Source organism: Aegilops tauschii, chromosome 3, assembly GCF_002575655.3.
Source record: "Aegilops tauschii subsp. strangulata cultivar AL8/78 chromosome 3, Aet v6.0, whole genome shotgun sequence".
In the NCBI taxonomy this organism is placed as follows: domain Eukaryota; kingdom Viridiplantae; phylum Streptophyta; class Magnoliopsida; order Poales; family Poaceae; genus Aegilops; species Aegilops tauschii.
The window spans coordinates 502,808,067-502,880,155 of NC_053037.3; positions in this window are offsets into that span (position 1 = coordinate 502,808,067).

Genomic DNA, 72,089 nt, shown 5'->3' on the forward strand with positions numbered 1-72,089 from the left:
AGACAGTTCGGACATAAGATATAACAAAGTTAAACATGATGCATATGAACAGATTAATAAAGCGCACTCAGAGAATGAGATAGCAATACGTGGGAAGTAAAAGGGAAGTCGGGCGGTAGTCCTCCCGAAATCCAAATGTAATGCTGAAGGCCAATCGAGTGTCTGAATGACTCCTCGAAAGGATATAGAAGAAATAACAAATGCCGAAGTCGGGCGTCAAGGCGACACCTCATAAAGGGCTTATAATGAAAAATAAATAACAGTGCGTGCCACAGTCGGACGTCTGAGCGACATCACATAAAGGGCTTATATCAAAAGTAAATAACGAACGTGCCACAGTCGGACGTCTGAGCGACATCACATAAAGGGCTTATATTGAAAGTAAAAGACAAGGGTGCCACAGTCGGACGTCTGGGCGACATCACATAAAGGGCTTATATTTCATAACTTAATATTTCAGTAGCTCATGAATTTAAATCATTGCAGGGAAAATATTCTGATACGAGATAAATAAAAGGTTAGTCCATCCACAGGAATAACAATTCAACCGGGTTTACCACTCGCTTGTTCACCGGGGATTACTACGAGGACTGACATAGGTATGGATATACTGGCCATGTTCCTTGACCATGGACACGATGACTCGGAAGGATTTGACTCTGTAGAGTTTGTACTATTTGACCACAGCCAACGGATTTCAGTAGTCACAAGGGACTAGTTCCGTTTACGGTGTTTTAGGAGAAACACATCTAACCAGTACACACCCATTCAACATTCCGATGCCAGGAATCACCCTCGGCAACGTTCAAGGAAAACTTTGAGACGGGGAGGCTACAACCTCGCGTAGCATGGGATCAAATTTATACCGCGCGCTCTAAGGGGTGCCCCCCTCTCGGTCCCAACCAGAAACACCCATGCCCCCTGACCGGATGACTGGCTTTAATCCAGGGCCATGGAACCCTCATCCCGGCCCCTCTATTTGGTGTGTACAAGGAAAAAGGTTAACAACTTACTAAACCGTATTCTTTGCAGAAAACATGTGGCAGCACGAAAGGGAAAGAACGGTACCGTGGCTCAGTCCACGTTAACATCGGAGTTTATTGGATGACGTAAGCCTGGCATGCTACAACAATACCACCTTACTGCCTTTCATGTCACCACATGATTAGGCCATCTCTCATCAGAGATCACAGTAACTTCGGAACACCGGGTTAGTTGCCTTGCATGCAACGTAATACTCATCGATGCTCATATGCCATGCATAACCATTCAAGCAAACATGCAAAACACCTATCATATCAAAGGTTCAAACATGCTTGCCTGGTTCGGAGAAGTCGGAGTCTAGCTCGGCGAAGTTCGCGGCTCCGTCACCTCCTCCGGAACCTACGGTATAACAAAACCGTACACTAACGTGAAAATCGTCGCGTGCATAAAAATTGTTCAAATTTTTTTCCAAATAAATACTATAAAAAACTAGACAAAAATACAAGACTGACAGACAAAGAATAAATCAAAAATCATCTTTTATTAAAAAGATATAAGGGTTTTAGTCCAGGGACTGATCTGTGATGAAACAGAAAAGAACCAGGGACTTGTTTGAAAAACCAGAAAACGGTTCGGTAGGAAATGCGCCAGCCCAAAGAGAAAACGCATTTTGCCCGAAGGCGCTACCAGAAAACGGTTCGAGGGGGGAAGAAGAGAGGCTGACGGGGGGGTCCCACCCGTCAGGTTTAAAACTCCAAAGGGGCTCGCCGGCGCCCGAAGGCTGCGGTGGTCGCCGGCGTTGAACCACGGCGAGGCAGAGAGATTGGAGGGTACCAAGAGGTTCAGGGTGTTCTTCCGCGTTGGTGGGTGGTGGACTTGGCCGTCGGAGAGCACCACGTCGACGGCGACACTTTCTCCGGCGGACGGTGGTTCAGGCGATGGTGGAGTACTCCGGTGGGTGCTGCAAACTCCAAATTGATGCGCGGGTCAGAAGAATGGATGTACTAGGAGGCTACTGGCAAGAGCTGAGGGGTAGAGGTGCACGCACGGGGCTCAATCGAGGTGGGTCCCGAAGCGGGTCACGGCGGCCGGAGTCGGGGAAGAAGGCTCCCTCGGGGCTCTTCCAGTGGCTTGGCGTTTTATTGGTGGTGTGCAGAGGTGGTGTGGGTTCGAGTTCGAGCTCGGGACCTCCTTTTATAGGCGATCCGAGGGGGTGGCCGTGAACGGGATAGCTCCGGGGAGCGATTACGGCGAGGCAGAGGTTGGGCAGGGGATTTAGGAGGCTAGGCACCATCAGGGAGGATCACTGGTGCCGTTCCCCCGCTAAACCTCGGTCGGGCTTGGCGTAATGCGCCGATCCTTGACGGGTCGGCCGTACGGGCACGGCGGCGGCAGGGAGCGCGCTCCGCGCCTACCAGTTCACGACGAAGGACTGCGGCGTGCACGGGTGAGTGGATGGCCACGCGGTGGCCTCTGGTGGCTTGGGCGGCGCTGGACGGCGCCGTCCAATGCTGCGCTTCTCTCTGGTAGCCGCAAAGGCCGCTGCTGCCATCGCTCACGGGGTGGCGCACCTCCTCCTGCTCGTCGCCGACGCCCACAAACCTCCAGGCGATCGTGTGGTGCAGGGATAAGAAGGAGGGAACAGGAAGCAAGGCGCCACCGTGGCTACTGGCGAGATCGACGAAAGGTTCTGAAGAAAACGACAGCAGCTTCTGAAACTGTTTACTGAACTCTGAACATGACTGAAACAGTGCCCTTCAGGTGTTCGACGAAATGATTTGGCATGAAGAAATTTTTTTGTGGAGCTGGGACTTGGTGAGGTGACCTCTCAATGCATCCAGAGGCTGCCTGAATTTTCTTAGATTTTTAGGAGGAGAAAACAATTGAATTTCATCAAATTTGGCAAACATGGTCCAAACTTGCAGCCAGTTCAATTTGAAAAATTTGAACTGGAGACCAGTGGATCTTCATGGATCTTGGTTGAGGGCTCTAAGGACTAGCTAGGGAAATTGGTTTGGAGGCAAAACTCAAAGTAGAAAGGGTAGCTCCTTTGTAAATCTCCAAGAGTTAAAATAGAAGGCAGAAATATTTTTGATAAGAAATAAAAGGAAGAAAAATTCATGGGCAGGTTCAACTTGCTCGATTTTAAGTATAACTGGACACAAAGATGGGGAAAGGCTTTTGGGAGGTGGTTTCCACTTAGGTCATGGCAAGAGGAGATTTTGAAAAGGGGAAAAAGATCACTCCAAATGCCATAGGATTATTTAAAAGATTTTTCAAAAGAAGTTTCCCAAATGAAAAGCATTTGGTTTTGAGTCCACATAAGATGGGAAAACCTCCAAGACCAAAAATCAAGTCTTGGGTGAATCCAAACAGAACACTTGTCATAAAGAAAGTTTTTGAGAGGGAGAGTTCTTTAGAAGAAAATATTAAATGACATCCCGCAATTTAAATAAAAGTTTGAAAAAGCCAAAAAAAAATTTGGGTGTCACATGTGGCACAACCAACGGTATGTTTGGTTTATGCCCAAGGTTGCCCCATCAAAGCATTGGGTAGCCAAAATTTTGGTTGAGGTATTGGTTGCCCATGATTTGGCCGACATTGGCAAGAAAAATGAACTAGAGTTGGCTAGAGTTCATTGGCATGCCAAAGAAATGGCAACCATCCAAACAAAGACCAATCTTTGGGTCATGACCAAAATTTTGGTTGAGGTATTGGTTGCCCATGATTTGGCCGACATTGGCAAGAAAAATGAACTAGAGTTGGCTAGAGTTCAGTGGCATGCCAAAAAATGACAACCATCCAAACAAAGACCAATCTTTGGGTCATGACCAAAATTTTGGTAAGGTGCACTTTGGCAACAATCCAAACACACCCCAACACCCGGCTCGTCGAGGATGCACGGGGCACCGCGACGCGTCCGTGGAGTGGTGTAGCGTGGCCAACTGCATCCTTTGGACCTGAGACCATGCCGGGTCGTCTTGCTTTTTCAATGACATGCGGGGATCGCATGTGAGCAAAGGGCATCTCCAACGTTGTCACGACCGTAGCTGGCTACCCTGGCACACGCGGTGTCGCGCGGTGCGTTCCCAGCCGGCGCCAGCTGCCCGCATTCATGCCGTCCGTTCGTATGTCGTCGTTAAGAGGCTCGGTGCCCGAGGAACCAACTTCGGCGACTTAATGACGCACCCGGACGCTTGGCCTCACCGGAATGCGCTACTTAAAGCGGCAACGCCCAGCTAACCTCCACACCATAGCGCATCGTCCTCCTACTTGGCACCGCATCCGCCATGACCGCAAGTGCAAACGCTCTGCGGGAGAGCTTGTCTTCAGGGATGAAGCTCGAGGTCGCCGCCCTCGCTCAAGTCGCCTCTCGCGACGCAATAGCGGCGTAGCTGAAGGCGGACGCGACCGCACAAGCGGTGGCCACGCTGGCGGCCGACGACGGGAGCACCGTCAGCCATGCGTCCTACTTGCCGCCATCCAACGTCCGGCATCGCCGAGGTCGGGGACTCCTCCGAGGATGAGTAGGGCATGGGAGGCGGCAGGCCATGGTGTGCCAACTGGCCAGTCCGTATCCCATGTTCTACTCTTCCTCGCCGGAGACCGGACCTTCACTTCACGGGTCTTGAACCCCGCCCCCGTACATAGAGATCGCAGATGGAGGACGTCGGTCGCCGCCGTAGAATATGTTTAGGGTCGGGTTTCTTTTATTTTTCTGTCCTATAAAAGTTCGAAATGTAATGAAAATCTGCCGTGTTTGCATTAATCTCGGCCGGTGTATATGAACTTTCACAATAATATACATATTGTAGGAGTACTAGCAAGATGCCCGTGTGTTGCACGGAAGATCAAGATCTTGTGGGAGAAAAGGATGAACGAGGGAAAGCCTTATCTGCAAATGTGGAGAGGAGTGCGGGTAAATTGTCATAGTTTCCTTCCTATCCGTTAGATATAGATCAGACGACCTATATTGCAAGATAACAGGCACACCATCATCACCAACTCTGCTTTTTATTGAACCGAGAGAAATCTAACATGCGAAGTAAAATAAACACATAGGGTCTATACATACACAAATTATCTTAGGCACTCCAATAGTACGTCCACTACACAATCACGCATTTCACATCTTTCTACATCTACAGGAACCTACGAAAGGGTTAACGTAAATTGCCTCTCTCTCTCCTCCCCTGATTTTCATAGTGGTGGGCCCCTCCCTCCCCCAATCTACAATCAACGGCTCACACGTTTCACATTACGTTAATTACGTAACTGGGACTACGTAGGTGTAGCATTACTCGTCCTAAAAAACCCATCTAAGGCAACCTCCCAGCATATCGCGCGGGAAAGACCCGGCCGCGCCGTTTTAGTCGGGATTACCGAATTACTAGTAGTAGTATCGATGGATCGCGCGAAGCAACAAATTTTTTTTTAGGGGGTGAAGCACCTAGTTTAAAAGGAAAAAAGGCGGTACACTCACAGCACTCCTGTCGCGGTCGCATTGCACCCCACACACGTTCGGTCCTGCACACGGCTCACGCAAACGGAACGCGCTTCGGCTTGCCTCTTCACTGACACGTGGGACTGCACTTGGAGAAACCGACCATGCGCCAAACTCCGCCCACCCGCCGCGCGAAAATCCTCCCCCCCACACCCAAAAATTCCACCCAAATCCGATTCAACCGCCCTTCGGCCAACTAGCCAATAATATTCCCCAAACCCCCTCCCCCCTGTCCCCCTCCACTCCATTCGCTCCGCCAAAGCCGCCCTCCCCGCCGCGCCGATACGTCGGCGCCGCGGTTCGGCGATCCTCTCGCTCCCACAGTACGCTCTTGTAGATATCCTGCCATATATTTATTGTGACATAGATTGCCATGGTCTAGTTGCCAATCTGTTAGGTGAAATAGCTCTACACCGTTTTATACTCGATCTTTGTTGCTGCGATGGCCTTCGATAGTTCGATGGCCGTGTGCTCGGCCTCATTGACTGCAAAAACAGCCTGCCATAATTTGGCACTCAAATCTGTTTGCTGAATTAGCTTTACATATATTTCGTTGCTTAGATCTACTCGTCCAAATATCTTGCCATAGCTTTAGACATCGACCTAGGTATTTTTTTTCTAGACTTCATAAAAAGGAATATACGTTTTTCCTGTAATATCTAGTAGAAGAACTAATTTGTATGTCTAACAGATGGACCGGACCTGGATAACTTCTGCTCGAAGATTCTCCGCTGCATATGTTGAGGGGGTTGAAAACTTCATGAACTTTATCAGAGCTGAGTACGGTGGTCCGAAATCAGATGTGCTCTGCCCGTGTAGCAGTTGTATGAATTCAGTTACAAGACCCCAGTCAACTGTGCAAAATCATCTACACTTGTATGGGATGTCGGTCACATATACTAGGTGGGTTCATCATGGTGATGCTGTGAACGTCAATGTTATTGACTACGTGGAAGCAGCAGATCACCATCTTGATCTGCCTAATGCTCAGGTGGAAGAGGAGGAGGAGGTGGTGGTGGCGGAGCCAGTGAGTTTGACCAACATTGAAATAATGCTACGAAATGCTCATGCATTTCATGAACTTTCACCTGCAGAAGAAAAACGGTGGGTCCACATGTTGGGACAATGCAACGTTGTTGTCACCCCAGGAAATAAGCTGTCAGTATTCTCAGCTATGGTCACCTTTCTTCAGGTGAAGACATCTGAGCGGATGACCAAGAAATCATTCGTTGCGATGTTGGCTGCTTTCCGCAATTCTTTCCCAGATGCGTCTGAGCTACCACACACCTATAGTAAAATGAAGAATTTCCTTCGTGCAGTTGGAATTGGATATGATATGATCCATGTTTGTAAGAATAATTGTGTTCTGTTACGGAAGGATTATGCCAACTTAAGTGAATGCCCGAAATGCAAATCATCAAGATGGAAAGATGGCGATGCTGTGAAGAGGATTCCTCATAATGTTCTGAGACATTTTCCAATTACACCAAGATTGCAGAGGTTGTTTCATGATGCTGAAACAAGAGAGGATGTACTGTGGCATTCTAGGAACCAGGAGTACAGAGATCAGAATGTAATGAGCCATCCATCTCATGGTAGTGAGTGGAAAAGCTTCAATGATAAACACAAAGAGTTTGCTGCTGACCCGAGAAACATTAGACTTGGCTTACCTTCAGATGGATTTAACCCATTTGGCCACCAGAGCGCCACATATAGCATGTGGCCAGTGCTTGTTATCCCTTACAACATGCCTCCAAATGTCTGCACGAAAGAATCAAACTACATGATGGCCTTCCTCATCCCAGGTCCAAAAAGTCCTGGAAAGGATTTTGATTTGTTCATGGAGCCTCTTCTGGAAGGGTGTTCTCACTCGAGACCTATATAGCAGCCCACCAGCTGATTTCTTTCTGCGTGCTATTAAAATTTGGTGCATCCATGATTATCTGGCTTTGGGCACTATGTCAGGGCGAACGACACATGGTTACAATGCATGTGTTCGCTGTGATAGGAATCCGCTGTCATACGCAATACTTAGCAAGATCTGTTACATTGGACGCCGCCGTTTCCTTGCCAAGGACAAGCCACATCCTAGAAAATACCGAAGACATGTGTTCAATGCAAAGCATGAAAACCGTGATGCGCCAAGGAGGCTCACCGCCCATGAGTTGCAAGTGGAATTAGAGAAGGTCAGGCATATGACACCAGGAAACCATCCTGGTAATGGTAGCGGGAAAAGGAAGCGTGGCAGGGTAGAAGAGAGATTATTGTTTACCCACAGGTCCACTTTGTGGGACTTGGAGTATTGGAAAGATTTGGATCTGCGGCATAATCTTGATGTGATGCACATCGAGAAAAATATATGTGACAGCATTATCGGCACACTTCTTAATATTGAAGGCAAGACGGAAGATACCTTAAAATCTAGGATTGATGTGACACACCTGGGTATCAGAAAGGATTTGCAGGTGGAAGATGAAGGTAAACCACGGGATATGGCACCAGCTGTGTACGTCTTGGAGAAGGTAAAAAGAAAAGAATTCTGCGAGGTCCTATCATGTGTGAGATTCCCACATAGTTTTGCTTCCAACCCTGAAAGGAGAGTCAGTGCAGATGGAAACAAGGTACAAGGGTTGAAAACTCATGACTGCCACGTCCTACTTCAAAGGGTTTTACCTGTTATCCTTAGAGGATTGGGCCGCCCTAACTTATACAGAGCAGTTGCAGAGTTGGGACAATTCTTGAGGGAACTCTGCAGTAGGAATATCAGGATAGATGCTTTGGAGCGTCTTAGAGACAAGATACCAACTATCCTATGCGACCTTGAGAAGATATATCCTCCAGCCTTCTTTGATGTGATGGTGCATTTGGCTGTTCATCTACCTGATGAGGCACTACTTAGAGGTCCAGTACAGTATGGCTGGATGTACCCTATTGAAAGGCGGCTAGGCACTTTCAAGGGCTATGTTAGGAACAGAGCTAGACCCGAGGGTTCCATTGCAGAGGCCTACATTGCTACAGAAGCGTTGACATTCTGCTCAAAATACATTGAAACAGGTGATCAGCTTAGCAAAGAGGTGGATGAAGACAATCCCGAGCTCAATGTTTTCGATTATTCTGTTTGAGTTACAGGGAAGAGTCGACAAGAGGACAAACCTGAAGATTTGGACAAAATGGTTTGGTATGTGTTGAATAACTGTCCTGAGATACTACCTTATATCAAGTAAGTGCAGTACTGCAGCTTATACATCGTAATCTACTAAACTTGCAGCACATTCTTATATATTTAGATGTTTGACGCGATCACTATGTTGTGCAGCATCTACAAAGAGGAGTTACTGCCGCAAAATCCAAGAAACATTGACAAACTGGTTATGGCAGGATTTGCGAAATGGTTCAAGAACCATGTAAGCTTTTGAAGTGCACTGTCAGTTTTTTTAATATATTGAGTACATAAGATGATCAGCTTGTCTATTTTCTAACCATAGGTTAAGAAGATGCGGGAGGATGGGCAGGCAGTTGATGATGCCCTTTACTCACTAGCAATGGGTCCTGATACTCGGGTAAGACATTATGAATCTTGTATTGTTGGAGATGTGCGCTACAACACCCTTGCACGAGACGAAGGCAGGAAGACACAAAACAGTGCCATCATGAGCACAGATACGTATGACAAAGAGACAACTGAAATGTATGCTAACATAACAGACATTGTTCAGTTGCAGTATATCTCCAGTTTCGAGGATCATCAGTGTGTGGTTCTGTTGTGCTGTCGTTGGTATAACCTGTTTTCCAGGATCGCAAAACCCAGAGCTGATGATTATTTCAAATCCATCAGTGTCAAGGTGGCGTACCAGACCAACGAGCCTTTTATTTTGGCAAATCAAGCAACACAGATATTTTTCTTGGAAGACACATTTGCACGTAGCGATGACTGGAGAGTATTGCAAAGGTTTGGGCAGAGGAATTCGTTACTTGAAGTTGCACAACAAGATGATGCTTACACTGCTCCTAATGTACAAGATAACACAGATGTTCCTAATATCTTTGAGAACCATCACGTCAATGACGCCGGCGAAAAGATTTCCTGTCGTGCTGTGGACATACAAGAGTTGATCAAGAAGAAGCCAATGTTCGAGGACGTTGAGGACGAAGAAGAAGATGACACCGTGGGGAATTACGATTCAGACTAATACACATGGCGAAGATGTTGACGCAGCTGCTGCGGATGATGATTACATTGCTTTTGTCGTATTTGCCTGTCAAAAGACATTTTTTTATCTACTATGTGAAATTGTGTTTGCTATGACAACTGAAACCCGATGAACATGCTGTTTAGTATTTTGATGTGAGAACATCACTTGTTATGTATGCTGATTTTTGTTTGGTGATTGTAGACAACTAAAACATGATGACATTGTTGTTTAGTTATACTCATATTTGGCTGTGAAACTTGAATTTGATGACATAGTTTGCTGTTGGACTGCAATTTGCTCGACGTCTTCGAATGAGAACAAACCTGACCTGACAGGGCCTCTGCTATTTATTTATTCATATGAGCAAAAGGGGATACCCCCTGATTTCCGTTAATAGAAATCATTAGATGTTCACAACACTACGCCCAGCCTGCTACACAGGTTTCATTCATTACTAGTTTCAGCAAAGTGCTCATGTCGTAGCCACTGAATACATCACGAGTGCTACATACACTGCAAATAAAGAGACAATCATCCTACAGAGCACATCGATTTTGCCCATCATCTTCACAAGCTCTTTCATCTCCTCATTGCTGTCAAGGACGTTCAGCAGCTGTTGCTTGGCCATGATCAGAGGAACTGCATTTTTAACCTTCTGCTCTGCATCTTCCTCTTCTGTCGTTCCTTCAGTTACTTGTCCAACACCCCAACCTGCCGGTATTCGGATTCCTTGGCAAACCCAATAATCAGCGTAGTTGCATTCCCCACATCAGCAACTTCCTAGAAATACAGATCACACGAATCTTCCCTTTTCTACACGAATCAAATTGGAAGATCATCAACCAAACTATTAAAAAAATCAGCAACTGAAAGCAGCAGAACAACACTTAAACATATTATTACTCCATGATTCGGGCATTTGTAGAAGACTCGACCAGGGTTGCGGATTATGGTTGAGACGCGACGGATGACTCTGCGTGATTTGCAGAAGTGGCACCACACCAACGACAGCGGGTTGCGATGAGCAATCGGCTGTTGTGCGTGTGCCGGCGGGGTTGTGATGAGACCCACAAGCGATGGTACGGGTGGCGACTTGGCGCATATCTGGTTGTTGCCTGCTGAAGAGCAGGTGGTCGAGCAGCCAGCGGACATGGTTTCTGCGGCCAGAGCTTCTGATGCTAGGTAGAGTAAGTAGACAAGAGGAGAAGCGAACGTTGGATATGTCAGTTTCATTACTTGCAGAGTAGCATAGCACCATATATAGTCATAGTCTAGGTTTCGATTCGAACCAGCTACAGGAGCACGTCTTTCTTTTTTCTAAAACTCGGCAACGTCTCTTTACTGGTACACTAGCTTGTTCTGTACGCCTTCCCAAGTCTTTGATTTTCTTTCCCTTTTTTTTGCGAGGAAGGAAGGAGGCCAAAATTGAGAGTTCCTAGCTCTTGAACCCAAGACCTCTCGGTTGAAAACCAAGGGTGCTAGTCACTTATGTGGCGAACGTTCCCTGTGAGGAGGACGGCAGACGCACGCATTTTCCTCGCAGTTTTCTTCCTATACATAAAAAAGTATGCTACTTGGTGTTCTCTTAGTCAACAAACGATTGTGCCAACCTTGACCGTTGGATTGACATTCAACGTCTGTCGCGTTTCTTCAGTTTCTTCTTCCTCGAGCCGCCAAGGCCAAACCAGCGCCGGCAGGACCGCCTGCTCCCGCCTCCCACGGCTGGTTGTGATCTTCCATAGCTCCTGTTCGTTTCCGTCCGAGGCCTCACCATCGTCCTCCACCTTGGTTCGCTCACCGCGGCGCCGCCCTCCGGTGTTGTCAACATGGTCAACAACCGAGAGGAATAAGGAGATGACTGTACATGGTGAGGATGACAGTAGGGACCCAGCAGCACGCGCAGTAATTTTGTTTTTTCAGGACGGAGAAGGGTATCAACTGGGTTGTGCGGGACCCGTGGCCCGTCTAGCCCAGGCTTTTATTTCATATGTTTAGCACATGACCAGCCCAGTTTGTTTTTTTCCTTACTGAAAATGGCTAGCTAGCTATTTTGTTTTTTGTAGAATAACCAACGTAGGCCTACTTGCTTTTCTACGCCCTGCTGGGCTGGAAATCTTTCAAGACGAGGAGGGATGCATTTTGCCCAGAAAATGGGCTATAAGTAATAAGAAATGGGCTGTAAAATGAAAAAATACAGCAAACATACAATTAGTTCGAAAATACTGTTTTCTTTCAGATTTTTATATTTAAATTTCATTGTTTTTGTGCGGGTAAAATTTCATTGAATTTAAATTAAGGTATATTTAGATTTAAAATTAATTTGAATCTGGCTAGAAATTTCGGGTTGTATGCTGTTTGGGACAGATTTGGAGGCTGACTTGTGGGTCTACTACGTTGACGTGTACTTTGGCTTTGTCAACTTAGTCCACAAACGATTCTAGCAGCAGTGACCGTTGAATGTTAATCCAACGGCCGTGCTGCTTCTTCAATATCTGATCTTCTTGCTCCAGCCGCCCAAACCAGCTCCGGTGGGACTGCCTGCTCCCGCCTCCCGTGGCCGGCTGTGCTGCCGCACAGGCCGCACCGCCCCACCCTACTTCATTGCTGGCCAGGCCATTCCTCTACTCACCCACACCTCCTGTTATTTTCCGGCGACGGCAGCCGGACCAGTAAACCCTCGTACTCCCCACCGCGTGGGCAACCATTGCCGAGTCTTCCCCGGCTCCGTGTCGTTCCCTTCCTAGGCCTCGCCATCCTCCACCGCCGTGGTGCTCTCGGCGCAGCCTGGTCAACGTGGTCAACGAACGACATCCATCGGCCGTGAAATGCACGCGCAAAATAATGATTCCTCCACCTGACAGCTGGGACCCACCGGAAGGGCCTCTGTATTTCGCGAAAAAACGTTCCCCCCGCTGACATGTCGGACCCACCAGCTATATCTTTGCACGCAAGGAAGTGCCTCCTTATTACGCACAAAAAAATGAATACCCCCTGCTAGCTGGGACCGACCATAGTGGGAGGATGAATTGTGGGCCAACTAAGTTGACGGGGACGGAGGGTTTGTCAACTTAGTCAATATGAACGATTCTAGCTCTAGTGACCGTACGATGTCCATCCAACGGTCGTAGTGCTTCTTCAACCTCTGGTCTTCTTGCTCCAGCCGCCCAAAGTAGCGCCGGCGTGCCGCATGCTCCTACCTCCCATGGCCGGCTGTGCTTCCGCGGAGGCCTCATCGCCCCCTACTATTTCCACCGCTGGCCAGGCCCTGCGGCGACCGCAGCCTCACACCCAGCCGAACCAGTGAACCCTCGTTCTCCTCTCCGCGCGGGCTTCCACTGCCGCGTCTTCCCCGGCTCCGAGTCGTCCCCTTCCTAGGCCTCGCCGTCGTCCACCGCTGTGGTGCTCTCGGCGCGGCCTGGTCAACATGGTCAAGGAACGACTTCCATTGGACGTGGACTATACGTGGAGAGGCTGATAGCCGGGTCCACGGCCGCAGCAAGGAAGTGCCTCCTTATTACGCGGAAAATAATGATTCCTCCACCTGACAGCTGGGACCCACCGGACGGGCCACTGTATTTTGCGGAAAAACATTTCCCCCTGACTGCTGGGACCCACCAGCTTGATCTTCGCACGCAAGGAAGTGCGTCCGGCAAAAAAATGATTCGCACCCCTGACTGCAGGGACCCACCAGCTACACCTTCGCACGCAAGGAAGTGCGTCCGGACAAAAAAACGATTCGCCCCCCTGACTGCTGGGACCCACCAGCTACATCTTCGCAGGTAAGGAAGTGCCTGACAGTCGGGACCCACCTGGTCGAAGCATACGTAGCGTTGTCATTCTGGTCGCGAACGTGTACGTACATACTGGTCGATGTAGAGGCGCGCACGTGTCGTAGTAGAGGCGTGCACGTGTCGTACTAGAGGCACGCACGTAGCATGTACACGTACGTACAGCGGCCAGGGTGCAAGAAAGAAAATATGGCCACGTGTGTGTACATACGGGCGGGGTCTCGAACGCCAACTCGCGCATACGTACGGCCAGGGCTCGTGTACATGGCTGGGTCGGAACGGACAAACAGCATCGTCATCGTGTTCATGGGGAGGCAACGGAATGCATCGTGTTCATGGGGAGGCAACAGAATCCGTCGTGTTCCTGGGGAGGCAACGGAATGCGTCGTGTTCATGGGGAGGCAACAGAATGCGTCGTGTTCATGGGGAGGCAACGGAATGCGTCGTGTTCATCGGGAGGCAACGGAACGCATGGGAGCCAACCGGCTAGGTCGGAACGGAATGCATGGTCGTGTTCATCGGGAGGGCTTGGACGGAACAGGCGATGGAAACGAGGCCTGGCGTACCGCAAAACGGAGGAAACGGACCTCCTACCTTCGGAACGGGGTCCTGTTGATCGGGAGGGGTGTGGCGTACCGCAAAACAGAGGAAACGGACCTCCTACGGTCGAAACGGGGGTCCTGTTGATCGGGAGGGGTGTGGCGTACTGCAAAACGGACAAAACGGACCTCCTACGGTCGAAACGGGGGTCCTGTTGATCGGGAGGGGTGTGGCGTACCGCAAAACGGACGAAATGGAACTCCTACAGTCGAAACGGGGGTCTTGTAGATCGGGAGGGGTGTGGCGTACCGCAAAACGGACGAAACGGACCTCCTACGGTCGAAACGGGGGTCCTGTTCATCGGGAGGGGTGTGGCGTACCGCAAAACGGGACTCCACGGGATACTGTTCATCTCCACCGTCGACCTCCTCCAGCCTCCACGGGCTCCTGTTCATCCAGCCTCCACCGCGCTCTACTCCACCGGCTACTGTTCAACCACCCCTCCATGGGCACCCCTCCACCATCTACTGTTCATCCAGCCCTCCACACCACGGGGTCCTGTTCAACCACCCCTCCACGGGCACCCCTCCACCGTCTACTGTTCATCCAGCCCTCCACACCACGGGGTCCTGTTCATCCAGAGGCAATGCAACCGCTCACTGTTCATCCAACCCCCCCCCCCCCCCCCCGCAACGCTCACTGTTCATCCAATCGATCGGCTTCAGTTAGCAGCAGTAGCGAAGGAATCGCTCGATCGGGTTCAGTTAACAACCATCGATCGGTCGCTCGGGTTCAGTAACGCGTAGCCTACAGTGCAATCGCTCGGGTTCAGTTAGAGCCCAACGCCTCGCTCGGGTTCAGTTAGAGCCAAAGCCTCGCACACACGCGCGTACGTGTACAAGAGAAACGCGCATCGCTCAGCCCCCGACTTCCCACCGTAACCGGGAACTCCCCAAAATTTTCCTCCCCTGGCTTCTACCACGGTTTTTTCCGTCATGGACGGCCCAAAGAATGTCATGCAGCTGCGTCTCTGGCCCGCGCAGGACGAAAGGCCCATTTTCTGTCATGATTTTTTGTCATAGAAGTAGGAGCCCACCACATCTATGATGATACCGGGTTTTGTCACAATTATCGTCATAGAAGTGTCATATGTATGACAGAATTTTTTTTCGTTCGGCCAAAAATGTCACGGATGTGTCCTTTTTTTGTAGTGTGTATACATGACCGAGACACGTCTCTGGTTAATAACCAATAGCGGAACCTGGATGCTCATATTGGCTCCCACATATTCTACGAAGATCTTTATCGGTCAAACCGCATACCAACATACGTTGTTCCCTTTGTCATCGGTACGTTACTTGCCCGAGATTCGATCATTGGTATCTCAATACCTAGTTCAATCTCGTTACCGACAAGTCTCTTTACTCGTTCCGTAATACATCATCCCCCAACTAACTCATTAGTTGCATTGCTTGCAAGGCTTATTATGATGTGCATTACCGAGAGGGCCCAGAGATACCTCTCCGACAATCGGAGTGACAAATCTTAATCTCGATCTATGCCAACTCAACAAGTACCTTCGGAGACACATGTAGAGCACCTTTATAATCACCCAGTTACATTGTGACGTTTGGTAGCACACAAAGTGTTCCTCCGGTATTCGGGAGTTGCATAATCTTATAGTCATAGGAACATGTATAAGTCATGAAGAAAGCAATAGCAAATAAACTAAATGATCAAGTGCTAAGCTAACGGAATGTGTCAAGTCAATCACATCATTCTCTAATGATGTGATCCCATAAATCAAATGACAATTCATGTCTATGGCTAGGAAACTTCACCACCTTTGATTCAACGAGCTAGTCAAGTAGCGGCATACTAGTGACACTTTGTTTGTCTATGTATTGACACATGTACTAAATTTCTGGTTAATACAATTCTAGCATGAATAACAAACATTTATCATGATATAAGGAAATATAAATAAAGACTTTATTATTGCCTCTAGGGCATATTTCCTTTAGTCTCCCACTTGCACTAGAGTCAATAATCTAGATCACATCGTCATGTGGTTTAACACCAATAGTTCACATCGTCATGTGACTGTTGGATCACGGGTTCCGGCAAAACCCTCCAGGTTCGAATACTAGGGTGCACGCGAAGATTTCCTCCCTGCCGATCCACGCCCTAGCTCACTAAGAACTCGCGGACGAACTCGACGAACTCACACACGAAAGATACGAGATTTATACTGGTGCGGGCCACCGTTGTGGTGTAATACCCTACTCCAGTGTGGTGGTGGTGTTTTGCCTCTTGGGCTGATGATGAACAGTACAAGGGGAAGAACAGCCTCCTGAGGTTGAGGTGCTCTTGTGCTTTGCCAACTTGTGTGGGTGAGGACTTGATGCCCCTTGCTACGGTGGCTAGTTCTACTTATATAGGCCCTGGTCCTCTTCCCAAATATTGAGCAGGAAGGGAGCCAACAACAGCCAATTTGAAAGGGGACAGCTAGTACAGCTTATCCTGACAAAAGCAGTCTTCGCCTGCAAAAGGCTCTTGTGGTGACGCCGCCTTGGGCTCCATGGTGACCTCTGTCTTGCCATCCTGCTGGTCTTGGTCTCGTTGCACCGATATGGAAACCTTTGCTTGATGCCTCAGTACTTCATGCCTGCGCTTGCCTCCTTAGCACCAGAGAGGAAACAAGGACGCTGTGCGCGCTGGCGCCCGCCTGGTCCCGATCGTCATGGCTCACATCACGAGGACCTTGCGAGGTTTGCCTTGCCTTGATCTCTCCACCCTTCGTGAGCCTGCCTGGCGAAGCCGCTCCTGAGGAGGTCTTGCGTCGTCCGCCTCGCGAGGGTGTTGAATGCCTTGTCAATGAAGATGGGTCGTACAGGCCTGCTAGCTCAGCCACGCCGTGGGCCGCAGGCAGGAAAGTCTAGGGACCCCCGTTCCCAGAACGCCGACAGTAGCCCCCTGGCCCATGGTGCGCTCGGGCTTGGCTTGGCGGCGAAGCCAAAGGTCAAGCGCGGAGCGCCGCAGGCCCCAAAAGCCTGCGGCCTTGGTCGACGCGTGGCGGTTGATTGGACATGGGCGTCTTTGCTTCCCCATGCTGCCTTGGAATCCGCCTGGCTATGCGGCCCCCGCAACCTACACAGCTATTCTTCCATCGCCCACGCCTTGCTTCCCCAATCCCTCTGCTTCCTCGTGACTCTGCTCCTCCTCTCCTATCTGACCTGCACTCTGCGCGCTTCATCGCCATGGCGCCGAAACAAGCAGACAAGGGGAAGAAGCCTCTGTCTTCGCCAAGTCCGCCTCCACCCGTCGAGCCTGCAGTCAGCAGATCCCTTGTGCTCAATGACGAGGCCATGGACAAGGTGCGTCCAATGCTCGCTTCTAGCTTCAACGAGTGGGGGAAGATGGTGGCTTGGCCTGCGTCTCACGCTCGCATTGCCCGGGTAGCCACCGAGGTCCCAATCTTTATTGATGCCCTTTGGGCTGGCCCGATTCCTCCTTTATCCACCTTCTTCAACGCAGTGCTTGAGCATTATCAGATCCACATGCTGCATCTCGACCCCCAATCCATGACTCTCCTTTCCGTCTTCGCCTTTGTGTGCGAGGCCATGGTGGGCATCGCTCCTTCCGTGGCCCTTCTCCGTCATTTCTTCTCATTGCATCTGATTGATCCTCGGCAAAGCTCAGGGTGCGTGAAATTCCAGGCTGTGGCCGCGACGGCGGGCGCGGGGATTGACTTCGAGCTTCCTCCATCCACGAGCGAGTTTCGGACACGGTGGGTATTCGTCGACGCTGGGGTGCTCAGCCCTCTGCTCCATGCCCCGTTAGCGCCTGCCGTTTCCCACTCCAGCTGGGGCCACGTTAGGCTCGCGACAACCCCGTCTTGTCCCCGTCTGGCTTAGGCTAAGGAGGCTGAAGGACCGCGGCGTGACCGCGCCTATGGTGGTGAAGGAGTTCATCAGGCGCTGAGTCGCTCCGCTTCAGCGCTATTCTCGCCCGATGTGGACCTTGCTCAGCAGTCAGGACCATATGAGATTTCAGGAGTCCAGTCTCCCTCTTGAGACGCGGAAAACGGTGCTCGCGGTCCTGACAGGTGTCCCTTCACCGGACGACATGCCTGGGAAGAACTGTCTGCTGTACCGCTGCAAGAACAAGGCTGAATTTGCAGGGAGCATGCCCCCCTTTAACGAGTGGGGACTGCGTCCGGACGGCCTGGGTCCCGCGAGGACCCTGTCAACGTGGTTCCCTTCTTCATCGTCGGCGCCGAGCTCATCCCGAATGTGGGTGCAGGGGGCGAGCGCCGCCAGAGGCTGGCGGCACGAGTGCTGATGTGCGGATGCCGCCTGGGGCTCCTGGGGTGTCGTCCTCAGGAACCCGTGATTCTGGGACATCGGTTGCTGAGACGATGCAGCACGCGGCTCCTGAGGCCGAAACTCCGGAGGCCTCGGGAGGTCGCGGTGAGACGACGCCCGACTGTTCTTTGCAGCCAGGAACCCCTGAGGTTGTTCTCTCGAGCACTTCTCCGGCTGCACCCCATGCTGGCCACCACGTCCAGCGCTTCGGTCGGCTTTGTGGGGACTTCGAGGAGCTCCGCAAGAGGAAAGGATCTCCTAGTGGCAGTGGTATCTTCGAGTCGTTGAAGCGACTGCCGTCGACAAGTAAGTACTGCACCTTGTGATTTCTTGATTGCTGCTTTCCTCCCTGAAGCTGACTCTTCAGGACCCCTTCTGCCAGGGCCGTTGAGGCCTCCGAGAAGCAACCTCCGCCTTCCTCAACTTCCCCGTCGGCCTTGAGCGTCCCGAGCTTGCATCCCGCGCCTGGAGCGAGGTCGGCGGAGGAGGTGCGCTCGCCTTCGTGGCGCTTCGAATCTGCGGCCCCATCGTCCTTCCTCCATGGCCTGGCTTGGAGCTTGGCGGGCGTGCCCCGGACTCCTCCTCTGGTCATGGACAGTAGCTGGTTGGCCTCGATCTTCAGCTCCTCTTCAAGCAGCGGGCCCCGACTGGCCGAGGCCCCTTGTGAGGCCGGGCTAGCGCCTGGGGCGGCACCATCCCCCAGCCCCCTGCTGAGAGGGGGTGCGCCGCTTCACGTCCCGCCTGCAGCCCCCGTGGCAGAGGACGAGGCGGGCTGTGCGCTGGAGTTCGAGCACGGGTGGAGCATCGTTCGCCACGATCTCTTTCAGGAGGCGATTAGCGCGATGAGCCAACTCGGCGGTGAACTTACGGACATCGACGCACGCCTCAAGGATGAGGGTCTTCGGCTGGTGGTGGAACGGCGTAAGCTGAAGGTGGCCATCAACCTTGGCCGCTACTAGCGTGATCTTGATAACGCGAAGGCCGAGGCGTCCCTCAAGGTTTCCCGTGAATCTACCTCCTGAGCTCTGGAGGAGGCTCGCGAGGCTGACCGCCATCGCGAGGCTGCGGAGAAGTGGGCATGGGAGCTCCAGGCCTGGAGTGCGTCCCTGGAGCAGCAGGTGGAGGCGCGCAACGCCGCCCTTGCGTCGCTGCGGGGGACGCCTGTCGATGTCAAAACCGGAGGATCTCGGGTAGGGGGTCCCGAACTATGTGTCTCAGGCGGATGGTAACAGGAGGCGGGGGACACAATGTTTACCCAGGTTTGGGCCCTCTCGATGGAGGTAATACCCTACTTCCTGCTTGATTGATCTTGATGATATGGGTATTACAAGAGTTTATCTACCACGAGATCGTAGAGGCTAAACCCTCTAAGCTACCCTATGATTATGATTGTTGTTGTCCTATGGACCAAACCCTCTGGTTTATATAGACACCGGAGGGTGCTAGGGTTACACAGAGTCGGTTACAAGGGAGGAGATCTACATATCCGAATTGCCACGCTTGCCTTCCACGCAAAGGAGAGTCCCACCCGGACACGGGACGAAGTCTTCAATCTTGTATCTTCATAGTCCAACAGTCCGGCCAAAGTATATAGTCCGGCTGTCCGAGGACCCCCTAATCCAGGACTCCCTCAGTAGCCCCTGAACCTGGCTTCAATGACGATGAGTCCGGCGCGGAGATTGTCTTCGGCATTGCAAGGCGGGTTCCTCCTCCGAACACTCCATAGAAGATCTTGAACACAAGGATCGTGTCTGTCTCTGCAAAACAAATTCCACATACCACTGTAGAGATCACAATATACCACAAATCTAATCTGCCGACAAATTTCATAGTGTGACATCACGCCACGGCCCGGTCATTATTCGAACCGTTTTTCTCAACCAGCCACTGCACGTGTTGCGAGGCGGTTTCATTGGCACGTCTTGTCGAAGCAGAGATCGTGTTCCCCTTATCACGGGACTCTCATCTATACGGGTGTGGGTAACCCAATCATGCTTGTCAGTATGACTCCTCGATTTTAGGCAAGTTCCAAACGGCCACGCGAAGGATGCTTAATATTCGCCCTCTTTATAAAGGTGCCAAGGCCTGTCCTTTTGTTCTCACGCTCAATCCTTCCCTTCCCCCCACCTCGAGTTCCAACACCCAAGGCTCAGGCTAAGTGCTTCGGACCTTCAATCATGTCCGGATCCAACCTTTAAGGCCGGTGGTGGCCTCCTCTGTCACGGAGGAGGACATCAAGAAGTAAGAGAAGCCAAGTATCTGACCGCCGAAATCTCGCACAGGCTACCTACTCAAGGGCAGGTCATCCCCACTCCCAATCCCAACGAGAGTGTCGTATTTGTTTCCCACTTCCTCTGAGGGCTAGGCTTTAGTCTTGATCCCTTTGTTAGAGGGCATATGTTCTACTACGGGCTCGATTTCCGTGATCTAGCTCCAGATTCCAACCTTCACATCTCGTCGTTTATCGTCGTGTGTGAGGCCTTCCTCCGCATCACCCCATACTTCGGCTTATGGCTCAAGACCTTCAATGCGAAGCCGAAGATGATCGGTGGGCGACACGCAGAATGCGGCGGCACCATAATAAGCAAAGGCGCCGATGCTCCATGGCCAAAGGGTTCCTTCCCGGAGATGTCCAACTTATGGCAGCGGGAGTGGTTTTACATCACAGCTCCCCGATGTACAAAGTGGGTAGCTGCCCCCGCCTTCCGTTCGGGCCCCCCCACCACAACTAGCGTCATGGGTCAACAAGGGGCTGGACTGGGGGCCAGTTAATGATGTGCCGACATTGCAAAGTCGCATTCGAGATCTCCTCAAGAGAGATGTCAGTCTTGTCAAGGTAATGCAAGTTATGCTAGTTCGTCGGGTCCTGCCATGCCAACGTCGATCTCTCCGTACGTGGGAGTTCAACCCAGAAGGACCGCGAACTATTCAGCAATTCCTCGGCGTGACACTCGAAGAGATGTATGGATTGTTCTTCGAATCATGAATAAAGTGTCCGGACACCACCGAGGATGCGGGTCTCAACTGCAATCGTCTAGATACCCACATAAGTAATTCTATGGCCGAACATGCTGCCTTTTTATTTGTCACACCATCATTCTGAAAAAATCGCTCTTGGCCGGGACTGGATAAAAAAGGTGAAGATAATCAGGTGTTCGGCCCCCTTCCCGAAGGCTCACCGAATCCTGTACTAGCCAGGATGCCTGAGCACGCACCTTATCAAGTGCCCTCAGGGGAAGATAAAGGGAGCAATAAAGAAGTTGAAAGCGGGCCTCACGCATTACTCATCCAAACCGGGGGAATTAGTGTCTCCGCAAAGGAGGATAATTGGGGAGAAGAATCTAGAATCCCCTCTCCCCAAGGAAAGAAAAGGACCGCCTCTGAAGACTTGGAAACGAGGGTTTCCAAACAAGGGAAGAAACCTTCGCCAGGGGGCCCTGCTCCGGAGGGCATCCTTACCGCACAGTGCCCGCAAGGGGGTCAACTCTACACGGAGCTGTAAGTGAACAAGAGTACTTTTGATAAATATATCCTGCTTCATCTCCGAGGACAATAACCGAGTCGGATGTCTTGCAATTCGGATCGTAGCCCCTCTCGACAGAGTTCGTCTTCGGGGGATCTTTTACCGGAGATGATGGAGAGTGAAACGCCTCCCCCTGTCTCCCCGCCTCATGTGGCGGACGACCTTGAGGTGTCGTCACGGAGGATTTCTTATGATCCGCCAAGGCCAAAAGGTAACCCTTCGGCCACCCGAAGTCCGAAGTATTCGGCTCCTAAGGAGAGCAACAGAAAGAGTCTGGGACTGTCCGGTGTGCAACCGGACGCACTGATGGGTCTTCTCGAGCAAGCGGCTATCTCAGAGGCGCATCGTACTTTAATGGGTACGGTGGTTGAGAGGATTTCATCCGCCAAAAGTGGGTTGCATGAAGCTTTTACGAGCCTGCTAAGAGGCTTTGAGGTACGTAAAGTAATATATATATATATATTTTTTGACAGTACCGCACACGCTAGGTGTGCCCTATACAGATAGTAGCCCCTCAGACTCTGATTGCTGTCCAAAGGAGGCAAACAGAGGATCATAGTCCCAGGTAATGATCGCGCTGCTTACATGTGCAGGCGGCTGAGGGTCCAGTGGCTGGCCGGACTGCTGAGTTTGCCGAACTGAGGCGGCAGCTTGACGCGGCAGATGCAGACATCACACTTGTGAACAAGCGGCTTGACGAGGCACAAGGTATGTATTTTCGTGTGGTCAACAAATATTAAGAGGAGCATGATGCTAGTATCTATAATATGTTGTGACTGCAGATGGAGCTGCCGCCGTGGAGACCCTTCGGGCGAAACTTGCCTGAGCCAAGGAACAAGCCAGGAGAAGTGATGCGGCCGCCCTAAAGGCGATCGAAGAGTTTAGAGCCGAACAGGCTGCTCATCACCAGAGCGAAGATAAAATAGCCAAGATGGCTGTTGAGCTGAAAGATGCCGTCGGCCGGTATGAGCTTCATGAAAAGGAAAGCCAAGCGAAAGCGGCTGACCTAAAGAAAGCCATGGAAGCAGCCAAGGAAACCCGCTCTAAAATCAGAGCGGCGAAGGAGGAGCTCCGTCAAGCCGGAGATATCACGGCTGGGAAGCCCTTTTTGTTGCGGACAAAGTTCGGAGATCCGAAGTATGACCCTCTAGATCAATTATGGAGTGCTACTGACGCGTACTTTGACTTGGCAATGAGTGCTACTGATGCGACTGAGTTTTTCAAAGATCAGAAAGATCATGAAGTGGAAAGGTTGTTCTGGTCGCAGTTCAGTGCTCCAACGCGTCCGTTGCTGTTAAATGAAGAAATGGTCGAGTGGGCCGAGCTCCATAGGTTGTCCGGACTTGCCATGAGGTCTGTCGTGGATCATCTTTGGCCGAAGGGACCAAGCCCGAATAGTTATTTTGGTTTAGTGCAACGATTCCTTGGTGTTGTGCCGCATATCGACGCTGTAAAGAGGTCGGCGTCCATAGAGGGTGCGCGGATGGCTCTTGCCCGTGTTAATACATCATGGGCAGAGATGGAGGCCACCGCTATTGCAACCCGACGTCCGGCCTTAGGCCAGGTCCCGGCTGAGCACTATTTTGAAGAAGTCCTAGAAGGCACTCATTTAATAGAGGCTTAGTGCTCGAAGAGTATCATGTTCGAGTGACATGTGTCCCAATTGTTAAAACAATGCTATTTGGATTATAAAGGCTGTATTTATACTTTTGCCTGAAAGTATTATGATGCCTCCTGTGCGGCCGTTTATGTATGTAGATAACCTGAAAGTTTGCAGTCGTCAGCTTCAGCCCCCACGCACATAATGCGGGGATGTTCAGAAAAGCGCGTATTCACACTTGATCCAACGTCTTGGTCCATTAAGGAGGTGATAGCGTGGCGAACAAGGCAATCAGACTATATAGCTTTAACACTTTCACTTAGCCATAGGAGTTTGATGGCGGGGCTACTATATAGCCCCTGGTACTTCTGCGCTCATTCGAATACGGTGCGCGTACATACATGACTGGGAAACCGGTCCTTCGTTAATGCGGAGTAATCACGAAGATTCCGCTGAGTCATCGAGTGGTTGACCAGTCTCGCGCTTTATCATGACAGTCAGTTTTCGGCTTTATCTACTGAGGTGCTCGTCCAGATGAACCAGGGCACAATCGCAGCAGTTCTCCCGGTGCCACCTTAGCCGATATAGCGGAACGTAAGGTAGCAAAACACGGGAGCCGGTCCAACTATTGACCAAAGACACGATTCGGAGCTGATGCATATAAGGACAAACTCGCGACGCCGAACACTCCTTAAGGTATTCGGACTTTACAACATACGCTGGGCTGAGTAACGCCCTCGATAATAAACCCTGAATTTCCAGGTACGTGCATTAGTCTGACGTGACGAAATGTCAATAACGCCATCATCCCTCTCGGTTGTGTTGAGTATCCGAAGGGTGTGAAGCAACAAGGGACATAAAAAAGGTTTACACAGGGTCTTAATCTAAAAAGAAACCTTTGAGCGGGGCCCTGCTGCACGTCTGCGCCTGTGTCTCCATTGTGCCGTATCCTGGAAGGGTGTAGCATGATGCTCATCTGTAAAAGAGAAAAAGCCCATGTAAAAGTCTCCGTGCGAAACATTGGTTATTCTTAATGAACCATTAAAATGCAACCTAAATAGGGTCAAGCCGAACTGTAGCCCTTTTTACATGCGGGAAGCCCCTAGCGCCACCTATGGTGGTATATCCATCGACCCAATCTCAGGTTTATCTGAGCTGTTACAGCTAGTGGTGCGCCAAACTCGTCTGACCGTGTCCGCGGTCTTGACGACCGATCATTTATTCTGGTTGGAGAGGCTGTTCAGTGTTCGGCTGCTAGAGCCGCCACACATTCCTCCGCACGCAAGGAGCGCTCTGTGTTTGTACTAACTATGATGATGCCATGTGGACCGGGCATCTTAAGCTTAATATAAGCGTAATGCGGTACTGCATTAAAACGAGCGAAGGCCGTTCTTCCGAGTAGTGCGTGATAGCCGCTTCGGAATGGAGCGATGTCGAAGGTTAATTCTTTGCTTCGGAAGTTTTCGGGAGAACCGAATACAACCTCTAGTACTATAGAGCCCGTGCAGCGGGCCTCTAGGCCTGGTATTACTCCTTTAAAGGTAGTATTGCTTTGGCTGAATCATGTCAGGTCTATCCCCATTTTGCGAACGGTGTCTTGATATATTAGATTAAAACTACTGCCGCCGTCCATAAGGACTCGGGTGAGATGGTATCCGTCAATTATTGGGTCTAGCATCAAGGCAGCCGATCCTCCGCGCCGGATACTAGTCGGGTGATCCCTCCAATCAAAAGTGATCGGGCCGGCCGACCAAGGGATGGACTTGGGGGGTTACGGAGTGCGTGCTTGCTCCTCCTCTTCGGTATATGAGTTGCGTAAATCATGTTCACTGTTGTGACCTCTGGTGGGAATTTTTTCTGTCCCCCAGTGTTCGGCTGGCGAGGCTCATGCTCGTCTTCACTTGGTGTCTCCCTCCCCTTGTGTTCGGCATTTAGCTTGCCGGCCTGCTTGAAGACCCAGCATTCTCTGTTGGTGTGATTTGCAGGTTTGTCGGAGGTGCCACGAATCTGACATAATCTGTCTAGAATCTTGTTTAGGCTGGATGGTCCATCTCTGGTGCCTTTAAATGGCTTTTTCCATTGACCGGGTCGAGAGCCCCTGAATCCGGCGTTTGCCGCCGTGTTGTCTGGGCTGTCTTCATTGTTTTGACGCTTGCTTTTATTGCGTCGTGGTTTCCCAATGCCATCCCTGACTTCGGATGTGCTTGGGTCGCTGGTGCCTCTACGGGCCAGCCAACTGTCTTCGCCCGCGCAAAAGCGGGTCATAAGGCTTGTTAGGGCTGCCATTGTCCTCGGTTTTTCCTGGCCGAGTTGTCTGGCGAGCCATTCGTCCCGGACACTGTGTTTGAAAGCCGCTAAGGCTTCGGCATCCGGGAAGTCGACGATTTGATTCTTCTTAGTGAGAAATCTGTTCCAAAGCTTTCGGGCTGACTCTCCGGGCTGTTGAATTATATGACTTAAAAAGTCTGCATCAGGAGGTCGGACGTAGGTCCCTTGAAAATTAGCCCTAAAAGCATCATCAAGCTCTTCCCAACTTCCAATTGAGTTTTTGGGGAGGCTTTTCAACCAGTGCCGAGCTGGTCCTTTCAACTTGAGGGGTAGGTATTTGATGGCGTGGAGATCATCTCCGCGAGCCATGTGGATGTGAAGGATAAAATCCTCAATCCAGACCCCAGGGTCTATCGTTCCGTCGTATGCTTCTATGTTCATGGGTTTGAATCCTTCTGGAAATTCATGACCCAGCACCTCATCGGTGAAGCATAGGGGGTGTGCGGCACACCTGTATTTGGATGTGTCATGGTATTCTGACGGTTGTAGTGTTCGGTTTTGATTCCGAGCTATTATTCGGTCAGTATAGTCGTTTGGGCGGCCATGATTCTGTGCCGGAACGCGCTTCCTAGATCCGTAGATGGACCTGGCCATACCGGATTTTTGTGTAGGTCTTCACGTAAATCGTGTGCTGAATTGTGTGCGACATTGTTAGCCACCCTGTCACGGCCATGGGATGGTCGGTCCGGCTGATCGGCCGTTTTAGTTTTCGGCTGAATGGGCTCTAAAGCCTCGTCGTCGAATTCAGGCAGCAGCTTGCGCTTTGGAAAGCTCTTTGTGTGGCGACTGCCGCCGTACTTTTCTTCCGTGTCAAGCACTTTATTGCATCTACTGTTGAGCGTATTCTGCGCGGCCTTAAGCCTTTAATTCTGCTTCTTCAGACTCCTCGCGGTGGCAATAAGCCTTCTATGGAGGTTCTCTTGTTCCAAGTGTCTTTCCAGGATGATGTGTGCGTCGTCGCCCGGACTGTTCTCGTCTCCGGAGACAGGTTGATGAATTTTACCCTCGGTGTCGCCGTGATCGGACAGCGGTTCTGTACTATGTTCGCCGCCCGCTGGCTCATCCTGCTCCATCGCGGGGTCCATGTGGTCGTCGTTTCCTTTGGAGTCGACCAGGGTATTATTCTTTCTTGCGCTATTATCACTGTTTTTGCCGACGCGGGATTTGGAGCGGCGCCTACGTCGTCGCTTTGGTTGCTTCTTGAGGTAACTATCCTTCGCTGCTTCCTCCCGTTCCTCGTCGTTGTTTTCTTTGGGTGTATCCACCATGTATATATCGTGTGATCATGTGGCTGTCCAGCGCCCTATGGGCGGTGGTTCCTGTTCCTCTCCTGCATCGTCGTCCATACCGTCGATGTCTTCGAAGTCGAAATCAAGCATGTTGGTTAAGTCGTCGACAATGGCTATTAAGTGGGTGGTGGGTGGGGAGCGAATTTCTTCGTCGTCCGCTTCCCACTTGAGCCGGACATATTCGGCCGAGGGTCTCCTGACAAAGAGAGAGACCTCAATGAATCTAGCACGTCGCCAAAGGGCGAGTGCTGAAAAATATCCGCGGAGGTAAACTCCATGATCGGTCCCCAATCAGATTGGATAGGCACGGGCGCAGGCAGTTCGGAGCCCGTGGCCGGGGATGAATCCAAGGGTCCGGCAACACTGGTCTCATAGGAGGTAAAGTCAGTATTCGGCTCTATCGCCGTTGAGTGTGCGTCCTCCGTGGCGGGGTCTATCGACCCGTCCACGGACGGCATGATCTGCTCCGGATTGAGGGCCGGAGGGGCCACAGGTGTGATCTCCCGAACACCGTCCGACGGCAGAGGTAAGTCATGCTTGTCGTGAGTGTGCGGCGCACCTGACATGGGCCCAAATCCGTCGAAGATCAAGTCTCCGCGGATGTCGGCAGTATAGTTTAAGCTTCCAAACCTGACCTGACGGCCAGGGGTGTAGCTCTCGATCTGCTCCAGATGGCCAAGCGAGTTGGCCCGCGGTACAAAGCCGCCGAATACGAAGATCCGTCCGGGGAGAAAAACCTGACCCTGGACCGCATCGTTGCCGATGATCGAAGGAGCCATCAAGCTTTTATCATGACGGCCAGTGGAACTCTCAATAAAAGCACCAATGTCGGTGTCAAAGCCGGCGGATCTCGGGTAGGGGGTCCCGAACTGTGCGTCTAAGGCGGATGGTAACAGGAGGCGGGGGACACAATGTTTACCCAAATTTGGGCCCTCTCGATGGAGGTAATACCCTACTTCCTGCTTGATTGATCTTGATGATATGAGTATTACAAGAGTTGATCTACCACGAGATCGTAGAGGCTAAACCCTAGAAGCTAGCCTATGATTATGATTGTTGTTGTCCTACGAACTAAACCCTCCGGTTTATATAGACACCGGAGGGGGCTAGGGTTACACAGAGTCGGTTACAAGGGAGGAGATCTACATATCCGAATTGCCAAGCTTGCCTTCCACGCAAAGGAGAGTCCCACCCGGACATGGGACGAAGTCTTCAATCTTGTATCTTCATAGTCCAACAGTCCGGCCAAAGTATATAGTCCGGCTGTTCAAGGACCCCCTAATCCAGGACTCCCTCAACGCCCATCGAGGAAGAAGAGATCCGGAGGCGTGAGGAGGCGCTAGCTCTGGAGGCCGTGGAGCGTAGCCTTGAGCTTTAGCAGTTGGAGACGAGGGAGCGTCAAGTCGCCCAAGCGGAAGATGCCGTTGGTGCACGCGAGGCCAAGGCTCAGGAGGAGGTTGATCGCCGGGTAGCCGAGGCTCGTGCGGATCTTGAGGGTAGGTATGACTTAAGGTTGAAGCTTGCGGGGACGGAGGATGCGGGTAGGGCCGCCGCCCTCAGTCCCAAGCTGGCTGAAGTGGAGAGGCGCGAGGAGGCTACGGCGGCCGCCCTAGTCACAGCGCAGGCGGAATTGGCCTCCGCCCGCGCCGAGCTATTCTCTCTTCAGAAGCGGGTTGATGACGCTGAGTCCATCGCGTGGCAGAGTCGGGAGGAAGTGCTTCAGCGGCGGACGCTGGAGCGGGAACACGCCCCCACGCTCCAGGACCTCAGGGTCAGGGCTAACGCGGCGTTGTCCCATGTCTGCAACGAGAATGCTCCATATCCACACTCGAATGACTGCGCCAGTCATCTGCGCATCTTTGGTGACGTGGTGACGCGCCTGGAAGCTCGGTCTGATAGAGCTCGCCAGCTCGTGGAAGAGAGAAGCCGAGGCCTGCTCAGGCGCGCGTTCTCCTGCTTCTTCAGCCATCTTCGGAACACCTTCCCCGACTTTGACTTCGACGCCACCATTGCCCCCGTACCGCAGGCCATCCGTGGCGACCTGGCGCGGTGGGTGGAGGACAATGTGGATGCGCTGGTCAGAGCCTTCACTTCTGAAGACGACGCGGTGGTGGTCGCTGCAGATGAAGGCGACGTGGTTGATGATGGTGATGCTGGCGTTGGTGAAGGTGGCGGCGACGCCAACGTTGGTGACAGCGACGCTAGCGGGGCGTCTGAAGACGACGTGTAGGACGCGGTGAGTGACATATCCGGCTGATCCCTTGTCCCTTTGCTATGTTACCCTGTATGCCAAAACTTGGGCGTGGCCCCTAAAGATCGTGAGAGCATTTTGAGAGGGGGAGCCCCTCATGTAAACGAATTGTAATTTGTACTCTTCTATGCCAACCCGAGTATGCGCCTTCGTGGATCCATGAATCTGCCGGCATGTTTTGCTGCTGCCGCTTACCTTAGCTGGGGCGGGCCCTGAATTGGATTGTAAGGTCGAGAATTGCCGCGGAGCTCCTGAAGGGTCTGCTAATCCGCCCGAGCGGGCCTCGCGAGGATCCAGCGCCAACCGGCGTGCTCAATGCGTGTGCCGCGTCTAGCCCCGCTCGCGAGGGGCTCGTGAGGGGGAGGCAGCAAGCGCGAGCTTTAGAACAAGGCAAGTGCCAGATGGCAAGAAAACTCTTGAACGAGAAAAGGCACCCCCCGCGCGCATCGATAAAAACTCGACTTCAACTTAAATCCAAATCCAAAAGGCAAGGGTTACAGAAAAGAGATCCAAAGCAAATTGCTGCGTCCGGCGCCTAGTCTAGTGTTCTGGTCTTCAAGCCTTCTCACCAGCGCAGAGCTAAGTGCTGCCACTAGGCGTGGGAGGGAGCCCCCGAGGCCCGAGGGCGGCTCTACGGAGACTCCGGGGCGTGTACAGCCCCACTCATTATTACGTGGAGTGTCACGGGCGGCGATCTTCACAAGCACTGGGCCTTCTTCACAGGTACCGGCCTTGCTTCATATCGCCACGGGAGGGCCCCGCCTTGCGCCACCCTTGGCCACCTTTGAGCCGACCGGCAACCAGGACGACACAAAGGGGGGAAAGGGGACGCCAGCGGCGGCCTCGGCGACCACGGGTACTCTGCCGGGGGTAGGCCTTTCAGCACCTCCCCAGCAGAGGGCCTACCTTCGGGGGGGGGCCTTGCTCCGCACGACGCGGGGAGGGATCTGGCTCCCGACTTCTCTCCTGCGGCCCCCCAGTGCGATCCTCCTGGCGGGAGGGAGGTCGCTGAGCTGGGGCCACCAGCCGCTGTGGTGACCTGATTCTCGTGCGACCCATGGTTAGCGTAAGCTTGCTCCTGAGAGATTAGTGGTACCCTGTATCTATTGTCGATGGTGCAGTTGGCGGGGCTCTCCGGTGGCTCCTGGAAGGCTTCAGCTCCTAATGCCTCCTCCTCCCAACCTGGCCCGAGGAACGACCCAGGGTCGTCCTCCAACGTGTACTCCTGGTCCATCATGCGAGGCACATAGGCTTCCGGGGCTGTCACCCCGAACACCTCGCCGTAGTGCCCCACACTCCACATCGCCCGGCCCAGCGCGGCGCCCTGAGGATGATAGCGCAACGCCTCGCTGGGACCATGGGGGGCAACGCTCGTGCCCATGCTCATTAGAGGCGGTGTGGGGGCAACGGGGCCCCCGGCCCCGCTGGCCGTCCCGGTGTCGATGAAGCCCCCTGGCACACCCGAGGGCGCGTGGTTGCGGCGACGCCCGCCGTGAGATCCAATAGCGGGCCGGGAAGGAAGCAGATAGCAGAAGGGCGGTGCTCCTGATGCCGCCACGTCCAGCAGCTCACCACACGTTCCAGCAACGCATCCCGGCTGCTCTCCATCAGTCGGCACCGCAGCAGCTCTCGTGCCACCGTGAGTGCTGCTCGCACGTTCGCCTGCTCTCGCCGGGTGTGTGGCGCCGTTGCTGCGGCGTGGCTTGCGGTCCTTGCAGCGGATCACGCTTGTCGTGGAGTGAGGGTGGACGGTGCCTAGCCGCGCCGCCCATGCCCTGCAGCGTTAGGCGGCGCTCGGGCTGCCTGGAGCGCGGGGTTGAGGTCTTCATGGGAAGGTGGTGCTGCCCGGGCTAGCCAGGCTGCCCAGCGGCCGGAGTCGGCCCTCGGGTCACCGAACATCGGGACCGCGGAGCGTCGGCGGGGAGGAGGCTCCGGTGCACCCCTACCTCGTGCTCCAAATGTCAGACACGGGTTCCGGCGAAACCCTCAAGGCTCGAACACTGGGGTGTGTGCGAAGATTTCCTCCCTGCCGATCCACGCCCTAGCTCGCTAAGATCTCGTGGATGAACTCGACGAACTCACACACAAAATACACAAGATTTATACTGGTTCGGGCCACCGTTGTGGTCTAATACCCTAGTCCAGTGTGGTGGTGGTGGATTGCCTCTTGGGATGATGATGAACAGTACAAGGGGAAGAACAGCCTCCTGAGGTTGAGGTGTTCTTGTGCTTGGCCAACTTGTGTGGGTGAGGACTTGATGCCCCTTGCTACGGTAGCTAGTTCTACTTATATAGGCCCGGGTCCTCTTCCCAAATATTGAGCGGGAAGGGAGCCAACAACAGCCAATTTGAAAGGGGACAGCTAGTACACCTTATCCTCACAAAAGCAGTCTTCGCCTGCAAAAGGCTCTGGTGGTGACGCCGCCTTGGGCTCCATAGTGACCTCCGTCTTGCCGTCCTACTGGTCTTGGTCTCGTTGCACCGATATGGAAACCTTTGCTTGATGCCTCGATACTCCGCGCCTGCGCTTGCCTCCTTAGCAAAAGAGAGGAAACAAAGACGCTGCGCGCGCTGGCGCCCGCCTGGTCCCGATCGTCATGGCTCACGTCACGAGGACCTCGCGAGGTTTGCCTTGCCTTGATCTCTTTGCCCTTCGTGAGCCTTCCTGGCGAGGCCGCTCCTGAGGAGGGCTTGCGTCGTCCGCCTCATGAAGCTTGGCCCCTCGCGAGGGTCTTGAATGCCTTGTCGATATAGATGGGCCGTACAGGCCTGCTAGCTCAGCCACGCCGTGGGCCGCAGGCAGGAAAGTCTGGGTACCCCCGTTCCCAGAACACCGACAGTGACCAACACCCAAAGGGTTTACTAGAGTCAATAATCTAGTTCACATCACTATGTGATTAACACCCAAAGAGTACTAAGGTGTGATCATGTTTTGCTTGTGAGAGAGGTTTAGTCAATGGGTCTGCCACATTCAGATCCGTATGTATTTTGCAAACTTCTATGTCTACAATGCTCTGCACGGAGCTACTTTAGCTAATTCCTCCGACTTTCAATATGTACCCGGATTGTGACTTAGAGTTATCCAGATCGGTGTCAAAGCTTGCATCGACGTAACTCTTTAAGACGAACTCTTTATCACCTCCATAACCGAGAAATATTTCCTTAGTCCTCTAAGGATAATTTTGACCGTTGTCCAGTGATCTACTCCCGTATCACTATTGTACTCCCTTGCCAAACTCAGTGTAGAGTATACAATAGATCTGGTACACAGCATGACATACTTTATACAACCTATGGCTGAGGCATAGGGAATGACTTTCATTCTCTTTCTATCTTCTGCCGTGGTCGGGCTTTGAGTCTTACTCAATTTCACACCTTGCAACACAGGCAAGAACTCTTTCTTTGACTGTTCCATTTGGAACTACTTCAAAATCTTGTCAAGGTATGTACTCACTGAAAAAACTTATCAAGCGTCTTGATCTATCTCTATAGATCTTGATGCTCAATATGTACGCAGCCTCACCGAGTTCTTTCTTTGAAAAACTCCTTTCAAATACTCCTTTATGCTTTCCAGAAATTTCTACATTATTTCCGATCAACAATATGTCATTCACATATACTTATGAAAAATGTTGTAGTGCTCCGACTCACTTTCTTGTAAATATAGGCTTTACCGCAAGTCTGTATAAAACTATATGCTTTGATCAACTCATCAAAGCGTATATTCCAACTCCGAGGTGCTTGCACCAGTCCATAGATGGATCGCTGGAGCTTGCACATTTTGTTAGCACCTTTAGGATCGACAAAACCTTCTGGTTGCATCATATAAAACTCTTCTTTAAGAAATCCATTAAGGAATCACTACTAGGAAAAGGGCTATAGATGGAATGGCCACTAATGGCGCACCAGACATGTGGTGCGCCATTGCTATGTAGCAGTGGCGCACCATGTGCTGGTGCGCCATTAGTAACAAATTTTTATTTTTTTATTTTGCCAGACATACTAATGGCGCACCAGGACATAGTGCGCCATTACTAGTTGTAACTAGTAATGGCGCACCAGCACCATAGTGCGCCACTACAATATTTTTCTTATTTTTTACTTTTTTGCAAAACTGCTAATGGCGCACCAGGGGCAGTGCGCCATTACTAGTTTAAGCTAGTAATGGCGCACTGCTCCCCCGTGCGCCATTAGTGTATATTTCATGGACACTTGATCTCGATCCCCCTCCATCTCGATCGCTATCCCACCTCGCCGCCGAGCACCCCCTGCACCCTCTACCCCGCTCCACCGGGCGCCGCCGCCGACCCCCCGCACCCTCCCCCGCTCCGCCGCCGCCGACGACCCACCGCACCCTAGCTCCCCTGCTCCACCGCCGCCGACGACCCACCGCACCCTCCCCGGCCCGCTCCACCGCCGCCGACGACCCAGCGCACCCTCCCCGGCCCGCTCCACCGCCGCCGACGACCCCCCGCACCCTCCCCGGCCCGCTCCACCGCCGCCGACGACCACCCGCACCCTAGCTCCCCTGCTCCACCGCCGCCGACGACCCACCGCACCCTCCCCGGCCCGCTCCACCGCCGCCGGCGACCCCCCGCACCCTCCCCCACTCCACCGCCGCCGACGACCCACCGCACCCTAGCTCCCCTGCTCCACAGCCGCCGACGACCCAGCGCACCCTCCCCGGCCCGCTCCACCGCCGCCGCCGACCCCCCGCACCCTCCCCGGCCCGCTCCACCGTCACAAATTATTACTGTTTTTATAAAAAATTGTTACTGTTTCATATTCATATTCATTTTCTAAAAAATTTATTAGATGCAACAAAAAATAATAAAAAAATTTACTTATGGCGCACCTATGGCTGGTGCGCCATTGCTACATAAAAAAAATTACTAATGGCGCACCCGTCGTGGGTGCGCCATTGCTATGTAAAAAACACATTCTAATGGCGCACTGCTTCGTGGTGCGCCATTAGTAAGTTTCCCCCCTTAGCTAATTCCTCCCCTCTCCCTCGCCAGTCCACCCGCGCGCTCACCTGACCCACGACGCCGCCACCCCGACCCCCGCCGGACTCCACCCCCGTCGCCCCCGCGCCCCCGTGCCCCCCACCACTACAGCTCCCCCGCGCCGCCGCCCCCGCGCCCTCCACAACTGCAGCTCCCCCGCGCCGCCCCGCGAAGCACGTGGCCGCCGGCCTCCCCACGACCAACCGAGGCGCCTAGGAGGACCGCCGCCGGCTTCCTCTTCGACTACGAGGACCCGGACGAGCTCGAGCCATCCCTTCGACGCCGCCGCCGCCGACCCCGACCCCTCCGGCGACCGGCCGCGCCCGCCCAGGTACCTCTCCTCCTTCCTCCTTCCTCCTTGTCCAGCGCCCGCCGCCCCGACAGCATCTCCAGCAGCACCTCTGAGCAATTTGCTCCACTTGTTCATGCAAGCTAGTAAAACTGTTGTTCTTCTTCTTGCTCCTGTGATGGATTTTCTGAACCTTACATTCGTTCCTGCACTAGTACTTCTTCTGCTCTGTTTAAAAATGCTCTTCTCTTTTTGTATTAGTCTCAGATAAGCAAGCATGATGCAATTATGATCTGGGCAACCGCAGATAAGTAGTAGGAGTAACTATGTTTGTAAATCAAAATTGCTTCACTCCTCGTGATAATCTGCAGATTCAAGTTGTGGCAAAAAAATGTTCTGTCTATTTACAGTGTGGAGTATACAGTTATTACAGTGTCAATGTTGATGATTTACAGTGTGGAGTAGTCATATTTTTCTATGAAATCTAAGTGCAATTTCTCTGTCTTGTTGCTAACTGAATTTACAGTACTAAGTGGTCTCTAAATTCTGCAGTATTTATGTTCATGACTTTACTGAACTATGTTGTCTTTTCTAACAGTGCCTTGATTTAAATAGTTATATTTTAGCTTCATGGTTATGTGTAATTTGTGCCTTGATTTTCTGTCATCTCTGAATTTTGTTGTTCCTGTGCTTGCTACTCCTTAATTCACACATGTACAGGAGGTACAAGAGGTTAAATTGAATCTAAACCTCCAATGTTATATGTTTTGAACTCCTTCCTGAAATCCCTTCTATTATTTTTATCCCAAACAAGTACCCAGGTTTATAAAGATCTAGTGAGCATTGCCAGTGTTGGGGAGGGAGTGATCTGAATTGGTTTATGTGACTCATCCTCATTAACTTTTCTCTCTAACCTTTTTTACAGTACAAATAAATTGTTCCTTCTTCTGTATTTGACCACTGTTTATTGTGGTTTTGATTTTGTTACAGTGTTCTCAAGTATAACAACATAGTGGGATCATTTGTCAACATAGTGGGATCATTTTGCAGATTCCAGCAAACAACATAGTGGGATCATTTGTCAAGGCCAGCATCGGAGTGCTAATTTACAGGTATAAATAGATAAAAGATTCAGAGTGTAGCTCTTTGTGCTCCCTGCATCCTTTTTCTGAGCTGTTTGTGCTCCCTGCATCTTTCAGCTCTCATTTTCAGTGGAGTTGTTGAATTATATGCTCTTATTGGACATGTTTTACGTGTTGATCCATCAATTGCTAGTTTGCTGGGTTTTGTCTGCGACCATCGTGTCGTGATGATTTTGCAGGTACCCCGAGAGGCCCTTGAGTTTGCCGGAATGTCGATTAACTTCCGTTCCGGCAAATTCGGGTACTCCATATGTCCTATTTTCAGCAAAGGTCATGCTGAAATTTCCCGTGAATTTTAGCATGACTTTGCTAAAAATAGGACATATGGGGCACTTCCGACTAATGCATGGGCCGGGGTATCTTAGTACTTAATTAAGTAGGATCAACTGCCTCTTGTGTTATTCATATAGAAGTGTGATATCTACTCATAGTTATTACTAATGTCAGTTGCTCGTCATCGATAAACCCTAATCGGGTAGGATGACCTACTAAAAAAGCCCATACCACATATTCTATTTGGATGGGCGTGTTTTCACCACACTGTGGATTATCTTATTGGACCCAACAGAGATGATGTAGTTTTGAATTATGAACATAGGAAATGTCGTCATCGGACGACGAAAGTCTCCCGGGGGAGTGCGACTGGTGCCACGACGGTCGAGGTCTGTGCGACAGGCCTCACCTGGACGATGATCGGCGCTTCAGCATTAAGCTCGAGGAGACCTTTGAAGTTGAAACGGTACGCAACGACGACAAGTGTTTTTTGCATAATTAAGCATGACTTCAACGTGTAATTTCATCTTTTACAATTCGAGTATAGTTTATCCCATGCCATGCAAGACGCTATGTCTTGGAGAGGATGGATTTTGAAGATCATGAAAATTTTGAAACAAAGAAAATTCACCTAAGGACACATCATGATGTGGATTTTGAATTAAATCTATATAATGCTGAGAGCGTAACCCATTTTGGTTGCAAAAATTGGGAAGCATTTTGCAAGATGTATGGTTTTGATGAGGGTATGCTTGTCACCATGGATCTTGGTGATCCTGGCATCGACCAAGACAATATGGACATTTGGGTCCTTGTTGATACGCCTCCAGTTCTACCGCTATGTGAGTTTCTCAAACATATTTAATTATTAACTAATCTATATTGTTTATTTCAAAATAGTTGACAACTTATTTCCATTGACAGCTTATTTTGATTGTTCAAAAAATGTGCGGAAAATGGTAGACAAAACCCACTACACCGATGGCTCCGAGTTAACTTATCAGGAGAAAAATCATCTGGTCGGATTTTGTACTGATCTTGAGAATTACAATATCTACAATCAAACTCCTCAACATTATGGTCAATACGTGCCACTAGTGCACGTGTTGAACTACGGCAACTACCATGGAGATACCCTGGTAAGATTTTTTACTATTACAACATCCGTGCATCTTTTGCATACTTCTAAAACTAGTACATCATTGCTAACTATGAAGTTATTACTATGTTTTTCAACATAGAATCCCAGAGGATTGTGTGCCTCATTTGATGTATCAGAATGGCAGCCTTCAAGTTTTGAACTTATATCCAGGTCATCCTACAAATCTCAACTGTCCATACCGGATTTCTAGAAGAAGTGGAGACATGCTAATCAGAGAATGGAAAAAATGTATGGACAGTCGTAAGGAGGTTCTTGGAAGCAAAAGGAAGCGCCGCGCAAGAATTGGAGACAGGATGATCTCCATTCTCCATAATGGAGAGTCAGGGTCTATATTGTTTTATGCTATTTTACCTTAAATAGGGTATTTTAGGTCCTGCCTAATACTGATGATCATGTTCTAAGAACAATTAAGTAGGGTTGGTTCGATGACTATCAGGATGATGATCGTATGACTTGTTATTAATAACGAGTAGAAGTTGTATGATGATGATTAGTAGGACTTGTTAGGATTAGTATTAATTTCGACAAACTCGCTACTCGCGGTCTCGAGACTTGTAATGTTCTATCTTTGTTCGGTCTTTTGATTTCGGAGACTAATATGATGAATTGTATTCGGAGACTAATATTCTATTGTATTCGATGAATCTGCTGTTGCTGTGTGGTGCTGTTTATATTCTGTCCAATAATATATTTTGTAATCTGTGCAAATATCAGAAAAGAAAAAAAATCCCTAATATACATACTAATGGCGCATCACCCAAACGTGCGCCATTAGTATGCCAAAGGATACTAATGGCGCATCACCCAGTAGTGCGCCATTAGTATGGCAAAGCACATGCCCACTGGGAGGCATACTAATGGCGCACCGGGGCCTATACTAATGGCGCACTGCCCGGTGCGCCATTAGAGTACCAGATACTAATGGCGCACCAGCGGTGCGCCATTAGTAAAAATTACTAGTGGCGTGATGCTAGTGGCGCACCAGTAGTGCGCCATTAGTAGGCATAACTGGTGCGCCACTAGTAAGCCTTTTTCTAGTAGTGAATGTAGCTTTGTAGATAGTAACACTACTATCGGCGTCCGTCTTCCTCTTGAAGATCCATTTATTTTCTATGGCTCGCCGATCATCGGGCAAGTCAACCAAAGTCCACACTTTGTTCTCATACATGGATCCCATCTCAAGTTTCATGGCCTCAAGCCATTACACGGAATCTGGGCTCATCATCGCTTCCTCATAGTTCGTAGGTTCATCATGGTCAAGTAACATGACCTCCAGAACAGGATTACCGTACCACTCTGGTGCGGATCTCACTCTGGTTGACCTACGAGGTTCGGTAGTAACTTGATCTGAAGTTACATGATCATCATCATTAGCTTCCTCACTAATTGGTGTAGGAGTCACAGGAACAGATTTCTGTGATGAACTACTTTCCAATAAGGGAGCAGGTACAGTTACCTCATCAAGTTCTACTTTCCTCCCACTCACTTCTTTCGAGAGAAACTCCTTCTCTAGAAAGGATCTATTCTTAGCAAGGAATGTCTTGCCTTCGGATCTGTGATAGAAGGTGTACCCAACTCTCTCCTTTGGGTATCCTATGAAGACACATTTCTCCGATTTGGGTTTGAGCTTATCAGGATGAAACTTTTTCCCATAAGCATCGCAACCCCAAACTTTCAGAAACGACAACTTCGGTTTCTTGCCAAACCACAGTTCATATGGTGTCGTCTCAACGGATTTAGATGGTGCCCTATTTAAAGTGAATGCAGCTGTCTCTAATGCATAACCCCAAAATGATACTGGTAAATCAGTAAGAGACATCATAGATTGCACCATGTCTAATAAAGTACGGTTACGATGTTCGGACACACCATTACGCTGTGGTGTTCCAGGTGGCGTGAGTTGCGAAACTATTCCGCATTGTTTTAAATGAAGACCAAACTCGTAACTCAAATATTCTCCTCCACGATCAGATTGTAGAAACTTAGTTTCTTGTTACGATGATTTTCCACTTCACTCTGAAATTATTTGAACTTTTCAAACGTTTCAAATTTATGTTTCATCAAGTAGATATACCCATATCTGCTCAAATCATCTGTGAAGGTCAGAAATAACGATACCTGCCGCGAGCCTCAACACTCATCAGATTGCATACATCAGTATGTATTATTTCAAACAAGTCTGTTGCTCGCTCCATTGTTCCAGAGAACGGAGCCTTAGTCGTCTTTCCCATGAGTCATGGTTCACAAGCATCAACTGATTCATAATCAAGTGATTCCAAAAGCCCATCAGCATGGATTTTCTTCATGCGCTTTACACCAATATGACCTAAACGGCAGTGGCACAAATAAGTTGCACTATCATTATTAAATTGCATCTTTTGGCTTCAATATTATTAATATGTGTATCACTACGATCGAGATTCAATAAACCATTCACCTTGGGTGTATGACCATTGAAGGTTTTATTCATGTAAACAGAACAACAATTATTCTCTGACTTTAAATGAATAACCATATTGCAATAAACATGATCAAATCATATTCATGCTTAACGCAAACACCAAATAACATTTATTTAGGTTCAACACTAATCCCGAAAGTATAGGGAGTGTGCGATGATGATCATATCAAGCTTGGACCTACTTCCAACACACATCGTCACTTCACCCTTAACTAGTCTCTGCTCATTCTGCAACTCCCGTTTCGAGTTACTAATCTTAGCAACCGAACTAGTATCAAATACTGAGGGGTTGCTATAAACACTAGTAAAGTACACATCAATAACATGTATATCAAATATACCTTTGTTCACTTTGCCATCCTTCTTATCCGTCAAATACTTGGGGCAGTTCTGCTTCCAGTGACCAGTCCCTTTGTAGTAGAAGCACTTAGTCTCAAGCTTAGGTCCAGACTTGGGCTTCTTCACTTGAGCAGCAACTTGCTTGCCGTTCTTCTTGAAGTTCCCCTTCTTCCCTTTGCCCTTTTCTTGAAACTAGTGGTCTTGTCAACCATCAACACTTGATGCTTTTCTTGATTTCTACCTTCATTGATTTCAGCATCACGAAGAGCTTGGGAATCGTTTCCGTTATCCCTTGCATATTATAGTTCATCAAGAAGTTCTAGTAACTTGGTGATAGTGACTAGAGAAGTCTGTCAATCACTATCTTATCTGGAAGATTAACTCCCACTTGATTCAAGTGATTGTAGTACTCAGACATTCTGAGCACATGCTCACTAGCTGAGCAATTCTCCTCCTTCTTGTAGGCAAAGTGCTTGTCAAAGGTCTCACACCTTTCGACATGGGCATGAGTTTGAAATACTAATTTCAACTCTTGGAACATATCATATGCTCCGTGGCGTTCAAAATGTCTTTGAAGCCCCGATTCTAAGCCGTAAAGCATGGTGCACTAAACTATAAAGTAGTCATCATATCGAGCTTGCCAAACATTCATAACTTCTGCATCTGCTCCTGCAATCGGTCTGTCACCTAGCGGTGCATCAAGGACATAATTCTTCTGTGCAGCAATGAGGATAATCCTCATATCACGGTGCTACTAACATCTTTCAACTTAGTTTTCTCTAGGAACATATCAAAAATCAAACAGGGGAGCTAAACGCGAGCTATTGATCTACAACATAGATATGATAATACTACCAGGACTAAGTTCATGATAAATTTAAAGTTCAATTAATCATATTACTTAAGAACTCCCACTTAGATAGACATCCCTCTAGTCATCTAAATGATCATGTGATCCAAATCAACTAAACCATGTCCGATCATCACGTGAGCTGGAGTAGTTTTCAATGGTGAACATCACTATGTTGATCATATCTACTATATGATTCACGCTCGACCTTTCGGTCTCCAGTGTTCTGAGGCCATATCTGCATATGCTAGGCTCGTCAAGTTTAACCCGAGTATTATGCGTGTGCAAAACTGGCTTGCACCCGTTGTACAAGAACGTTGAGCTTATCACACCCGATCATCACGTGGTGTCTCGGCACGAAGAACTGTCGCAACGGTGCATACCCAGGGAGAACACTTGTACCTTGAAATTTTTAGTGAGAGATCATCCTATAATGCTACCGTCAATCAAAGAAGAATAAGATGCATAAAGGATAAACATCACATGCAATCAATATAAGTGATATGATATGGCCATCATCATCTTGTGCCTTTGATCTCCATCTCCAAAGCACCGTCAGGATCACCATTGTCACCGGCACGACACCTTGATCTCCATCGTAGCATCGTTGTCGTCTCACCAACTATTGCTTCTACGACTATCGCTACCGCTTAGTGATAAAGTAAAGCAATTACATGGCGATTGCATTTCATACAATAAAGCGACAACCATATGGCTCCTGCCAGTTGTCGATAACTCCGTTAGAAAACATGATCATCTCATACAATAAAGTATAGCATCATGTCTTGACCATATCACATCACAACATGCCCTGCAAAAACAAGTTAGACGTCCTCTACTTTGTTGTTGCAAGTTTTACGTGGCTGCTACAGGCTGAGCAAGAACCGTTCTTACCTACGCATCAAAACCACAACGATATTTCGTCAAGTTAGTGTTGTTTTAACCTTCAACAAGGACCGGGCGTAGCCACACTCGATTCAACTAAAGTTGGAGAAACTGACACTCGCTAGCCACCTGTGTGCTAAGCACGTCGGTAGAACCAGTCTCGCGTAAGCGTACGCGTAATGTAGGTCCGGGCCGCTTCATCCAACAATACCAGTGTGACATGCTGGTAAGCAGTATGACTTGTATCGCCCACAACTCACTTGTGTTCTACTCGTGCATATAACATCTACGCATAAACCTGGCTCGGATGCCACTGTTGGGGAACGTAGTAATTTCAAAAAAAATCCTACGCACACACAAAATGATGGTGATGCATAGCAACGAGAGGGGAGAGTGTCGTCTACGTACCCTCGTAGACCGTAAGCGGAAGCCTTATGACAACACGGTTGATGTAGTCGTACGTCTTCACGATCGACCGACCGTAAGCAGAGGACGTTGTTCAAAGAAAATCTTATCTATTTCATTTCTTTCATGTATATGCATATCATTCTCATGGTCTAGCAAATATTGTTCTAGTGGATCAGTAGGAGGTACAAGAATAGAAACAAGACCAATTATTTCATCCTTAGTAGGCAATTCTTCCTTATGATGCTTTCTACTAAACTTAGAAAAATTAAGCTCATGAGACTCATCATCAAAACTAACACCGACAATTTGTTTCTCACAATCTATTTTAGCATTAACGGTGTTCAAGAAAGGTCTACCAAAGATAATGGGACAAAAGCCATATTGTGGGAGCCAAGAACAAGAAAATCAGTAGGATATTTTAATTTCCCACACAAGACTTCAACATTTCTTACAGTCTCAAGTCGTGTGATGGTTTCTATATTAGCAAGTTTAATAGTAACATCTATGTCTTCTATCTCAGCGGGTGCTATATCATTCATAATTTGTAGATATATGGTAAAAGGAATAGCACTCACGCTAGCACCTAAATCGTATAAACCATGATAACATTGATCTCCTATCTTAACTGATACAATAGGCATGCCAACAACGGGTCTATGTTTATCCTTTTCATCGGGTTAGGCAATTCTAGCAGCTTCATCATAGAAGTAAATAACATGCCCATCTATATTTTCAACCAGGAGATCTTTAACCATAGCAACACTAGGTTCTACTTTGATTTGTTCAGCTGGTTTATGTGTTCTAATATAGCTTTTATTGACCACAGTTGAAACTTTAGCATGTTCCTTTATCCTAACAGGAAAAGGTGGTTTTCAATATAAGCAGTAGGAACAATTGGATCAACATTATAGATAATAGTTTCATCTTTAGCTATTACCGGTTCTTTAATTTCTTCTTTAATAGGTGGGTGATATTTAAACCACTTCTCCTTAGGGAGATCAACATGAGTAGCAAATGATTCACAAAAGGAGGCTACTATCTCAGAGCCAAGTCCATATTTAGTGCTAAACATTTGAAAAGCATCGGTATTTATAAAAGAGTTAACACAATCATACTGAAGCTTAATACCTTACTCTTTATCTTGGTCGAGTTCCCAATCTTCAGAGTTGCGTTTTATTATTTCTAAAACATTCCACCGGAATTCAATAGTCTTCTTCATAAAGGAACTAGTACAAGAAGTATCGAGCATGGATCGTGTTGGGGAACGTAGTAATTTCAAAAAAATTCCTACGCACACACAAAATCATGGTGATGCATAGCAACGAGAGGGGAGAGTGTCGTCTACGTACCCTCGTAGACCGTAAGCGGAAGCGTTATGGCAATGCGGTTGATGCAGTCGTACGTCTTCACGATCGACCGATCCTCAGTACCGGACGTACGACACCTCCGCGTTCAGCACACGTTCAGCTCGGTGACGTCCCACGAACTCACGATCCAGTAGAGCTTCAGGGAAGAGCTTCGTCAGCACGACGGCGTAGTGACGCTGTTGATGAAGCTACCGACGCAGGGCTTCGCCTAAGCACTGCTACGATATGACCGAGGTGGATTATGGTGGAGGGGGGCACCACACACGGTTAAGAGATCAATGATCAATTATTACGTCTCCAAGGGGTGCCCCCTCCCCGTATATAAAGGAGTGGAGGAGGGGGAGGGGGCTGGCCTCCCATGGCGCGCCCCATGAGGAGTCCTCCTCCCACCGGGAGTAGGACTCCCCCCTTCCAAGTAGGAGTAGGAGAGGAGAAGGAAGGGAGAGAAGGAAAAGGGTCGCCGCCCCCCCTCCTTGTCCAATTCGGACTAGAGGGGGAGGGGCGCGTGGCTGCCCTCGCCGTCCCTCCTCTTCTCTCACCAGGGCCCATTAGGCCCAATATACTCCCCGGGGGGTTCCGGTAACCCCCCGGTACCGTGGTATATGTTCGAAACCTCCCGAAACACTTCCGGTGTCCGAACATAGTCGTCCAATATATTGATCTTTACGTCTCGACCATTTCGAGACTCCTCGTCATGTCCGTGATCATATCTGGGACTCCAAACTACCTTCGGTACATCAAAACACAAAAACTCATAATACCGATCGTCACCGAACTTTAAGCGTGCGGACCCTACGGGTTCGAGAACTATGTAGACATGACCGAGACACGTCTCCAGTGAATAAGCAATAGAGGAACCTGGATGCTCATATTGGCTTCCACATATTCTACGAAGATCACTATCGGTCAAACCTCAAAACAACCTATGTTGTTCCCTTTGTCATCGGTACGTTACTTGCCCGAGATTCGACCATCGGTATCTCAATACCTAGTTCAATCTCGTTACTGGCAAGTCTCTTTACTCGTTCCGTAATACATCATCCGGCAACTAACACATTAGTTGCATTGCTTGCAAGGCTTATTATGATGTGCATTACCAAGAGGGCCCAGAGATACCTCTCTGACAATTAGAGTGACAAATCCTAATCTCGATCTATGCCAACTCAACAAGTACCTTCGGAGACACCTGGAGAGCACCTTTATAATCACCCAATCACGTTGTGACGTTTTGTAGCACACAAAGTGTTCCTCCGGTATTCGGGAGTTGCATAATATCATAGTCATAGGAACATGTATAAGTCATGAAGAAAGCAATATCAAATAAACCAAACGATCAAGTGCTAAGCTAACGGAATGGGTCAAGTCAATCACATCATTCTCTAATGATGTGATCCCGTTAATCAAATGACAACTCATGTCTATGGCTAGGAGACTTAACCATCTTCGATTCAACGAGCTAGTCAAGTAGAGGCATACTAGTGACACTTTGTTTGTCCATGTATTCACATATTTACTATGTTTCCGGTTAATACAATTCTAGCGTGAATAATAAACATTTATCATCATATAAGGAATTATAAATAACAACTTTATTATTGCCTCTAGGGCATATTTCCTTCAGATCGATCATCATGAGAAAGCCGAGCATAAAAATTCAGAATGATAATTTCTATTGAGAGCCCATGATTGGGGCATGAATATAACATTGACTTAAGCCTCCCCCAAGCTAGAGAGATACTTTCTCCTTCATGAGGCCAAAAATTATATATGTAATTCCGATCACGATGAACTTGATGCATAGGATAATTTTTTTGGTGAAAATCCAATTTCAATCTATTCCAATTCCAAGATCCAATATCATCGCATAGCCTATACCATGCCAATGCTTTTCCCTTAAAAATAAAATGGAAAACCTTCTTCTTAGCTTCATCTCAGGGTAAACCTTTAAGCTTAAATAATCCACAAATTTCCTCCATATATATCAAGTGCATATCAGGGTGTTCGGTTCCATCTCCAGCATAAGGATTAGCTAGTACTTGTTCTATCATACCCGAAGGAATTTCATTACCAATATTTTCAGTAGGTGCAGTAGGTTGAAGGGTGACTAATTGTGGTTCTGGTCGAGGTGAAGATACCCCGAACAAGTGACAGAAAATTTCAGCCCGTAGTGATAATATTTCCTTTCAAATTTCCACTTACCAAGAGTACTTCACTCCACGGCAGCGGCGCCAGAAAAGAGCCTTCATGACCCACAAGTATAAGGGAGCAATCGTAGTCCTTTCGATAAGTAAGAGTGTCAAACCCAACGAGGAGAAGAAGGAAATGACAAGTGGTTTTAAGCATGGTATTCTATGCAAGCACTGGAATTGTAAGTAACGAGTAGTTTGATAGCAAGATAATTTGTAACGAGCAACTAACGATAGTAGTAACAAAAGTGCAGCAAGGTAGCCAGTCCTTTTGAGACAAAGGACAGGCCAAAACATCTTATGATAAGCAAAGCGTTCTTGAGGGTACGCGGGAATTTCATCTAGTCACTTTCATCTTGTTGGTTTTATTTGTGTTTGCTACTTTGATAATTTGAATGTGGGTGGACCGGTGCTTAGGTGATGTTATTACTTGAACAGACCTCCTACTTATGATTAACCCCCTCGGAAGCATCCGCAACTATGAGAAAAGTATTAAGAATAAATTCTAACCATAGCGTTAAACTTTTGGATCCAAATCTGTCCCTTACGGAATAGCGCATAAACTAGGGTTTAAGCTTCTATCACTCTCACAACACATCATCTAATAACTACTCCATAGTGCATTCCCTTAGGCCCAAATATGGTGAAGTGTCATGTAGTTTACGTTCACATGACACCACTAAGGGAATCACAACATACATACCATCAAAATATCAAACACATATCAAGTTCGCATGATTACTTGCAACAAGATTTCTCCCGTGACCTCAAGAACAAAAGTAACTACTCACAAATGATAATCATGCTCAAGATCAGAGGGGCATTAAATAGCATAATGGATCTGAACATATAATATTCCACCAAATAAACCATATAGTAATCAACTACAAGAGGTAATCAACACTACTAATCACCCACAAGTACCAATCTATAGTTCCGATACAAAGATTGAACACAAGCGATGAACTAGGGTTTGCGAGGAGATGGTGCTGTTGAAGATGTTGATGGAGATTGCCCTCCCCAAGATGGGAGAGTTGTTGGTGATGATGATGACGATGATTTCCCCCTCCGGGAGGGAAGTTCCCCCGGCGGAATCGCTCCGCCGGAGGGCAAAAATGCTCCTGCTCAAGTTCCACCTCGAGACGGCGGCGCTTCGTCCCAAAAGTCCTCTCTGTATTTTTGCTAGGTCAAAATGACTTATATACCAGAACAGGGGCACCAGAGGTGGGCCGAGGAGGGCACAACCCACCAGGGCACGCCTAGGCATGCTGGCGCGCCCAGGTGGGTTATGCTCAGCTGGTGGTCTCCCCTCTGGTACTTATTGGCTCCAATATTTCTTATATATTCCATAAAAATTCCCCGTAAAGTTCTAGCTCATTTGGAGTTGTGCAGAATTGGTAGCCTGACGTAGCTTTTTTAGGTCCAGTATTCCAGCTGTCGGTATTCTCCCTCTTTGTCTGTACCTTGCATATTATGAGAGAAAAGACATTAGAAATACTCCAAAAAGCATTATTATACATAAAAACAATATCAATAACAGTAGGTCAACATGATGCAAAATGGACGTATCAAAGCCGCAATGAAGCGGTCTGAAGGAGAGAGTAATTATATCAGAGGAAAAATCAAACACTTGGTCATGGGCAGGAGGAAAACCTGCAGTTCGGAGTAGAAGCAATGATGCCACACTGCCACCTGCAGTTGTGCTGCCACCACAGCTCCTCGCCGTACTGGACACCGAACTTCAACTCACCAGATCCGCAAGCCGAGTGGCCGATGCACTGCATATGTAGTAATGCATGCATGCAGGACGAACTGCACACCCGCACTGGCTTGGATGTCCACCATGGGATGGCCGCCGTATTCACTACAGTGGGTGGTTGTTGCGAGCATGGTGGCATATCCCGTCGTTGCAGGACACAGGGGCAACGCCCGAAGCAAGTCAAACATCATTCACACCAATATGCACTACACGCGGAGTGGCAGTGCACTGCAACACCATGCTCATGCTGCTTCAGCAAGGGAGAAGAAAAGGTGGAAGATGGATTGTCACGTGCACCAAGTGAACCAATGTTGTTGTCAACACCGGCGTCTTCATCCCAGTGATCCCAGCGAGGAGGTGGTTTCCACGCATGCACTGTGCCGCTACTGCGATAGTCCTGGCGAAACTGAACTTCCACGCTGCCTCAACCGGGTGCCAAGGGCCCAGTCAGAGAAGCACCTCACTGGTGGGGAGGGGATGTAGGGGGGCCACGGTGGGGTCGCGGGGGCGGATCCACGCCAGCAGCAGTGTGGGGCATCTGGGGGCTGCGTGTCCGGATCCATACCGGCAGCCACACGAGGTGCCTTGTGTGGCGCCGCCAGATCCATGCCGGCAGCCGCACAGGGCTCCTGGGGGCGGCGTTCCCGGATCCACGCCAGTAGCCGCGCGAGACGCTTGGGTTATTGGGAGGCGTGCTTGGATTTGCGCCGGCAGCCGCACGAGACGCCTGGGACGGTGCGGCAGCATGGAGAGGGAGCTAGTGCGGTGGCGTGGGGGGTGGCGAGCTAGGGTGGGGGAAGTCGTGCGGTGGTGGACGATGGGGATAGTGAGTGAGCTTGGGCGGGTGGACTGCACGGTGGCAGCGCCCGTGCCCCTGTCGGCCACCGGGGGATAAGGTGGGTGGGTTGACGAAGAAGGTCGTGGGGATTGGGGGCTGTGTGGAGGAGAGGAGGCGAGGTCATGGGGATTGGGGGCTGTGTGGAGGAGAGGAGGTGAGGTCGTGGGAGTTCATTTTATTTTTATTTTTGCTGAAAGCGGTTAGATTGGTTCAGCTCGCTATGTGCTGCGCGTCGGGAGGTCTTAGCAGTATAAGGTATGTGTTACCAGAATAAGGTCTTAAGGGGTGTTATCATAATAGACCCACCCTATATATATGGAGAAAGTAAACGGTTGATTTGTCAAGTTGGTCATTGCAAAACATAGAAAACATTCGGAAGCTGGAGACCATAATTGCGGAGGGTGTAGCTTTTGACACTTCCAAAATACTGTCCACATGTTACTACATCTTCTTATTCGGTGCATGCATAGTTGTACTTGTTATATTGCACTGGTGAAAGATGTGGAGACATAGTAGTATGACAGTTTTGGCATTGCAATACAGTGAAGGCCACGCAAGACTTGCAAAATACTACATTACTGTATTGGTGCAAGTACTGGTCTGCTTTCAGGGCTGCCAGCACTAGACCGTAGCCATAGCCATCCCGAAACGACGCCGAGTAGAGTATAGCCTGGGCAGTGCACTAGTGTAGCCATGGTGACGATGACAATGCTTGCTCTTGCTGTGGACAAATTTAGTGTTTTAACTTTTTTGTAAAGTTTAATCAGATTTGACCTCAGTTTAAAAAATCAGGATCTGACCCTTTCTCTACCATCAGGATCTTCGGCGGTAGGTTATAAGGCCAATGATAACCCACAAGTATAGGGGATCGCAACAGTTTTCGAGGGTAGAGTATTCGACCCAAATTTATTGATTTGACACAAGGGGAGCCAAAGAACATTTGAAACTATTAGCAGCTTAGTTGTCAATTCAACCACACCTGGAGATTAATTATCTGCACCAAAGTTATCAGTACCGAAGTAGTATGATAGTTTTGATAGTAGTAACAACAGCAACAGTAACGGTAATAGTGATGGCAATGATTTTGTAGCAAGTGCAACGGTAACAATAGCAATAGTAACTTAGCAAGAACAATATAAGAGAAATGTGTACGCGGCGAATCAGTGCATTTTTTGGATGATATTCATCATATAACAGTCATAACCTAGGGCGATACGGCAGTAGCTCCAGTTCATAAATATAATATAGGCATGTATTCCGTAAATAGTCATATGTGCTTATGGAAAGAACTTGCATGACATCTTTTGTCCTACCCTCCCGTGGCAGCGGGGTCCTATTGGAAACTAAGGGATATTAAGGCCTCCTTTGAATAGAGAACCGAAACAAAGCATTAACACACGGTGAATACATGAACTCCTCAAACTACGGTCATCACCGGGAAGTGTCCCGACTATTGTCACTCCGGGGTTGCCGGATCATAACATGTATTAGGTGAGTATAACTTGCAAGATCGGATCGAGAACATAGATATAATGGTGATAACATAAACGGTTCAGATTTGAAATCATGGCACCCGGGCCGAAAGTGACAAGCATTAAGCATGGAAAAGTCATAACAGCATCACCTCAGAACATAATGGATACTAGGGATCAAGCCCTAACAAAACTAACTCGATTACATGATGAGTCTCATCAAACTCCTCCCCGACCAGCAAGCCTACGAAGGAATTACCCACTCCCGGTGGGGAGCATCATGGAATTGGCGATGGAGAAGGTTTGGTGATGATGAAGATCGAAGATCGAAGATCCCCTTCTTTGTAGCCCCAAACAGACTGCAGATCTGGCCTCCTGATGAATAACAGGAGGTGGCGGCGGCTCTGTCTCTTGATACGTGATAATTCTTTCTCCCCGATTTTCTCTGGAAATATGTGATTTTATAGCTTCGGTTTCAGGGTCTGCGGGGCCACTAGGTGGGGACAACCCACCTGGGCGCGCCCTGGTGGGTTGTGCCCACACCCAGGTGCCCCCTTCTGGCGGTTCTTGGCTCCAGAAATTATCTCTATTTGTATAAAATTCATCGCAAAGTTCCGTTCCAATCTGAGAACTTTTATTTCTGCACAAAAACAACATCATGGTAGTTCTGCTAAAAACAGCGTCAGTCCGGGTTAGTTTCATTCAAATAATGCAAATTAGAATCCAAAACAAGAGGAAAACCGTTAGGAGAAGTAGATACGACGGAGACGTATCAACTCCCCCAAGCTTAAACCTTTGCTTGTCCTCAAGCAATTTAGTTGATAAACTGAAAGTGAAAAAGAAAAACTTTTACGAACTCTTTTGCTCTTGTTTACATAAATAAGTTAAACTGCACCCAGGTTTTCAACCAAGATTGTAACTAACCATGTTGACAATAACTCTTAAAAATTATATTAACTCATATCAATGACATAATCAGCTAGCGAACAATAATAAGATATCTCAAACAGCAACACATTGTCAAAACAACCATGATATAATATGACAATAGTGGTATCTCGCTAGCCCTTTCTGAGACCGCAAAACATAAATGCAGAGCACCTCTAAAGTTCAAGCAGCGACTAAACATTGTAATTCATGGTAGAAAAGATCCATTCATGATGCACCTAACATTAGCTACACACAATGCATGAGGATGACAATAGTGCTCTGAGGTTCTGGCGCTTATTTGAGAAGGTGATGACACGACATAGAAGTAAATAGATAGTCCCTTCGCAGAGGGAAGTAGTGATTTGCAGTGGTGCCAGAGCTCAAGTTTTTAAAACGGATGTAAATGAAATTTTCAGAAATGCACCCTTCTTGTTTACTTCACGACCATTAGTTATCGGCATCTACCATGCTAAACACATTAGTGGCGGTTCCCAAGTGATAAAAGTAAAAGGTTTACTCCCCTCCACCAACAATGACACTCCATGGCTTGTCCGAAACAACGGGTGCCGTCCATACTAACAGTAGTCACGGGGGAGTTTTGTTTAATTATTTGCAATTTCAGTTCGGGACTGGGAATCCCTATTACTGCCCCTCTCGTGCAAGGATGAGTGAATAAACACTCATCATGAGAATAACCCGCTTAGCATGGAAGATACTGACTACCTCCTGCCGCTCTACGAACTATCCAGGCACACACAAAAGGATATTTATTTGAAGTTTTTAGAGGTGGCACATGCAAATTTACTTAGGACGGTAGGGTAATACTGCATATAGGTAGGTATGGTGGACTCATCTGGAATAACTTGGGTTTCAGGTTTTTGATGCACAAGCAGAATTCTCGCTTAGTACAGGTGAAGGCTATCAAATAGGTTGAGAAGCGGCCATCTAGAGAGCGAAAACGGTCATGAACATGCATTATGCATAAGTAACATTGGATACTAGCATGAGTAGGATATGAACACCATGAACATAAATATCATAGAGGCTATATTGGTTTTGATTCTACTACATGCACGAACATGTGCCAAGTCAAGCCACTCGAACATTCAGAGGAGGATACCATATCATCATACTACATCACAATCATTTTAACACAATGTTGACATCCAAGATAAATCATTATCCACTCCTAGCTACTTAAGAGAAACTATAATCTCTAATTGTCAATGTAAACATGTTTGATCATAATAGGCTGAATCATGGATACTAGGTTAAACATATTTACAAAAATAGAACAAGTTGAGTTCATACCCGTTTCTCTCTGCCACAACCAGTTCATCAAATATCGTCATTATTGTCTTTCACTCGCATGACCGAACGATTTGAAAATAATAATAGTGCAAGAGTGCCATGGACTAAGCTGGAATCTGCAAATATTTTATTCAAAAGGAGAAGACAAAGTAATATGGGCTCTTCATTAGATCAACAATAATGCATATGAGAGCCACTCAACATTTTCATCGTGGTCTTCTCCTCGGTATGACTCAGTAAAAAGAGAAAAGGAATTCAGAGAAACACACTAAAATATTTTTGGAGTTTTTGGGTTTTTCTTAAATGAGCAAATAAAAGGGGAAAAACAAAAATGAGAAAAACTATTTACACGGGAAAGCTCGCAACAAGCAAAAGAAGAACAAGGAAATCTTTTTGGGTTTTCTTTGAAGTACTACAATAATCTAAACTAGGAAGAAAAGACCGAAAAGAAGAAGGAAATATATTTTTGGATTTTCTCAAAGTTTTTCGGTGGACACACAAGAAGAATGCGAGAAAATAAATTAACATGGATGATACAATGAAAAAGTGTGAACATCGACAACTGGAATGAAATGTGTGAACATGAATGTAATGTCGGTGGAAATACGTACTCCCCCAAGCTTAGGCTTTTGGCCTAACTTGGTAATCACCACTCGATGTAACCAAGGGGTCCCACATTGAAGTGCTGGGGGGCGGGCACCTGATGATCCCCTGCTGAGGCTCCGCCTGTGCCGCAGCTAGGTTGTTCCGATAAGCGACAATGTCCTCAGGCATAATCCTGTATCCGCCCCTGGCAATAGGATTAAACAAAGTGGGTGGAGGCAGAGGAATAACATCACGGGTAATCTCACTAATGACAAAGTTGTAAGGAACATCCATAGTGGTGGTCTCCATATCAATAAAGTGGTGGTGTTCCATAGCCGCACGATCTAGGTAAGCCTTAGGTAAAGGATAATCATGTTGGCGTATCTGAATGTTAAAGTGACTCATTAAACAAGTATCATAAATACCACCATGTATTTTACCCTTGGATCTGTTAATGTGGAGGCGGCGTGCCACAATACCCCCAAGCTATAAGTGTTGTCGCCGTAAAGTGCACGGCGTAAAACAGCGAAGACTGGGGCACTGAGTGCACCTACCTTCACTCTAGCAAACAAACACTTCGCAATGAATAAAGCAAAATAATGCACAGCAGGAAAGTGTATGCTAGTGGCGGTGACATCTGATACTCCTCTCTCATCCCCCACAATCAGAGTGCGCTAAAAACTATCAAACTCTGCAAGCCTAGGCTCTAATAAATTCCCGTCAGAAGGGATCATGCATATGCCACAAAATTCAGTGAGTTGTTTCTGACGGGTTTCAGCATATGCACCTCAGGGGGATTATTCCTAGGAAGAAAATGAAATCTTTACACAAAGGAATTTTAAAGGAGATCATACTTTTCACATTTGGCTGCGATGAAGTCGGTGAGGCCGGCATTAGCAACATATGGTGCAAACTCTTGAAGGATTCCGGCCCCTTCCATGAACGGGTTATGCAGCCATTCGCACGGCCGTACCTCCGCCATTCTCCGGATGTGGAGATCACTGTCAGATGACTCCCCAATAACTCCCTTTGAGTTCTTCTTGGAAGCAAACTTCCTAAAGAAACTCATCTTTTTCCTGTGAACAAAATTCTAAAAAAATTTAGCCCACAAAATTTTTTCTCAACGAAACTTCACAAGATTGAAAGCAACTACTCATACGGATGCATAGAGGCCATATCAAGCATTCAAACTACTTAGAAATCTAAGAATTCAACATGCAAGCTCATCTACAGCAGCACCAAGAGTAACTAATTATTCAAAATATAAACCACTAAAGCAAAAACTAATTGGACCAACGGAGGAGTCACATACCAAGCAACAATTCCCCGAAACAGTTTCGGAAATGGAGCTTCGAGCAAAGAGATCGAAATCCGCGGGTTCGGGAGCAAGAACACGAGAAAGAGAGAGAGAGAGAGAGAGCAATGGTGATTTTTTCTGGAGGTAGGTGGTGATGTGGGATGAACAGATAAGTGAGGGGGGCCACGTGGGGACCACAACCCACCAGGGCGCGCCCAACCCACCTGGTGCACCTCCCTCTGATGTTATTCGCACCAAAAATTCTTAAATATTCAGAAAAAATCATATTAAATTTTTAGAGCATTCCGAGAACTTTTATTTTTGGGTCATTTTTTTATTGCATGGGAAATTCAGAAAAGAGACAAAACATAGCACTTTATTTTATTTAACTAATAAAAAAAGAAAACAAAAGGTAGGGACAGAAGGTAGTGCGTACTAAATTCATCAACTTCATACCTCTAGAAAAATGATCCATTAATAAGGTTGATGAAGTCTTATTAACAACCACTTTCGATTAGCATGAAACCGAAGAACTTCCGTAAATCACTAAGTTACATAAATGGGGATATGGATGTCCCCAACAATAAGCATTTCATATTTCTGTTTGGCAGTTGGTAGAGGTAGTTGAAAACTTCCAAAAGTGATTGTCGGAGATTTTCAATAACATTAATACCATTCACTTGGAATTGTTTCATTGGAAAGTGCACCTTGTGCTCATTACCATTGATATGAAAACTAATCTTGCATTTATTTCAATCAATAATAGCCCCTGAAGTATTCAAGAAGGTTCTACCAAGAATAATCGACATATTATCCTCCTCGGGCATCTCAAGGATAACAAAGTCAGTCAAAATAGTAACATTAGCAACAACAACGGGCACATCCTCACAAATACTGATAGGTATGGCAGTTGATTTATTAGCCATTTGCAAAGATATTTCATTAGGTGTGTGTTTATTCAAATCAAGTCGTTCATATAAAGAGAAAGGCGTAACACTAACACCAGCTCCTAAATCACATAAAGTAGTGTTCACATAGTTTCTTTTGATGGAGCAAGGTATAGTGGGGATTCCCGGATCTCCAAGTTTTTTAGGTACTCCATCTTTAAAAGTATAATTCGCAAGCATGGTGGAGATTTTAGCTTCCGGTATTTTTCTCTTGTTGGTGATGATGTATTTCACGTACTTTGCATAAGGAGGCATTTTCAAGATATCAGTCAAGCGAGTACGCAAAAAGACTGGCCTAATCATTTCAACAGAGCGTTCAAATTCTTCATCATCTTTCTTTTTAGTTGACTTAGGTGGGAAAGCATTTTCAGCTCTAACTTTTGTATATGAACTCCGATTGAGATGGTTTTAATAAAAAAATCAACAGCTTTGAGGAGACGCACAACTTTCATGTTGAAATGTTCTCCATTTGAGGCCACCTTAATTGGGTTTCAAGCCATTCTTTAATCTCGTGTCAACATGAGTATCTTTGAACTTGTCATAACATTTGCATCCAAGCTCCATTTTAGACCATCTTCGTATGCATCTTGATCTTCTCGAAGAGAGCCATCCCATGGTTACTTTCAATAATAAGTTTGAATTAATCTTGATATATCTTAAATCTACTCTTCATGATCGTCCCACTTTTGAGCGTCAACAAGAGGCATGCAAAGTCCTATTATTTTTCTTCTTTTTTTCCTTTTAGAAGTACTAGGTGCATCAGTATTAACTCTTTGAGAGTCTTGTTCAATTCTTTTTGGGTGCCCCTCAGGATAAAGTGGTTCCTGAGTCATTCTACCTCCTCTACTAATTACTCTAACAGCATGATTATTGATATTATTATTCATTATATCAAGCAATTCTCTTTGAGATTTAGCAACTTGTTCTAGTTGAGTTTGAACCATAGAGGCATGCTTTCCCACAACTCTAACATCATTTGAGATTCTAAATAACAAGTCACTCAAGCGAGCAATCATATCAGAATTCTATTTCAATTGTTTTGTAATATTTGCATTGAAGTGATCTTGCTTCAAACTCATAAAGGCATTGGCTAGGATACATATTATAAGGATTGTCATTATCATTGAACTTCAATAAAGAATTTACGTCTACCACCTTAGGAGGTGGTGGTGTATGAAGCCCATGTATTTCTTAAATAGGAGGTAAATTTTTGACATCCTCGGCTTTAATACCTTTTTCTTTCATAGATTTCTATGCCCCTTGCATATCTTTAGGACTGAGATATAAGATACCCCTCTTCTTCGGAGTAGGTTTAAGCGGTGGTTCAGGAAGAGTCCAATCATCATAATTTTTCAATGTGTTATTCAATAATTCTTCATCTTGTTCAATAGTCTGTTCCCAGAAAACACAACCAGCACAACTGTCTAGGAAATCCCTAGAAGCACTAGTACAACGAGCTCCTAAACAAACTGTTTTAACCACTTTTCGCGACGGCATTTGGGACCGTCGCACGTGAGTGTGGGCGATAGGGGGGTCCTTCCCACACGACCCTGAAACCGTTGGGGATATGCCCTCCTATCACACACGTTTAGCAAAATTAGGTCATGTGCGACCGGCGTGTGCTTAAATACGGAAATACGTACAGTAGACCTAAAAAAATACAATTATACGGTGAAATTGTTTCCGATCGCAAGTACATCCCACACAGTTAGTCTCGCTAAATGTTTCGTTCGTATGTACATCCCACACGGTCGCTCCAAGGAAACGTTTCCTTTCACAGGTACATCACACACAATTTTTCCCGTTAAATCGCTTGCATTATTGAATATATCACACACGGTCAGTGGAAGAAACTGTGTGGCAAATGATGTCCATCACACACAGTTTTCATGTGGTAAACGTTTGCGCAAGGTGGCTTAATGCAAACAGTTTTAAAGAGAAAATCGTGTGTGGTTCATTGATCCAACACGGTTTAGTCCTAGAAACTGTGTGCGTTTTCCTGAGGTCATCGCCCACGGTATTTTTTCAACAACCGTTTGCAATATCAAAACCCAATTAGCAGGCTAATTATCCGATTATTCATAATCCATTTATTAATCTAATTGATAGTTCATATTAAGCACACAATATATTTCATTTTCATAATTGAAATACATCAGAGTACAACATCATATAGCTTCAGCACTCAACTACCCCATTACACAACTACACCAGGACATAGTTTCACATGCAACATCTATAACCTTTCAAAATTAGCATCATAGACGGTACATAGACAGATGTATCTCATCTGGAAAACTGCTGAAGCAGAAGGCGAATATTGAGCCTTCATTGATGTTGAAGGTCTTTGTAACTTTAGGCCAGTGCCTGTGGATGATTGACCGTCCATCCTTCGTCCTCTTCAGGAACACTTCAATATTGAACCGTGGGTGTTGTATGAATACGTTCCTCGCCTCCTTACCGTACAGGTGGTTTGAGAGGTAATCATCAGTGAACTGCTTCGAAAAGGCCTGAAAACAAGGATGTGCATAAATATCTTCTCTATATTGGAAATGGGGCAAAGGAATAAAAAAGGCAAGGTATAATAGTTAGTACCATCCTATAGTGAACTGATGTCTTGTTCATTGTGCAGACAAAGATCTTGTTGTTTTTTGTTGCTAAATTCTTTATCCTAACAATCTTTCTGAGTTTCTTGACTTGACTGATATTCATGGACAACTCATTTCCCCATATGCAAAAAGGGTCGAACAGTGGGTCAAAACCTCTGACAGCAGGACCTACATGTGCAAGACCAAATTGTTAAAAACATAAATATTAGAATGGTTCCTGCAATTGCACAATAATGTGCTATTAGACAACAGACCATGCACATGCTAACCTCGATTGTAAACCTCAGTGCTTCCCATTGTTTCCCTGCAACACATATAAGGTAGTTAGTCATCAGGTTAAGTAAGGGTTCGCATGCTATCAATAGAATATTTTGATGAAAAATAATCACATTGCAGATTCATCAGATTAATTGAGGCCACATGGAAAACCCATTTATCCAAACCAAGCATGATTAAGAACTAGGAAATATAGCACTTGTATATGTTTCTCATGTATTAAGTGCAGCCAAATTCGATTGATTCCTCACATGCACAACAATACAAAATTCTACCCACGACAATTGGACATCGCATTGCAGAATTGAACCAAGCAGTTAACTAAACACCACAAAAAATGAACCAAACATTAACTGAGCACCACATTTCACAATATAACATACTCCTAATAGAAGATCAGACAGTTAACCAAACAGTTAACTACAGCCAATTGGAGCAAGTGTATTTGTTTCTCATGTATTTACTATAGCCAAATTCAATTTATTCCTCACATGGTATACAATAACAGAATGCGCCCACAATTTTGTAAAGATAAATTTGATTTACTTCTCACATGGAAGACAATACAAAATTGCAGCGTGAAGAATTGAACATCACATTTGCAGAATTGAACCAAATAGTTAACTGAAGACGACAACTAATTAACAAAACAGTTAATAAGTGAGCACCACACTGCATGACATATAGAACATATATACTAGAGCAACAGATTGCATGGTAAAATTAGATAGCACAATTCACTAGAATTTGTGAAGGAAAGGCAGGAGCAGCACACGGAACGGGTAAACTGAGCATGCTTAGCTGGCATAGCTAGCAAATGGCAAGGTGCGCGTTCAAGGTCTGGCGTGCGACCGCGATTTGCTTCTCCGCTGCAAAATGCTCCTTGAGGTCTTAGCTATATTACGTGCACACTACTACAAAAACAGCTATAGCCAATATGGACACAGATGGCGCACTGTGCATATGGTGCGCCATTACTAAATAGTAATGGCGCACCATGTGTTGGTGCGCCATTAGTGTGTAAATACTAATGGCGCACCACATGCACGGTGCGCCATTAGTAAAGTTTTTTTCAAAACTAGTAATGGCGCACCAGGGGATAGTGCACCATTACTAGTTAAACTAGTAATGGCGCACCACTCCCACAGTGCGCCATTAGTAATTATGTTTCAATTTTTTTTCAAATTTTATTTTATTTTAGTTTTTAAACTACTAATGGCACACCGTGGGAGTGGTGCGGCATTACTAGTTGAACTAGTAATGGCGCACCACTCCCACGGTGCGCCATTACTAATTTGGCCCAAACATTCCCCCAAATGCACCCCCCCCCTCGTGGACCGCCTTTTCAGTTTCAAGAAAATAAAAGAAAATGATAGAAATGTCAAAAAAATAAAAGAAAATAAGATTCCTATGTGATATGTGCTCTAGTTGTTAGCAAAATTTACAAACATGAATTTTCGACTTTTTTGCAAAATCTCTCGAGAATTTGTAAAATGGGCATAACTTTTGCATATGAACTCGGATGAAAAAGTTTTTTATATGAAAAATCATCTACACGAAAAGATACATCCGAACTAAATCGCGGGAAGCCCGTTAAACATTTTCAAAATTCTCAAAAACCTAACAGAAAAAAAGATACGGGGCTTTTAAGATCTGGAGAGGCAAAAAAATTCAAACTTACTAATGGCGCACCTGCCCATGGTGCGCCATTACTATTTTCCCGCCTTCAAAATTCAAAATAAATCAAAAAAATAAAAAAAAGTTAGTAATGGCGCACCTGCCCACGGTGCGCCATTACTATGCCGTATATATGGCCGGGCGTGGTCCTCTCCTCCTTACCTCTTCATTCTTCTCCTCCACTCCACCTCTCCTCCACTCCATCTCCTCCTCTCCTCCACTCCATCTCCCCTTCTCTCCTCCACCATACTACTCTCCTCCTCTCCGGCGACCTCCTCCTCCTCCTCCTCTCCGGCGACCTCCTCCTCCCTCCTCTCCTCCCCTCCCCTCACGGTTTCTCCTCCCTCCTCTCCGGTGAGCTCCTCCTCCCTCCTCTCCGGTGAGCTCCTCCCTCCCTCCTCTCCGGTGAGCTCCTCCTCCCTCCTCTCCTCCCCTCCCCTCATGGTTTCTCCTTTCTCCTCTCCAATGCTCCGGTGAACTGCTCTCCGGCGACCTCCTCCTCCTCTCTGGCGATGTAGGTGAGCGCCTCTCCGGTGACCTCGGCCCTCCTCTCCGGCAAACTCCTCTCCGGCAAAAGAACACGGCAAAAGAACGTACAAGATCCAAAAACGAGAACAAAATTTGAAAAAAACGAGCAAAAAAACAAGCAAAAAATGGGCAAAAAAATCGCGATCCAGATCCAAATTCAAAATTCAAAAATAGCAATGGCGCACGATGGGGGTTAGACGGTGCGCCACTACTATTTTCCCGCCTTCAAAATTCAAAAATACTAATGGCGTACCAGTGGTGCGCCATTAGTAAAAAATACTAGTGGTGTGGTACTAGTGGCGCACCAGTAGTGCGCCATAAGTAGGCAAAACTGGTGCGCCACTAGTAGGCCTTTTCCTAGTAGTGGCACCATGGCTTAGGTCGGTGCTTATTTGGTGGAGGGGTCGGTGATTTGGGTGGAAGGTGTCGCGCTCGCGCCGGCGGTAGGGGCATGTGGGATATGGAAGGAGGAGGAGGATGGGAGTCAGGTGTGGATTACCTCCCTGGATAGGCGCGGCCGAGGAGCGTGAAGGAGGGTCGCCAGCGAGGAGGCGGCGGCGCTGCAAGCAAGGAGTGAAGGTTTCAACTTGCAAAGGAAGGCGGAAAGAGGGGAAATGTGGCTTTTGGTAGGGGGGGGCGGGGAGGTAGATATTTCCTTGGAAGCCGATAATTTAGAATCGCTTCAGCCAAAAAAACTGGCGCACAAAGTGTCATCGGACACGGTCTTATTCAGACACGGTCCGAAGATATTTTGTGCTACATCTCACGGGGTTGGTTATAATAAACTGTGTGGGATCTACTTGATTTTAGGTCTTGATTTGAATTACATAATGGGGCCACAGCGGCCATGGACAGTGTTTGAATTGTTAGACCTTTTATCTGTAGTGATCATAAAAGAATTTGAATTATTCAGGGTTCGTTTGGAGATTTTTATGCATTAAGTGAGTTTTCAATGCATTTATGTGAATTATTAAAATTTGAACTACATGTGCATGCTCCAGTGCATATAAATTGGTTGAAAAGTCAAATTTGTGTCCTTTGGTCCATGCTTAGGTCCCATGCAAGAAATGAGAATGAATTTCAAACACCATGGCACCGTTGGTTGTGGGCAAAACATTGAGATGCCTGGTTTTTAAATTCTAGTAAATCCAAAAATCGTCTGAAATTCATGAAACTTGGCACGCTATCATGGAGTGGCATCAACATGCTGTGGTACAAATGTTGTCCCATTTGGGGCAGGTTTGGGTATATGCTTCTCACAAACCGGAGCTTCTCACAACAAGCATAATGGTTTTCGGTAGGGAACGTCCCACCTTTGGGGACGAAACGATATCCATTGCCTCTTATTGCTTTCAAATTTTTTTCTCGTGTCAACATAGAACAACAGGAGTGTTGTGTGAATTTTTGTGATTTTTTTGGACATTTTTATGCATTAACTGAGTTTTCAATGCATTTATGTGCATAATTCAAATTTGAACTACATGCGCATGCTCCAGTGCATATAAATTGGTTGAAAAATCAAATATGTGTCTTTGGGTGCATGCTTAGGTCCCATGCAAGAAATGGCAATGAATTTCAAATACCAGGGCACCGTCGATTGCCCGCAAAACATTGAGATGCCTGGTTTTTAAATTCTAGTAAATCCAAAACTCGTCTGATATTCATGAAACTTGGCATGCTATCATGGAGCGGCATCAACATTCCGTGGTACAAATTTTGTCCCATTTGGGGCGGGTTTGGGTATATGCTTCTCACAAACCGGATCTTCTCACAACAAGCATGATGGTTTTCGGTTGGGAACGTTCCACCTTTGGGGACGAAACGATATCCATTGCCTCTTATTGCTTTCAATTTTTTTCTCATGTCAACATAGAACAAAAGGAGTGTTGTGTGAATTTTTGTGATTTTTTGGGGTTCGTTTGGACATTTTTATGCATTAACTAAGTTCTCAATGCATTTATGTGCATAATTTAAATTTGAACTACATGCACATGCTCCAGTGCATATAAATTTGTTGAAAAATCAAATTTGTGTCCTTGGGTGCATGCTTAGGTCCCATGCAAGAAATGGGAATGTATTTCAAACACCAGAGCACTGTTGATTGCCGGCAAAACATTGAAATGCCTGGTTTTTAAATTGGAGTAAATCAAAAAATCGTTTGAAATTCACGGAGCTTGGCATCCTATCATGGAGCGGCTGTCGATGTCAAAACCGGTGGATCTCCGGTAGGGGGTCCCGAACTGTGCGTCTAAGGCGGATGGTAATAGGAGGCGGGGGACACGATGTTTACCCAGGTTCGGGCCCTCTCGATGGAGGTAATACCCTAGTTCCTGCTTGATTTATCTTGATGATATGAGTATTACAAGAGTTGATCTACCACGAGATCATAGAGTCTAAACCCTAGAAGCTAGCCTATGGTATGATTGTTGTTGTCCTACGGACTAAACCCTCCGGATTATATAGACATTACAGGGGGCTAGGGTTACACAGAGTCGGTTACAAGGGAGGAGATCTACATATCCATATTGCCAAGCTTGCCTTCCACGCCAAGGAGAGTCCCATCCGGACACGGGATGAAGTCTTCAATCTCGTATCTTCATAGTCCAACAGTCCGGCTGAAGTATATAGTCTGGCTGTCCGAGGCCCCCCTAATCCAGGACTCCCTTAGTAGCCCCTGAACCAGGCTTCAATGACGATGTGTCCGGCACGCAGATTGTCTTCGGCATTGAAAGGCGGGTTCTTCCACTGAATACTCCATAGAAGATTTTGAACACAAGGACAGTGTCTGGCTTTGCAAAACAAATTCCACAAACCACCGTAGAGAGAATAATATTTCCACAAATCTAATCTGCTGACAGCTTTTCTTAACGTGACGTTCTGCCGTGGTCTGGTCATGACGAACCGTTTTTCCGAGCCTGTCACTGCACGTGTTGTGAGGCGGTTTTATTGGCACGTCTTGTCGAAGCAGAGATCGTGTCCCTCTTTTTACGGGATTCTCATCAATACAGGTGTGGGTAACCCAATCGTGCCCGCTGGTACGACTCCTCGATTTTAGGCAAGTTCGAGACGGTCGTGCGGAGGGCGCTTGATATTCACCCTCTTTATAAAGGGGTCAAGGCCTGTCCTTTTCTTCTTGCGCTTGATCTTTCCCTTCTCCCACCTCGAATTCTAGCACCCAAGGCGGAGGCCAAGCACTTCGGACCTTCAATCATGTCCGGATCCAACCTTCAAGGCCGGTGGGTGGCCTCCTCTGTCACAGAGGAGGACATCAAGAAGCTAAGAGAAGCCAGGTATCTGACCGCCGAAATCTCGCACAGGCTGCCTGCTCAAGGGCAGGTCATCCCCACTCCCGAACCTAATGAGAGCGTCGTATTTGTTTCCCACTTCCTCCGAGGGTTAGGCTTTAGTCTTGATCCCTTTGTTAGAGGGCTTATGTTCTATCACGGGCTCGATTTCCATGATCTGGCTCCGAATTCCATCCTTCACATCTCATCGTTTATTGTCATGTGCGAAGCCTTCCTCTGCATCGCCCCACACTTTGGCTTATGGCTCAAGACCTTTAATGTGAAGCCGAAGATGATCGATGGGCGACACGCAGAGTGCGGAGGCGCCATAATAAGCAAAGGCGTCGATGCTCCATGGCCAAAGGGATCCTTCCGCGAGATGTCCGACTTATGGCAGCAGGAGTGGTTTTACATCACGGCTCCCCGAAGTACTAAGTGGGTAGCTGCCCCTGCCTTCCGTTCGGGCCCCCCGCCACAACTGGCGTCATGGGTCAACAAGGGGCTGGACTGGGGGCCGGCCAATGACGTGCCGACATTGCAGAGTCACATCCGGGATCTCCTCAAGAGAGATGTCAGCCTTGTCTGGGTAATGCAAGTCATGCTAGTTTGTCGGGTCCTGCCATGCCAACGTCGATCTTTCCGCATGTGGGAGTTCAACCTGGAAGGACCGTGAACCACTCAGCAATTCTTCAGCGTGACGCTCGAAGGGATGTACAGATTGTTCTTCGGATCGCGAATAAAGTGTCCGGACACCACCGAGGATGCGGGCCTAAACTGCAATCGTCCAGACACCCAAGTAAGTAACTCTTCGGCCGAACATGCTGTCTCTTTATTTATCACAACATCATTCTGAAAGGTCGGTGTTCGGCCCCCCTTCCCGAAGGCTCACCAGACCCTATACTAGCCAGGATGCTTGAGCTTGCGCCTTATCAAGCGCCATCAGGGGAAGATAAAGGGAGGAGTAAGGAAGCCAAAAGTGGGCCTCACCCATTATTCATCCAAACCGGGGGAATTAGTGCCTCTACGAAGGAGGATAACCGGGGAGAAAAATCTAAAATTCCCTCTTCCCAGGGAAGGAAGAGGACCACCTCTAAAGACTTGGAAACAATGGTCTCCAAACGAGGGAAGAAACCTTTGTCACGGGGCCCTCCCCCGGAGGGCATCCTTACCGCACAGTGCCCGCAAGGGGACCAGCCCTCCACCGAGCTGTAAGTAAACAAAAGTACTTTATAGTAAATATATCCTACTTTATTTCCAAGGACAATAACTGAGACGTATGTCTTGTAGTTCGGATCGTAGACCTCTCGATAGAGTTCGTCTTCGGGGGATCTTCTTCCGGAGATGATGGAGAGCGAAACGCCTCCCCATGCCTCCCCGCCTCATGAGGCGGACGACCCAGAGGTGTCGTCACGAAGGATTTCTCCTAATCCACCAAGGCAAGAAGGTGACCCTTCGGCCTCCCGAAGTCAGGAGTATTCGGCTCCCAAGGGGAGCAACAGAAAGAGTCCGGAACTGTCCGGTGCGCGACCAGACGCACTGATGAATCTTCTGGAGCAAGCGGCTCTCTCAGAAGCGCATCGTACGTTAATGGGTACGGTGGTTGAGAGGATTTCATCCGCCAAAAGCAGGTTGCATGAAGCTTTTATGAGCCTGCTGAGAGGCTTTGAGGTACGCAAAGTAATATGTATATTTTTTACGGTACCACACACGCTAGGTGTGCCCTATGCAGATAGTAGCCCCTGAGACTCTGGTTGCTGTCGAAAAAGGCAGGAAACAGAAGATCATAGTCCCAGGTAATGATCATGCCGTTTTCATGTGCAGGCGGCTGTGGGTCCGGTGGCTAGCCGGACTGGTGAGTTTGCCAAACTGAAGCGGCAACTTGATGCGGCGGATGCCAACATCGTGCTTGTAAACAGGCGGCTTGACAAGGCACAGGGTATGTATTCTCCGGTGACCAACATATATTAAGAGATGCTAGTATCTATAATATGCTGTGACTGCAGATGGAGCTGCCGCCGTGGAGACCCTTCGGGCGGAATTTGCCTGAGCCAAGGAACAAGCCAGGAGGAGTGCTGTGGCCGCCCTAAAGGCGGTCGAAGAGTTAAGAGCCGAACAGTCTGCGCATTGCCAGAGCAAAGAGAAAATATCCAAGATGGCTATTGAGTTAAAAGATGCCGCCGACCATTATGAGCTTCCTGAAAGGGAAAGTCAAACGAAGACGGCGGACCTGGAGAAAGCCATGGTAGCAGCCAAGGAAACCCGCACTAAAATCAGAGCAGCGAAGGAGGAGCTACGTCAAGCCGGAGATATCATGGCTGGGAAGCCCTTTGTGTTGCGAACGAAGTTCCGAGATCCTAAGTATGCCCTTCTGGATCAATTATGGAGTTCTGCGGACGCGTACTTGTATTTGGCAGCAGTGCTGCTGATGCGACCAAGTTTTTCAAAGATCAAAAAGATAACGAAGTGGAAAAGTTGTTCTAGTCACAGTTCAATGCTCCAGCGCGTCCGCTGCTGTTAAATGAGCAAATGGCCGAGTGGGCCGAGCTCCATAGGTTGTCCGGACTTGCCATGAGGTCTGTCGTGAATCATCTATGGCCGGAAGGACCAAGGCCGAATAGTTATTTTGGTCTAGTGCAACGATTCCTTGGTGCTATACCGCATATCGACGTTGTAAAGAGGTCGGCGTGCATAGAGGGTGCGCGGATGGCTCTTGCCCGTGTCAAGACATACTGGGCAGAGATGGAGGCCACCGCTATTGCAACCCATAATCCGGCCGTAGGCCAGGTTTCGGCTGAGCACTATTTTGAAGAAGTCCTAGAAGGTGGTCGTTTAATAGAGGCTCAGTGCTCGAAGAGTGTCATGTTCGAGTGACATGTATCCCGATTGTAAAAACAGTGCTATTTGATTTATAAAGGTTGTGGTTATACTTTTGCCTGAAAGTATTATGATGCCTCCTATGCGGCCGTTTATGTGTATATATATATATATATATATATATATATATATATATATATATATATATATATAGTGTTACTATTCATCACCCAGGGTGCAGAATAAGTTATTCTTCACCCGAGGTAATCTTACGATCATTTCATAAATATAAATTACATTTGAAATACAAATAGTTATATTCATATTGATTTACTGAATAAAATTTGGCATAACAAAAAAATATAGGTCAAAAATTGTATTTTATGTACATTTTACACTATGTTTTTACATTTTTAATTTTACATTACATAAAATATTTTTACGACGAGTATAGGTTTTCTTACGTTCTCTTTTTATGTCTAAAATAAGACAAAACTTACAAAACGTAAAATTACGGTGCATAGATGTTAAAATAGAGGTGGGTGAAGAATAATTATTCCTCACCCAGGGTGACGAATAGTCAATCCCTATATATATATATATATATAACCTGAAAGTTTGCAGTCGTCGGCTTCAACCCCCACGCATATAATGCGGGGGTGTTCGCCGAAGCGCGTGTTCACACTTGATCCAACGTCTTGGTCCATTAAGGAGGTGGTAGCGTGGTGAACGAGGCAATCAGACTATATTGCTTTAACACTTTCACTTAACCATAGGAGTTTGACAGTGGGGCTACTATATAGCCCCTGGTACTTCCGCGCTCATCCGAGTACGGGGCGCGTACGTACATGACCGGGAAAACCGGCCCTTCGTTAATGCGGAGGAATCCCGAAGATTCCGCTAAGTCATCGAGTGGTTGACCAGCCTCGCGCTTTATCATGACAGTCAGTTTTCGGCTTTCTCTACTGAGGCGCTCATCCGGATGAACCAGGGCACAATCGCAGTAGTTCTCCCGGTGCCACCTTAGCCGATAGAGCGGAACGTAAGGTAGCAAAACGCGGGAGCCGGGCAAATCCAACATTTGACCAAAGACATGATTCGGAGCTGGTGCATATAAGGCCAAACTGGCGATGCCGAACACTCCCTAAGGTGTTCGGTCTTTACAACATGTACCGGGCTGAGTAACGCTTTTGATAATGGACCCTAAATTTCCAGGTACGTGCATTAGTCTGACGTGGCGGAATGCCAACAACGCCAGCATCCCTCACGGTTGTTTTAGGTATCCGGGGTGGGTGTCAAGCAACAAGAGACAGTAAGAAAGGTTTACACAGGGTCTTAATCTAAAGAGAAACCTTTGAGCGGGGCCCTGCTGCATGGCTGCTCCTATCTCTCTGTTGTGCCGTATCCTGGAAGGGTGTAGCACAATTGTCATCCGTAAAAGAGAAAAACTTGGATGAAAGTCTTCATGCGAAAAACTAATTATTCTCATTAAATTTCAATCTAAATGAGGTCAAGTCGAACTGTAGTCCTTTTTACATGCGGGAAGCCCCATGTACCGCCTATGGGGGTATATCCATCAAACCAATCTCATGTTTATCTAAGCTGTTACAGCTAGTGGTGCGCTGAACTCGTCTAGCCGTGTCCGCGGTCTTGATGACCGATCATTTATTCTGGTTGGAGAGGCCGTTTAGTGTTCGGCTGCTAAATCCGCCACATGTTCTTCCGCGCGTAAGGAACGCTCAGTGTTTCCGCAACTATGATGATGCCATGTGGATCGGGCATCTTAAGCTTAAGAGAAGCGTAATGCGGTACTGCATTAAAACGAGCGAAGGCTGTTCTTCCGAGTAGTGCATGATAGCCGCTTCGGAATGGAGCGATGTCGAAGGTTAATGTTTCACTTGGGAAGTTGTCGGGAGAACCGAATACAACCTCGAGTACTAGAGAGGTCGTACAGCGGGCCTCTGGCCTGGTATTACTCCTTTAAAGGTAGTATTACTTTGGCCGATTCTTGTTGGCTCTATCCCCATTTTGCGGACTGTGTCCTGATATATCAGATTAAGACTAGTGCCGCCGTCCATGAGGACTTGGGTGAGATGGTATCCGTCGATTATTGGGTCTAGCACCGAGGCAGCCAATCCTCCGTGCCGGATACTAGTCGGGTGATCCCTGCGATCAAAAGTGATCGGGCAAGCCGACCAAGGGTTGAACTTAGGGGTGACGGGCTCTACGACGCATATGTCTCGGAGTGCGTGTTTGCTCCTCCTTTTTGTTACGTGAATCATGTTTACTGTTTTGACCTCTGGTGGGAATTTTTTCTGTCCCCCAATGTTTTGCTAGCGAGGCTCATCCTCGTCTTCATTTGGTGTCTCCCTCCCCTTGTGTTCGCCGTTTAGCTTGCTGGCCTGCTTGAAGACCCAGCATTCTCTATGGGTGTGATTTGCAGGTTTATCGGAGGTACCATGAATCTGACATAATTTGTCTAGAATCTTGTTTAGGCTAAACGGTCCATCTCTGTTGCCTTTGAAAGGCTTTTTCCGTTGACCGGGTCGAGAGCCCCTAAATCCAGCGTTTACCGCCGTGTTGTCTGGGCTTTCTTTGTTATTTCGACGCTTGCTTTTACTTCGTCGTGGTTTTCCATTGCCATCCCTGACTTGAGATGTGCCTGGGTCGCTGGGGCTACTACGGGCCAGCCAGCTATCTTCGCCCGCGCAAGAGCGGGTCATAAGGCTTGTTAGGGCTGCCATTATCCTCGGTTTTTCTTGGCCGAGGTGTCTAGCGAGCCATTCGTCTCGGACGCTGTGTTTGAAAGCTGCTAAGGCTTTGGCGTCCGGGCAGTCGATGATTTGATTCTTCTTAGTGAGAAATCTGTTCCAAAGCTTTCGGGCTAACACTCCGGGCTGTTGAATTATATGACTTAAATCGTCTGCATCCGGAGGTCGGACATAGGTCCCTTGAAAGTTAGCCCAAAACGCATCCTCAAGCTCCGCCCAACTTCCAATTGAATTTTCGGGGAGGCTCTTCAGCCAGTGCCGAGCTGGTCCTTTCAACTTGAGGGGCAAGTATTTGATGGCGTGGAGATCGTCTCCGCGAGCCATATGGATATGGAGGATGAAGTCCTTAATCCAGACCCCAGGGTCTGTCGTTCCGTCGTACGCCTCTATGTTCACGGGTTTGAATCCCTCTGGAAATTCGTGATCTAGCACCTCATCGGTAAAGCATAGGGGGTGTGTGGCACCCCTGTATTTGGATGTGTCATGGCGTTCTGACAGTTGTAGTGTTCGGTTTTGATTCTGCGCTAGAGCGCGCTTCCTAGATCCATAGATGCATCTGGTCATGTCGGCTTTTTGATGCAAGTCCTCGCGTGAATTGTGTGCTGACTTATGTGCGGCCTCATTAGCCGCCCTATCGCGGCCACGAGGTGGTCGATCCGACCGGTCGGCCGTTTTATTTTTCGGCTGTGTAGGCTCTAAGGCCTCATCATCAAATTCAGGCAACAACTTGCGCTTTGGATAGCTCTTTGTGTGGCGACTGCCACCATACTTTTCTTCAGTGTCGAGCACTTTGTTCCATCTACTGTTGAGCATATTCCGCGCGGCCTTAAGCCTTTGCTTCTGCTTCTTCAGACTCCTCGCGGTGGCAATAAGCCTTCCGTAGAGGTTCTCTTGTTCCAAGTGCCTTTCCGGGATTATGTGTGCATCGTCGTCCGGACTGTTTTCCTCTCCGGAGAGAGGTTGATGAGCTTTATCCTCGGGGTCGCCGTGATCGGACAGCGGCTCCGTACTATGTTCACTGTCCGCTGGTTCATCCTGCTTTGTCGCTGGGTCCGTGTGGTCGTTGTTTCCTCTGGAGTCGACCGGGGTATTATTTTTTCTTGCACTATTATCGCTGTTTTTGCCGAGGCGTGATTTGGAGCGGTGCCTACACCGTCGTATTGGTTGCTTCTCGAGGGAACTATCCCTCGCTGCATCCTTTCGTTCCTCGTCATTGTTTTCTTTGGGTGTATCCACCATATATACATCGTGTGATGAAGTGGCTGTCCAGCGCCCTGTGGGCGGTGGTTCCTGTTCGTCTCCTGCATCGTCGTCCATACCGTCGATGTCTTCAGAGCCGAAATCGAGCATGTCGGTTAAATCGTCGACAATGGCTACTAAGTGGGTGGTGCGTGGGGAGCGAATTTCTTCGTCGTCCGCATCCCATTCTAGCCGGACATAGTTCGGCCAAGGGTCTCCTGATAAGGAGAGAGACCTTAATGAGTTTAGCACATCACCCAGTGGTGAGTGCTAAAAGATATCCGCGGAGGAAAACTCCATAATCGGTGCCCAATCGGATTCGATAGGCACGGACGCAGGCAGCTCGGAGCACGTGCCCGGGGACGAATCCAAGTGTCCGGCAACACGGGTCTCATAGGAAGTGAAGTAAGCATTCGGCTCTATCACCGCTGAGTGCGCGGCCTTCGTGGCGGGGTTCATCCACCCGTCCTCGGATGGCGCAAACCTGACCTGATGGCCACGGGTGTAGCTCTCGATCTGCTCCAGATGGCCAAGCGAGTTGGCCCGCAGTACGAAGCCGCCGAATACGAAGATCTGTCCGGGGAGGAAAACCTCACCCTGGATCGCATCGTTGCCGATGATCGAAGGAGCCATCAAGCCTCATGGTGACGGCACAATGGAACTCACAATGAAAGCACTAATGTCGGTGTCAAAACCGGCGGATCTCGGGCAGGGGGTCCGGAACTGTGCGTCTAAGGCAGATGGTAACAGGAGGCGGGGGACACGATGTTTACCCAGGTTCGGGCCCTCTCGATGGAGGTAATACCCTACTTCCTCCTTGATTGATCTTGATGATATGAGTATTACAAGAGTTGATCTACCACGAGATCGTAGAGGCTAAACCTAGAAGCTAGCCTATGGTATGATTGTTGTTGTCCTACGGACTAAACCCTCCGGTTTATATAGACACCGGAGGGGGCTAGGGTTACACAGAGTCGGTTACAAGGGAGGAGATCTACATATCCATATTGCCAAGCTTGCCTTCCACGTCAAGGAGAGTCCCATCCGGACACGGGACGAAGTCTTCAATCTTGTATCTTCAAAGTCCAACAATCCGGCTAAAGTATATAGTCCGGCTGTCCGAGGACCCCCTAATCCAAGACTCCCTCAGCGGCATCAACATGCCGTGGTACAAATTTTGTCCGATCTGGGGCAGGTTTGGGTATATGCTTCTCACAAACCGGAATTTCTCACAACAAGCATGATGGTTTTTGGTAGGGAACGTCCCACCTTTGGGGACGAAACGATATCCATTGCCTCTTATTGCTTTCAATTTTTTTCTCGTGTCAACATAGAACTACAGGAGTGTTGTGTGAATTTTTGTGATTTTTCAGGGTTCGTTTGGACATTTTTATGCATTAACTGAGTTTTCAATGCATTGATGTGCATAATTCAGATTTGAACTACATGCGCATGCCCCAGTGCATATAAATTGGTTGAAAAATCAAATATGTGACCTTGGGTGCATGTTTAGGTCCCATGCAAGAAATGGGAATGAATTTCAAACACCAGGGCACCGTTGATTGCCGGCAAAACATTGAGATGCCTGGTTTTTAAGTTCTAGTAAATCCAAAACTCGTCTGAAATTCATGAAACTTCGCATGCTATCATGGAGCGGCATCAACATGCCGTGGTACAAATTTTGTCCCATTTGGGGCAGGTTTCGGTATATGCTTCTCAATAACCGGAGCTTCTCACAACAAGCATGATGGTTTTCGGTTGGGAACGTTCCACCTTTGGGGACGAAACGATATCCATTGCCTCCTATTGCTTTCAAATTTTTTTTCTGATGTCAACATAGAACAAAAGGAGTGTTGTGTGAATTTTTGTGATTTTTCGGGGTTCGTTTGGACATTTTCATGCATTAACTGAGTTTTCAATGCATTTATGTGCATAATTCAAATTTGAACTAGATGCACATGCTCCGGTGCATATAAATTGGTCAAAAAATCAAATCTGTGTCCTTGGGTGCATGCTT